This window comes from Hyposmocoma kahamanoa, unplaced genomic scaffold, assembly GCF_003589595.1.
Source record: "Hyposmocoma kahamanoa isolate Upper Pololo Valley unplaced genomic scaffold, ASM358959v1 95, whole genome shotgun sequence".
NCBI classification, from domain to species: domain Eukaryota; kingdom Metazoa; phylum Arthropoda; class Insecta; order Lepidoptera; family Cosmopterigidae; genus Hyposmocoma; species Hyposmocoma kahamanoa.
This window is the reverse complement of record NW_020654972.1, coordinates 4,177,452-4,249,540: the sequence shown is the minus strand read 5'-3', so window position 1 is coordinate 4,249,540 and position 72,089 is coordinate 4,177,452. Positions and strand designations below refer to the sequence as shown.

Sequence of the window (72,089 nt, the reverse complement as noted above, 5' to 3'; positions counted from 1 at the left end):
GTATTACGTATTGTAATTGATTTGATTGAGTTGTATAATAGTAGTTGTTGCACGTGTTTTCGTAACAATTTCGAAAAGTAGACTAAAGGCTGTTAACAATTGGGTAACCCGAATAGCCTTACTGATGTTTGTAATACGCTACTATTCATGAGGTCTGCCTGTGCAAGTGCACTTTAGAGGTCGACCAGATTAACTTGTCTGAGACAGCGTATGATATTACTTGCAAGCTTAAACAAATATTTTCCGATTTTTTTCGACACGAACACAGAGGTCTAACCGTGTAACTTAATCTCAATACAACATTGACAGTGAAATATCATGTAATATACATTGCCGATATCCATTCGTTGATTTTCAAATATTCAGGAAGAATTTCACGTTTCACTAGAAAAACACCGCAAGGCCACAAGGGTCATTAAGGATTTTAGTCGTCTCGTTTTTCAAATTCTCGTAATTTTTCCACTTAGCATAGGTTACGGGGAAAACGGGGTTGAATTTGAATGCCAGCACGACCAGCTTTGTGCTCTGGCAATAGGTGCACGCCTTTGCACTGGACCGTCTGAAACCGGAAATGGAAATGCCCTTGATCAAATACGTAGATTACGTCGCTAGCGAGTTTAGATAATAAATATAACAAACACTACAAATTGCATATATTATAGTACCGGCACGCTATGATGGCCGTTTCGACGTTTGTTCGCTCATCAAGTTTCGTATTAATTCATAACTACGTTGAAGGAGCTAATTAATGTACGTTGTTGTCAATAGTGACGTGCAGTAAAATATAAGGAATGTATAATTTTACGACACAACTCGGCATTTGATTTTCGAAATTTGGAATTTTCGTCGACGTCGATTTGAGTCCGGCCGGATTGAAGGATTTGTTCTGAGTGTTCGATCTTTGTATTAATATATTTATTTTATTTATATAATATTTTTATTTTCCTTTTCTTGAAACTTTTTAATCAGCTAACTCTTGCAATACTAGATAAAAATCTATAAACGTATAGTCACATGAGTCGCATTTGATTATATTTTCTTCGAGAATTAATTGAGATTTCTCCTTACTATTATTGTAATCTGTCAAAACGGCCATCCTCCTATGATGGCGTGCAGCGACTATTTACAAGTATAATATCATTGGGTACTATGGGTACTATACATTGACGGTACGTCAATGGTACTATAGCTCAATAATTCTGTATGTGTAAAATATACCTATTAAGTTTTTTGTTGTTTGTGTGTTTGTAGCGACTTGGATTTTTATCTGTTATGTTACAAATGCTTTAAAAAATATAAATAATTAAACTTTGTTTAAAAACTGAAGATACAAACTTTATTTTGTAATTTACTTATTTGTACGCATGCATTTTATTGAGCATTTCTTGTACCTGTTTTAATTAATTTATTTTTAAAAAACAACAAGAGATGAATTAAATATTTTATAGTAAAAAAAAGTTAAATATCTTCTTATCGCATCGAATGAAAAATTGGAAAATCGTTTGGTAGTTGCATGAAAGTAGAATTAATGCAGTGGAGATGAGGTCTTTGAGGAAAATTTGTGGAATTAAGTTGAGTGATAGAGTGAAGAATATAATAGTACGTGATAGATGTGGCTTGAAAGAGGATGTAGTGACTAGAATAGAGAAAGAAATGTTGAGGTGGTTTGGGCATGTAGAGCGGATGGATATAAGAAAAATTACCAAACAGATTTATGATGCGAATGTGGATGGAAGGTTTTTAAGAGAACGTCTTGGAAGGATTTATATTGACCGAATCAGTGGTGTCCCCAAAAAGGCTGTGATCCGAAGTGACAAGAATAAATAAAGTTGTATGAAAAGGGTAGTTGCTGTATGTGAGGCTGTGGGCCTATGGCGTGAGCTTATGTATGTACGTATCGTATCGATGGCATATACCACGTATACACTATACAGCTTGCCATCGTGGTGAAAGGATGTAAAAGAAATGTGTAACCCATCATCGCCATTATCGTAATCAGCTTTTTGTGTAATGTGATACGACCAGTCCATTTTTTAATTATATATATGTAATAAATACGATCATGGGGCAGGTCAACTCGTATACAAGTTCTAAGGGCCTAAAATGAACTCACGAAATGTTTGAGTATCTCGAAAGTGATGCTTCACACGATAATAATATGGAACCAAATCCAAAGAAGACAACTGCGAGATCGTAGTGATCTGTTTGAAATGGATGCACAACAATTTATTAAAACATACCGGCTTAGCAAAGATATGGTCCACAATCTTTACGATGAACTTATACCGCACATATCGAGGTCTACAAAATCCACCGATTTATTGGTTCAGACTAAGGTTATTTTTCACTAAAGCCAAGTATAATTTCTTACACTTTAATTTATAGTCAAATATTCTTAAAATATTATTGACATGTTTTCAACAAACTACAAAGTAAAAATTTACCCACAGAAATTCCGTCGACGTTTGACGTTGTTCGGAAACTTAATTAGCGCTTTTCTCTTATTTACAAAAATTAAAATATAGTATATTGATTTTATTCTATACTGTCTTTATCATTATTATTATTATATCGTGTCTTTATTTATTTTCGTACATGAATAATACGTATCTATTATTTTTCTCTTAAACTAAGTGACAAATTTCACCGTAACTTACCGGTAAATTCTCATCTATGTTTTTGAACGTTACACTAAAAAGCACGAGCTAGTGAAGTCCCAGTCATAGACAAAACAACCAGGGAGAAGTCGGCGAAAAATATGTATGTCGTAATACGAATTTTATCCAGTCAGCTTTTGGGCGAAAAATGAATTGCCTGGAACTTGCATGGTTTTTTAAAAGTTCAAAATACGCACCCTAGTCGACAAAACTCGATGCACATGTAGAAGCAGACCTTGATAGTAGCGGCATATGTGCCTTGAGCAACACCCTCGAAAAATAACCGTCCTGTTTTGTATTACAGCCATTGCAGCTGTCCGTTTTTTATGAAAGTCTTTGCACGGATAGCCAAGCCTTCCTGCTACAGCAACTGTTACCGACCACGACAGTACTTCATGACTTTGTGAACGTCAGGTTTATACCTTTTGGGAAGTCGAAAGTGAGTGATCAGCCAGTAGAATAACATAACAATATCTTTGACTGGAGTTTGTATTATAATCAGACATTTTTTTAAATAGTTTGCATTATAATTAGATTGCCTCCGTGGCCGAACCGGTTCCGGGTTCAATTTCCGAGCCAGAAGAAATGTATACATGGCCTATATTTATTTCTTTCGTGAGTTTGGATGTAATTTGTGGTGTTCTATGTGTGCGTCAACCGCAACCGCAGGGTTTCCCTAGTGCAGTGCTATGAGTGTCTGCGTTATTTATTTATATTTATTTACCAAAGCAACTAAATTAACCCAGAACACCATGACCACAAATAATTTTAAAAGTTCGTTTCCAATTGGTCCTTTCAGGAATCGAACCCGACACCACGACATCTAGTGCCCAGTGTTCTAGGCCACCGAAATTGTCAAGGATTTCAGTTGTCTTGTTTTACAAATTCTCATATTATTTCCACAGAGCATAGATTACGGAGAAAACGGATTTGAATGCCAGCACGGCCCAGCTGAGTGCCTTGGCAATATGGTGCACGATTGTGTACTGGACCGTCTGAGGCCGGAATTAGAAATGCCCGTGCTAAAACGCGTCGAGTATGTCGCTTGTGAGTTGGATAATATTGCCGGAGCCACCGGAAACATGATGGTAAACTTTTTTATTGAAATAGGTGCACGTTTCTCCACAACCTCACCTGCTTTTTTTTACGATACGAAGTGATGGGACGAACAAGTAGTGCGCATGGTGTTAAGCGACACGCCAGTCCATAGCAGTTGCAGTGTCACTCGGGGCTTTAAAACGCAAAGATCTGAGGTAGGTACTGCCACTGCGCCCGTCGCCCTGAGATACAAGTCGACAAGTCTCATGTATCTATAATTTCACCAGCACCCTTAAATTTCAAAACCGGAACGCGGTAATGCTGACAGTACCGCTTGAAGTCAGAAATATGTAAGGTTGCAGTACTTCCCTGGACGAACTTTTTCACAAGGAACCCTACTTCTACCAAAGGCAACTACAAATAGTAGACATGTTTGGGTAATTTTCTCATTCGGTAATTTTGGTACCAAATTTTATCTTGAAACATTAAGAGGGAGCATGCCAAAAAAGTTTTGACGTTGGCTCCGCCTAAATTTGTGAAACAAATATATGCATGAAGTTCGTGTGACATGCGACAGGAGATGTTGAATTTTGCGCATTAAAAGTACCAAATTCGTTTTAGCGGAATAATTGTAAAACTAAAGGGATTAAAAAAAATCCGTAGTGACAGTTCTCATGCATAAATATAATTAATTATCTAATTTTTGTCCTAATAACCTGTAGCATTTCAAGGATAAATCGAAAAAAATGTGAAAATTAGAGGTCATTTCGTGATTTTTATCTATCGATGAAACTTTATTGTTTTATGTTTCTAATTAATGTCTATGCTTGAATATATCGTGTAGTTACTCATACAATATTTTATTTTTAACTTAAAAGTGGATATACCCCTCTAAAATCAAATCGAAGATTAGGAATTTTTCCTCTGCTCCCTCTTAAATAATGTTTCAAATCATTAGGCTTGAATATTAAACAATACTTAATGATAATATTTTACAATATTTATATAATAAAAATTGCCACCGAAATTAAATAGAGGACACTGACCTGAAAATTACCCGTTGGTCCTTATGTTTATGGTTGTTTATTTTGAACTAGTCGTGTGCGTGATGGTAAGTACTCCCCTGTCCATAACAATTGTAGTGCCACTGAGAGCTTTGAATCGCAAAGTTCTGAGGGGCACTGCCACTCCGCCCGTTACCCTTTACTTTGTTACCCGAGACATTAGTTGACAAGTCCCATGTGCCTGTAATTTCACAGCACCCTTACCTTTCAAAACCGGAACACAGTAATGCTGACATTACTGCTTGACGGCAGAAATAGGTAAGCTGGCAGTTCTTCCCTGGACGAACACTTCCACAAGGAGCTCTAGTGCTACTTAAAATAATGCTATAAATAAACACAGAATTGCCTTTCTTCTCGGTATGTACAGAATATGAAAATCTATTTTATAAATAATAAAGCCATTAAAAAATTCGTAATCGACGAAATATTTTTCTGTGTCAAATTTATATTCTTGTTATTTGTATACACAAATTAGCATTTCAATTCTATTTCATAATCATCCGTGATTCCGGTATAAAACTAAACTCCACAAGTTTTGTTATGATCATGAATACATGAAGATCAAACACACAGAAAAATTTTCTTCGAGTTATTATGTTATTATGTATTGCATTCGGTAAGGGTTATTTCAACATGGCATGAGAATAGATATAACTAAAATTATAATATGACAACCTTACTTATTATACTACGCTCCTAGTAACTAGTACACCATTTTCAAAGGCTATTAACATTTGGAAGATCTTACCACCCGTCAACACTTCTCGAGTCGACTAAACATTTGTAACCAATCAACAGTCCATCTATACATATATTTATCATATTATGTTCCAGTGTGTGCAGAAAGCAGGACTGGATGAAGATAAAGTGAACAAGTGTCTAACATCAGAAAAAGGACTGATTTTGCAATTAGATTCTGAATATCAAACTGAAAAACTCGATCCTGAAATGATACCAACAGTGGTACTTGGTGATGCAAGTGTTTTCTTTTATTTCTTCGTTTTATTTGCCAATGTCATCGAGTACATAACCAGAAATAAAGGCGAAATAAGGGCCATTCATCGCTGGCAACTCATCAGGCAAATGGGCCCTATGTCACTTATAAATATCAACTCTCGTTTGCACTGAAATCACAAGTTAGAAAGCTGAAATAGTACATCGCCAACAACTGACCTGTGTGTACGTCTCCGTATATTCCAAGAATGTTCTGTATTTATTGTAATAAAGATCTCTAACAATGGGGGGTATTCCATTCGGTGGTGTGGGAAAAACAGCAAAACATCTAGTTACAAAACAAACGGAATCACATTTCATCGGTAATTAAATATTAAATATGTAATTTTGCAATTTACGTCCAATATAGCAAAGCTCAAGTTAAACTGGTCGATTTGAAGTAAAACAATTGAGGACACCCGTCAATTGTTTCGAATTCGGGCTGGCCAATCGAAGCGCAGTTGTCACCGTAATGATTTGGCAGAATAGTTTTCAAACAAATTAAATGACATTTTGGTTATATACTCGATGGGCAATATTTTATTATATAGACTTCCATATTAATGTTATGAATTTTTAAGCGCATGATTTTAGTAATATTCCAAGTCTGGTATTCTAAAGGTAAAGTAATGAATAGGATCATTCGCTTGTAATGTGACAACTCGAATTTGATTGATGTGTACGTCTAGGATAATTACAGCGCTCACTTGTAATCTCTATCTATAATCTATGTTTCGAAGATTGCAGTAGGGAGTACGTTGAATCGGGCGTTGCAGTGCAAACCATCTTTTTCGAAATTTTTGGATAAATGAGAATTCGTACGTATTATAAAGCCACATGGGATCATACATCAAAAGTACCTTTATCACATGAAGGTTATAAAATAATACGAACTACTTAAAATAAATTATGTGTAATGTGAAATTTTATAACTCTCCTATTTATGCAAAAACATTTAACGACTAATTTCGTTCGTAGAATGTTTATACTTTAAACCGAAAAATTGTCATCTTGCAGATGTGGCCTTGTTACTCCAAGGGTGCTAATTCTCACTAATGTTCCAAATCTGTCTCGTATTCGTACAAACCGGGAGCATTAGCTTGTAAATGCAAGAAGCCTCAAATGTTACATCGAAGAGTACATCCATTCGAACATTTGAACAAACTTCTGTTTCACATTCCAACATTGGAGTAGTGAATACATATATTTAGAGCGTTGCTGAATTACTTGTATTTTTTGTTCAAATACGAAATTATCGCTTCCTCCAAAACTACATAAATGTTCGCCAAGTTGCAACAAACTCTGGTAACCTGCACATATTACAAAAAAAAATGTTCCTTCAGTGAATATCGCATCATTGTAACATAATGCACAAATTATGACTCGGAATTAGTAGAGGTGAAGCAGCAGAAACTTCAACACCGCCGTAAAGTTGCCTGCTTATCGATGTTCTACTGATATCATGGAGAGTGCGGGAGGGAATTGCATGATTTTATTCCGTCTTCTCCTTTCCATCATCGGGAATTTAGACGTAGGCTGGGATTCCTCCCCTATGTTGTGGATATTCCAATGATTCTCACGAAAAATTTCGCTTAAACATTTATATGGCGAACAGCTATAAAATTGAATTCCCTGCCTACAGACTTGTTCCCTGAACGGTATAACTTATCAACGTAAGCGCGAATAGGCATTTTTTAGATGTGCATACTCCATCGTCACTTTCCATCAGGTGAGATAAGGTCAAACGCGAACTTATTCTTATTAAGAGAAAAAATAATCCAATGCCAAAAGCCCGTACAAAGATCTATAACAAAAACACAGGAGAATTTCGACAACTTTTTTATTTATCTATAGCTAAGTTAGTATACCTACATTGGCGCCACGGTACATCAGCGTGATCATAAGTTCAAATGCCGTTGGGTAGAACAATTTTTCCTGTGTTTGATCTTTGTATTAATAATAATAACAACAAAATGAATGGAGTTATTTCACACGAAAAAATGTAAATAATAAAAAAGAGAAGTTTATAAATCCTACTGTACAAAATTATTGAAGTAACGACAGTAAATGTGTAGAAATACCATACGAGTGCTCAGAAATACTACCGACTTCGTTTTTGCCCAAGGGCATGCACCCTATGATTGATACTAATTTGAGATGATATTTTTCCTAACAGTCTTGTTTGTTTCAGACTTTCAACCAAACCTTTCAAGACAATGCTTTAAAGAACTTAATGGGAACTCTTTGCGAAATATTGAAATACCAGACTCCATGTGAAGCCTACTTCAATAGAGTAGCTCTTAGTACCATTCTTACTACGTATGCAATCAATACTGTTACGGGGAACGAAACCACCAGCGAAACAAATTATTACACAATAAACAATACAATACCCAATACAATTTAATCAAATTGTCTCGTAGAAATTCTGCATGTTAATATGTGACTATTACAGAATTTAAAACAGTTGATTAAATATTTTTCACTTCTCATGCTCTTAAAATTCGTATTTATGCTGGGTGTAGGCTGCATAAAGTAGGATTTTATGGTCTAGTGCATAAAATAAAATCGTCGTTTAAGACCGAGGCAATGACGCCTGCGCCAACAGCCACGCACACTAGAAATTTATAAAATAAAGTTTTACTTTTGTTTTTTAAATCCGTGTTATATTACAAAATTAAAAAAGTAGGCAATAGTAATTCTAATAAGTTATAAGAAATAGAAATGCATAAAACTTTAAGAAAAGCGGCGGAAAGTTCTTACTTTTTCTGGGCAATAATTGTATTATCCATTATTTGTAATATTGCTGTTTAATTTCCTCGCAATCTAAGTGAAAGGCAGAGTGTATAACTCGTTCATAAGACTCATTTTACCCTCGACTTAAGTATCCAGGACATACTCGTCTCGGGTACAATGACGCGTTTTATGCACTTGTTGTACAATCTACTATTGTCTTATTAATAAATTATTTATTTATATACATATTTTGTATCTTACTTTACGTTATAATTATTAATACAAAGAATGAACACAACTTGTTGCCCTTTTTTATGATACCAAGTGAAGGGACGAATAAGTCGTGCGGTGGCAAACGACACCAGGCGGTGGTACGCGACACGCCAGTTCATAACAGTTGTACTGCCGCTCAAAACTTTAAATCGCAAAGAAGGGGCACTGCCAATGCGCCCGACACCCTGAAACATAAGTTGTAAAGTCCTATGTGCCTGTAATTTCACCAGCACCCTTACCCTAGAAAACCGAAACGTAGTAATGGCCACATTACTGCTTGGCGGCAGAAGAAATAGGTAAGGTGGCAGTTCTTCCCTGGACAAACTCTTTCACAAGGGGCTTTACTACTACTGGCCTAAACTAAAAGCACCTAATTGACCTAGATTATCATACAGACGCAGGCTCGAGTCCTGTCATATCGAAGGATTTTTTCTTTGTGTTCAATCTTTGTTTTAATAATTATAACAAGCTAGTGAAGTAATTTCACAAAAATAAATGAATGTCATAATAAAATCATAAGTAATAGTCATTATATAATTGAACAATGTAGTTTAATATCGTTCTTTCTGAATATTTTTAAAATTATTTCAACTGAATTCCGTTTTTATCATTGATGTAAGTGGTTTAAATTGATATCCATAAAATTTGTGATTTTGAAGTGAAGCAACGTGTATAATGTGTGAAAGTGTTAAATTTTTGGTATAGTGTCTACAATCCACTTGTAATAGTGTGCGATTTTCGTGTAGACGCTGGGAATGCCCTCCTGGCCGCAGTCTTCGGAGCCAAAAGACACAATGCCAATCTAGAAATAATAAAATGATATTAGGTACGTAAATTACAATTAAATATGAGATTACTCTTAATAAACAGTATTATATTTTAACAGATGTACAATTTATACAATTAAAAGCAGCAAAGAGTTCAAATTGCATTTACCGGTCGAATAAAAAATACCACAATGAGATTGTCATATTTGTTTGATCTGTGGCCATTATAAATTTGAATTTTTTATTTCACCTTTAGATAAATAAGTGTCTCTTGTCTTGTAAACAAAAACAATTTAAAAATCAACTGTCATACTTAGTAGTATATGCTTCTAATCTTAAAAATTTCAACCAAAGCAGCTTTTAAAATAAAAATTTACAAATAGTAGTTTATGTGACTGTTACATAATGAAAGGCATTAAAATACGAGTGTGGGTTTATGAAACGAGCCGACAGGCGAGTTTTGATGCCTAATTATGTACAGTTACATTATAAGCTTTCTGATGGGTTCAGAAACCGTATGTTATGACTGGCGAAATGGCGGCAAATAAAAACTTTTCTGACGCATGTTACACAACCGTAGTTTTTTTGTTATTCACAGACAAACTAGAGTCGGTCCCAACTATCATATCGTTCGATATCAAGTAACGTATGAAATTTGTCAATATTGTTTGCTATTGACGTTTCATTTCGAATAAAACTTCATCTCTACTGATATTAGAATTTAGGTCGAATCAAATTGTTTTGTTTTTCAGAGATGTTCGAAATTTGATTGTAATAATAAAACCGTTTTTGATGTTAATAGGAGGCATTGACATCGAGTATAATAATATACTATATACTATAGAGCAATAATAACATTTTCACAGATAAGAAATTTGTTCTAACAAAACAGTTTATCTTTATGCTAGTCGTAATTTAAAAGGTAAAGTTAAGTAAGAAGGCAAAGTTGACTGCAGCCAGAACCCCTGACAAGCAAAGGAGACTAGAAGTTAAGGACACCTCTAAGTTTAGGGCGGCATTGGAACAAAATTATTCACGATGGACAGATGGAAACCACGATAAGGAGACGTCGGTTCCACTATGGAATCGAGCCAAACACCTCATCCAAACTGCGATATCAGCAATAAATGTACCAGCTGAAACAAGGAAACGGCAATACTGGATGACCGATAGCACTCTTGCAGTAGTCGACGAGAGGCGGACCATGAAAGCGAAAGTTGCAGATGTTAGAGACCTAAACAAAATATTTGCTAAGATTCAAACCAAGTGCCGACGAGATCAAGCACATGCAAGGAAATAGAGGTACACTCGGATAGGTGCGAATCCCGCGAACTCTACCATAAGATTCGTTTCATAGCAAGGTCACTGACCTCGAAAACCTGGGTCATTAAAGACGACAAAGGTGAAATAGTAACAGGGCTGAACCAAATCTCTGAGACCTGGAAGAGTTACTGTCAATCCCTGTTCCATGACCCTCAGGTGCAAAATTTTCCCACTACAAAGCCTGAAAAAGACAAACTGGAACCAGACTTACTAAAATCTGAAGTCAAAGCCGCCATCAAACACCTAAAGAATGGTAAGGCAGCGATACAATCCCTATAGAGACTTTAAAAGCTTCAGGAGAACACGTCACCAATGTCTTTCATACCATCTGCAACAAGGTATGGTTCCACAAAAAAGGTTCCACAAAGGAATGTAGCAACTATCGCCTTATTGCACTCATCTCACACGCCAGCAAAATTTTACTGCATATTCTTAACGAACGACTGAAGGCCTATTTGTCCAGGGAGATCGCACCACAGCAGGCGGGATTTGTGAAAGGGAAGGGCACCCGAGAACAAATTTTGATTGTTCGCCAGGTTATTGAAAAGGCCAGAGAATTCAACAAACCTACTTACATCTCCTTCGTTGACTTCTCTAAAGCGTTTGACTCAGTAAAATGGCCAATAGCATGGAAAACATTGCTGGAAATGGGCACGCCGGAACATTTTGTATACCTTCTGAGACCTTCCGATTGTATGAAGAAGGCATAGCTTCAGTACGGACAGACGACATCCTGTCAGGAAATTTCCATCCCAGTGCAGGCGTATGCCAAGAATGCATAATATCACCAGTCTTGTTCAACGCATATACTGAGTTTATTATGTGAATCCCTTTGGAGGACTAGACGGACGGTGTCGCTGTTGGTGGTTACAAAATTACAAATCTTCGCTACGCCGATGACACCACATTATGTGCTATTAGTGCTGGCCATATGGAAGAGCTAAGCTACTTCTCAAAATGGAGCGTGTGAGCCTTTAATTTGGATTAAAGATAAATCGCAGTAAAACTTAGATAAGGATTGTGAATCGCATTAATCACATTTTGCTGGAAGTTACAAGTTAGAAGTTGCAATTGCAAACTGTGGTCCAGTCCTACGTATATCTTGGAGCTTTAATTTCGAACACTGGTGGATACGTAGATGAAATGACAAGACGTATGGCAGTATCTAGAACAGCAATAGATAAATTGAGGAAAATATGGAGAAATAGAAACATTACCAAGACCACTAAAATCCGGTTGGTCCAAACCCTATTTTTCCCCACATTTCTGTACGCTGCAGAGACATGCACACTCCGTGAAATCGAGAAGAAGATGGACGCTTTGGAAATGTGATGCTGGAGAAGAATGCTTGGGGGTATCGTGGACAGACGTTCGTTCAAACGCCTCCATACTCTGTCTGTCTGTCTACTGCGGTACAACATCGCATCCTGAAATTCTTCGGTCACGTCTCAAGACGGAATTTTGACTCCATAGAGCGTCTTATTATGCAAGGCAGAGTAGAAGGCACTAGAATGCGCGGAAGGTCACCCATTCGATGGACCGATCAAATAAAATCTGCAGTGGGTGGTCCTTTACATGAGAGCACGAGGGAGTTCACTAACAGAGAGAGATGGCAAGATGTCGTGAGGCAAGCCACATCGGCCGTTAACAAACGTACTCCGTGATGACCACGACCACTCTGTCAAGAGTAATACGAAAGAAAAGAAGAGTCGTAATTTACGGTTTTTGAACACATCATAGAGGTTTTATGTTATGTGTGTAGATAAACTCTTTGTCGCTATTTTTTCAAACGGAAATAAAATATAACATTATAACATTTCAGTGGTGTCTTTTATATCTCTGCACAAATTAACATATTACATAGCATTTAATAACTTTAATTACTTTGCTTTACCACTAGATGACGTCATTAGTACATTAAAACGCGCTATCGGTTTGTTGGTCTCTCGAGTACGTAAGTCGGCATTTCTCTTCCATTAAACATTTTTGACTTTATCATAAATCATTATTTTGAAAATTTTTTTAAGTCACATTTTGTGTAGTGACTTAATATAATACAGGCTAATAATGTGAATTAGAAAATCAACTAAATAATGAAAAGTTACAAAGCACAATGTATTTTCAGGCATACTTTAATAAATTATAATAAACAGTCGATTGAAATTGTGCTAAAGTATTATATTACATATTTGCCCAAAACTTGAAATTTCAAGACAAAGTGTCAATATGTCGATATTTAAAGATTTCCGAGGAAAAAGCATTATCGCTCAGCTCAAAGCTCAATTTGAAAACTTTTTTTATAATTTTCTTTTTTTTAAATTTTTTAATAATTCATTTACTTACGCACATCAACGGCGTCTAAGGATCAAGAACCTTTTTGCCAATTACTGGAAATCCGGTTTTTTAACCAATTTTTTTTTTAATGAAAAAAAAAAAATTTTCTAACACCAATGGATTTTTGTCCATTTTATAATTTAAATTTGGAAAATGAAATTGACCAAAAATAATCCATTGGTAATTAGCAAAAACTTGCTTGATACCTAGATACTTTTGACGTGTGTACTTGTGAAAACACGGATTGTATAGAAATTGAAAAGTAACAAAATAAGTATAGTTTCATTGTATCAAGCAAAACATTAGACAATACAAACATAACGAAGGTATATTGTACACTTACAGGTACTTCAACAGACTAACTGTAAGATTTTTTTTTATTATATCACGTGGACGTGCACATATGCATCTAATACGCCAGTCAGTAATTTAATCTTGATTATAGTTATTTGAGTCAATTTTAAATTATTGGGTATTAATATTAATGCATACAGTTTCCTTGAGTTGCTAACACGCATCAGGGCTACATATAGCACTAAGTTTGTCTTCGTGAAATTCCCTATATAACAAAAAGATCTTTTTAATGACTGTACGTCCTATATTGTACCTTTAGAAGCATTAGTGAAGAGTATGTGCCTAACCGACGAATAGTGCTTCCTTTTTATACAGGGTTATAAAAAATACATAAATCAGAAGGATATGTGGTGTGCGGCTGTGTGACAGAGTGAGGAATGCTGTGATCCATGAAAAATGTGATTTGAATGAGGATGTAGTGACAAAAATAGAACAAGGTATGCTGAGGTGGTTTAGGCACATGGAGCGGATGAATGAAAGTAGATTAAGGAAAGAAATATGTAGAGCTAACTTAGAAGGAATCATTGGAAGAGAACTGCCACAAAGAACATTCTCTGATCATTTTTAGAGTGTTCTTAAAAAGACTGGAGTGCGTAGTGAGAAAAATAAGAGGGCATGTGTGAAAAGATTGATGAATGTAAGTGAAGCAAGAGAGGTTTATTCCAATGAGAATCTAGGGGCGTCAGTACACAAATAAAAAATTAATATAAATTATAAAAAATACCAGTACTGTAAAAATAAAATGACGTACTGTCGTACAGATAATACGTCTCGAACGTTCGTAACGGACGACGTGGGAGTCGTCGCAGAATACGATTGCACGTTTGAACTTTCCTTACTACCAAATATCGATAAAGAAAAGATAAAGATCTAAAAAGTGTTAGCAGTACAACAAAACTTGAAAGTTTATTTTTGGTAAATTTATTATGTTTTGTGAATAGATGAAAATTAACCCTGTATATTAATAGGATATATAAGTTATACAATCCCAAGCATAAATAGTCTAGTTTATAAGGAGGTTAAAGAAAATTCCAACACTAAAAGCATTAGATTAGACGGTAAAAAATTTAAACCTTTTCAATTTATTTTCGTTACTTTATAAACCTTACCTGTACGTACTGAGCATCTCTCATGACCAGTAACGGTGCTCCCCCAAATCCTGAACACGCATCCCTACCTGCTTCGCCGCCAGCGCAGATTTGAGCTTCATTTATGGGAACCGTTTTACCGAAAACGTTCTCGCATAGCTCTAAAGGAACGAGTGGCACGTGCAATAATTGCTGGCGGGTCACCTGGAACATAATCATATAGATAATGAACTATACTAGCCGTGGTAGCGTAATGGTATCAAACAGAGGGTCGTGGGTTCGAATCCGGGCTCGCACCTCTGATTTTCTCGGAATTTATGTGGGAAATTTAATTTGAAATATATCATGAACTTTTCAGTGAAGGAAGACATGGTGATGAAATCTGCACGTCGAAGAAGGTTCACAACCCTAGGAAAACGTGTGAATTCCCCAACCCGCATTGGGCCAGCGTGGCGGACTATGGCCTAAATCCTCGTCTGAAAGGAGACTAGTGCCCAGCAGTGGGACGTTTAAAAGGATTGATGATGATGATGAACTATACGATGAAACAATGTAAAGTAGGAGGCAAATGAGGAGACGAGCCACTTGATGGAAGGCAGTCATCTACATCTGCAACATCAGATGAGCCGCGTATGCACTCCCAGCTGTTCACCTTCAAAAATTCATTTGACTGTCTAGCCGTGTGAGAACTGACATTATCGTGGTTCAAGATGAAACGGCGTTTACGGTTATTTTTACGGAGTTTGTCAATAAATTCCGGCAAACAAACGGCCAGGTGTCTAATTTTATTTAAAAAAGAAGCAATCATTCGCTAACAGGCACTTTGCATGCGCGCCACTTTGGTTGGTTTCGGCTCATCTCGAAAAACCGATACGCTCGATTGCTGCTATGTTTTGCGATCGTAACTATAAATCCATGATTCGTCACTTGTTACTATGTCCTACACCAAATTTGATGCCCCTTCGTTGAATCTGATAAGCATGGCATTGCACCAAGTGACGCGATCCGTTCTTTGAGCATCAGTCAATGTTTGTGTAGTATTGATTGTATTTGACTCATGCCTATGCCTAAAGATGTCCGAATCTCATGGTATGTCACATGCCTGCCTGTTTTGATCATACGGCACACAGCATCGATGTTTTTGTTGTTCACAGCAGTGGACGGGCGACCATCACGAAATTCATCACTGAGATTCACACGACCGCGTTTGAATTCTGCAAACCAGCTATAAATAGTCGTCTTGCATGGTGCTTTATCGCCAAAAGCAGTTTGAAGCCGAGGGAAGCTCCGCTGAGCTGTTAAATTACACTTAAAATCGCAAAAAATCATACTACGAAAATTTTCACGAGTTAAGTCAATGACGCCACAATGTAAAAACAAGTGACAGTCTGATGAAACTGTATAATACAGCGAAAGAGTTCCATTTTTAAATGTTGTAATTACTTTTTAAGTATTGTTTATGTAAGTGACCAGTTCCGGAAACTTATAGTGCGTCCTATGTAATCTAGATAGATAGATATGCCACTTTATTGCTAACACACAAGAACAAAAACAGTGCATAAAACGATATGTGGGCAAATGCGGCCTTACCGCCAAGAGCGATCTCTTTCAGACAACTATATAAAAATTAATTATATAAACAAATATTTACTTTATATTTTATTAAATACTTATAATTATAACGACATATACTTATAAATAACGACACAGTACACTTACGTATTTGTATATACAAATATACCTAAATACACTTATTAATATACACGTTGCAGACTAGGACCATAGGACCGTGTCAATAGATATTTACGCAATCCAATTTTGAAAATAGGAAGCGACATAGAATGTCGGATTTCAGACGGGAGTTCCTTCCACAATAAAATAGTGCAGCCTTAATTGTAAAGGAGTCTTTGAAACAATCGGAGCGGGTGAACGGAGGTTTCAGTAGGTTAACCATTTTAGATCTTAGTTCACGGTTGTGGAGAATCGGGGAGGACCATGAGAAAGCGAAAACGCTCCATAAGGAATGGCGGAGTAAGATGGTCATGTAGAACGTTATAGAGAAAGCTGATAGCATGCGCCTTACGGCGCAACTGGATGGCCATGGCAAACTAATTACGTATTTGTGAAATTAACTAAAAGTTGTCATTTTACAATTGCGACCTTACCTAGGGTACGACTTATGTCCTTCTGGATGGTATCATATATTGATATGTGTATATAAAATCCATTACAGTGAACATTTTCGCTACTCACGTATTAAAACCAAAACCAAGTTATCGCTACTAAAATCTAACTACACTCAAGGCTAACAATACCTATGACATTCAAATGCATACGGCAATATGTTTCCATCAAATACTTCTATAATCAGTCTATACGATTCATACCAGGTTTTTTTGTCCGGATAATTGGCCCCAGCCGACAAGTGAAGCACGTTCATTTAATATAACTTCCGGATTATCGTTTAGGCAAATCGGAGCTGCTGTCACTGTAATAAAAGAGATCATAATTGACAAGATCATACCAGGAAGTCGTCAGTCAATCTGATGGGGATCTGACATTCAAGGGCAAATGGTGTTGTGACGTTAATTATAGTCTGTTTTTTGAATTTTAGTTATCAGATTGTTTTTATTATTTCAACCCAATATCCAATTCAAGCCCATTCTATTTTACCTATTTGCTAATCCTACCTGTTTCTACAATCCAATAGTCACAATGACTTTTTTATTTTGATTTTTAGCCCCCATAACTGCAACAGTCACTATATTTTTTGCATTTTGTGGTCTTTTTTATCAGTTTAGGTTTAGACTACTACTAAATTTAAATATATTCGTTTTTGACGCCTTTTCCTTGATTTGCCGTTGTTCTGTCTATTTTTGATGCTCGAGCACATCTTAGACTGGTTACACACGGAGACTTTTAAACACGCGTTCGTGAAAGACGCGGTTGCGTCGTTACACTTGCGATTTATAGGCGATTGCATCGATGCAAACGCGCGACTGCATCGACAAAACGTGCGATTGCATCGATGCAATTGGCTATAAATCAAAAGTGTAGCGGTGCAATAGCGCTTTTCTATCGATGCAGTCGCGAGCTTGCATCGCTGCTTAAAATCGCGCGCGTGTGTACAGGTAGACGATAAGCTCCGCAACGCGTTTGCATCGCTGCTAAAAGTGTCCGTGTATAATCGCTCTTATAATTTAGTTCTGTTTTTAACCGACTTCAACAAAAGGAGGAGATTCGACTGTATTTTTTTGTTTTTGTTACGCGATTATATATATAATTTGTAAACCAATTTTAATGATAATTGAAACAAGGTACCTCTGTATTGGTACCTTTTAAATTTGACGAGAATATTTCACCTCTAAGGGTGGCAAACTACGGGATGAATCCGGTATCGCGCATTCTCTGGTAACCCATTATTAACTTTTTAGTTTCAGTTTGTATGTACATATAAGCGAAATTTGAAGTCGGTTCCATTTTTTTTAATAAAAATTACTTTTTATTAAATAAACTAATAGAACGTTTTCTCTTCCTTCCCCGTTAACTTCCGAACCCCATTTTTACGGTCCGTTACACCAGCTACTTATAGATTTATTAATAAAGGAACTTCATACTACCTAGTGTGCAATTTTAAACGCTGTATTTAAAGATATACTTTTATGGTATCAAGTGACAGGACGAACAAGTCGTGCGTCTGAAACACCAGGCTAGGGACATTCAGACTGCCCATAGCAGTTGTAAAGTGCCACTCAGAGCTTTAGATCGCAAATTGGGGTGCTCGAAAGGACCCTCGTCGCATGACATCACATTCCTTTCCTGAAAGTCTGGCGAGCCCTGGGCAACAATCGGCAAGTACCTTACGTCTCGACTGGCAAATCCTTTCGCCATGATAACAATCAATATATCTAGGTACGTCATCGATACTATAAGAAGAAAATCGCAAGTCTTTTGTGCGTTTGTGAGTTGAGTCTTATATGCTTATAATTTCATCAACACCTTTGCCCTACATTATCGCTCGGCAGCAGAAGGCGGCGGCAAAAGATCCCTCGACGAACTCTTTCACAAGGAGCTCTGATACTACTAAATAGATACAAATAACTTTTTATGAAATAGGTTTACACTTACCCGAGAATTTTATATCCTCCTTCAACACAATAAGTGCAATGTCATGGCGGAATATTTTCTGTTCATACCCGGGATGAACTATCACACTGTCTACTTTGATGGCCTGAGTCGGTGGAGCACAAAACATATCGTTGCAGTCAGGACTGCGGCCAATGTCCCATTCTCCAACTACTACTGTTGACCTGGAAGAAACAATCACAGGTATAGGAAAATTGAAATTTCAAGATCTTTTTTTAAAAAAGACCTCCATAGTTCGTGGAATTACATCTATATATAAATCGGTTAAGTAAAGTAAAGCAAAGTGCGCGAAACCGGATTCCAGTGCATTCAATGTGCCACGCTTAGAGGTGGAAAGTTTTCTTCAAATTTAAATGGGACCAATACTGGTGAAGACGACAGTCTAGGACAATTATTTTTTTTATATTCCGCAACTATGGTGCAAAATTACAAGTTTCCAGGAGTGAGTTTTAGGCATTCTATGAACGAAATTGGTCGATAACTTTTTATGCTTTTAAATAAGAGAGATAAAATTTCGCATAATATATGTAATTTGTTTCATATAGTTCGTGTTATTTTTATTTAGTTAGTAAATAGTTTCATGCTTTACAAGTGCTTTTGACGTATGATCACATGTGGCATTATTACACCAAGGGCACATTATGGTATAATCATACTTTCTGTTTTCGCAAACATTTACATGACGATAAATCATTTATATGTAAGCGACTTCTCGTAAAAAGCAACATCATTAGAAGAACTTACAAAGGCAGCAGCAGGCAGCACACAATCGCAGTATTCAGCTATCAACAATCAATATTATACAGATTTTAAGGCAAATTTATCATTTAATACTTACAATTTATATCCATCGTTCTTAGCTAAAGCACAATGAGCTGCGGTCAAAACAACGTGGTTAGCAATGATGGAGCCGGTGCAAGCAAATTTTACCGTTCCTTTTTCTTTATCTGAAAACAAAATATAAAATTTCTGTTGCAAAATCAGGGTTTGAAGTGATAATTAATCTAGTGATAATTTATGAGGATAATTATCGAGTTCTTAGGTTTTCGCAACACAAACAAAAGTTGTGGGTCTTTTTCAGGTTGGTTAGAGCTGACTGATCTGTAAAGGGCCCGAAATGTTGGTTTGTTTGAAAAAACAAATTTACGCGATCTAGGCCCGAAAAAATAGTTTTATTTCCTATGACGATACCTATCTTCCTAAATGTACCTTGATAATTATCTTGGTACCATAAAACTAATTGTAACAACAAAATGCTACCGCTAGCAATATGGTACCATATGTTTATATCGTCTTAGGACGTATCCAAACCGGACAAATATCAATCTCAAAATGTCACAAACCAAATCGTTTTCCGTGTTTGTTTGTCATTTTTAATCAAAAATAAATGAGTAAGAACTATGAATAATCGTCGATAACTATCAAACATATGTCGGATGATTATCAGATAATTATCATGATAATTATTAAACAATACAAATAATTTGATAATTTCGAAGCCTGAGCGAAATCGAAAAGATCAACCACTACAAATACAACAGGCGTTTTACAAAGCGCACAACTGGGCTTGATTTTAGACATCTGATTACTATGCACATCAATTATACTTTTAAAAAGTAGAAAAAACTTACGGGTAAATCCAATCCTAGCAACCCAAGGGTGAGTCCCAATGCCTTTATAGTCGACACCCTTCACCATGCTCTGTCCACATTGCTCCGTGCCGGCCAGGTATACCTTGCCGCAATCGCATGACGGGCAGCAAACATAGTCCTCATTGTTGGCGTTGCCGCAGGTCAGCTCGTTTAGACGGTGGAAGTACCTGAGTAAGGTATTTCTATATCAGGAAAGTGATTAGTCAGAAAGGTTTGGGGTAATGCCGTCAATATTAATAAAATCTTCTTTTTTTTTATAATCTGAGCCCCAGAGTATCTTTAAGTCATGAAATAAACATTCTTGCACTAGCATCACAGTAAGTACATTTATCTTTCTGTTTTATATAAACAAATTATGTCAGATATATTTGACGAAATGCAGGGTGGCATCGTACGCAGACGATTTTTGATGATTTAACATTTTATTTGCGGTCATGAGAAGAACTTTTTAAATTGGCACAAACGGGATTCAAGACTGTTTGTCATTGACTAGCAGCTAATTCTTTGACACACGACGCTGACAAAACTAAGTACATCATTTATTCAATGCAATCATAATCACAAGAAACACGTGCACACAGCTACATACGACTGTTTTAAATATATGTTTCCCTAAGTTATTTTTATTTATAGTATAGTTTTAAATTGTTACATTACATCTCTATTAAAATTAGTATAAATTTAAATGGCATTAAGTTTGAAGTGGGGAGCCTGGAAGCCTAAGACACGGAAATCTGATCTAGTTTAGACTCCATTTTCCTACAAATTTTGTCGCTTTAGAAAATAATATATGTTTGTAACCAAAGTGCCAGTGGTTGTAACCAAAATTTGTGGAGAGATATAAATTTATTATTATTATTATTTATGAAAATGTAATTTATATTAAGAAGAATAGTCATTTCTAATTTTTAAGTTTATTGAATGTCTGATGTTTGACCATTGTGATATTCAATTATTTTTGTGAAGTTACTCCACTAGTTTGTAATAATCATCGATACTAAGATCGAACACTAAGAAAAAATTTCTTCGATTTTTGAAAGTAATGTGTTAATTTAACTAAGTTGTTAATTTTGATAGTTCGTTCCGTTCCTTAGTTGGCATGGCGTCTGGCACGGTGTGCTGGAAGACGTTGGTTCGAATCCAGCCGGGTTGAAGTAATTTTTTCTCAGTGTTAGATCTTTGTATTAATAATTATTACAGAATAGTATTTTTTTATGAAAAAAAAAAAAATAGTGACAGACTAAGAGGAATACAAATAAACCGGCTGTTCTTCACAGACGTCTTCACAAAGTAACAAATTTATTTAAGGGACAATGTATACGCTTTTATAAAAAGATTACGATAGATATTCAAAATGTGTCGTTAACGAGGTTTCAAGCTTTAGTGAAACAAAACCTTTATAACAAAGGTTATTCATACAGCTTCTGCGTACTTGGATAAGAAAGATCCGAGGTAATGACCCGTTTAACCCTTGCAAATTTTTTAGGTGTATGACATTTGAAATTAATATTGTAAATGATAAATGTGTTTATTTACAAAGAGCAACTCCTTGGGTTTCCTGCAAAATTTTTTTAGGGGATACTGCCTTACGAATGAGCAATAGAGTTTATTCAATATGACGATTTCGAGTGTAATTTGCTATGAAATATACACTGGACTAGGTAAGCCTCTTACATAAGTCTAAATACGTCTGGTATTTATTTTTATATTTCTAAAGAAGACCCTATTTCGGTCTAAATTTTATTGTACTGGTAAGAAATACGGAACTAGGTTCAACCTTATTCATCGACAAATTCAGTAGCATAGATTCGTACTAAAGTAATATATTACATAGTATTTGAAAAGTCCTTCAAAGCCTTACACACAATGTGATTTGGCCTACATTTCTAACACATTTATTTCAATTCACGATGACTAATCAACTTTTCGGCATAGAATGTGTATCCTTGGACAAAAATGCTCTATAAATAATACAATTGTACGTAGAAGGTGATTTCTTGTACACGTATACGAAACAAAAGAAAAAAATATTTTTAATAAAAATGGAAGTAAATTAATTTGCTATTCGGCGATCCCGTTTATCCTATGCTTCCTGCGCTTTAAAAGTCTAAACTTATTGTGTTATTTGTGGGTGAACAAAAACATAACGCACAAATCACACATTTAGGACTTTTTCATTACTTTTCTCATAACCAGCACAAAAAATACTACAGGTAAAATTGACAACAATTATTTCATCGCAAAGCAGTGTAATTTTTAAGAAAAAATTACCAGATATTAAAAGTGACAACCCTGACTAAATTTCATGATAATTTTAGAGTATGTAGAAGACAGTTAAAGCGGCGGATTATTGAAGTAAAAAAATTAAAACGGAAAAAATCAAATAACTTCGTAACCAATGAACCTTTGTCGTTACCGATCACTTGTGCTTCATTACTGGTACTTGACGACTAAGTCGGTTGGCCAGTAATTTTCGAATATTCCTGTCACGTACCGCACATTGCAAATGATTTTTTATTTTTATCCGAATGATTTTTTTTTTCTTAAACCATAGATATTTGTCACACCGCTGTTCTACTTTCGCATTTGTATTATTAGTTCAAACTATAGGAATCTGGAAGAAAAGGGCATCACAAAATTGGGGTGTAAAAACACTCGGTTGTTAATTGTTCGACCCTCGGCCGAAGAATTCTTGGCTCTGGTCAAAAGGGGTACAAGTCGAAAAAGCCAACGTTACAAGCAAACACGAAACAGACTACTGTTGTATTATTCTTTATCTGTTCTTCGCGTCTTCTTGTTAAGGTGGGTTTTTGACTTCTACAATGTACACCTTATCACTTGAGCCACAGATATTATGAATTATATTTTATGAATTTTATGCGGAGGTTGGTTAGGTTAGAAGAGAGACAAAAGTATTCAATACAAGCGCAGCTATTTTGCACGATTTAACCTTCACTGGGTTCGCGGAGTAGCAAATTAATTTACTTCCATTTTTATTAACATGGATTTCCGCAAAGTAATGCCTGAACCTATTAATTATATTTTACTTGTCTGAAGAAAAGCACGAGAAGTCCAATAGATCTTGTAACACCGGGCAGGCGCTGATGGGTACACAGGTTGTGTTTTGTGGACATGAACCCTGTAACAATAGGAAAATAATCACATATACAAAAATTTTACTTAGAGTCGATAGGTACTACCTCGGCTCGAATTCAATTTTTTCCCATGCTAATACGGTTCAATTTGCTTGGGTCGAGCGGCAGGCGCACTGGCTTTATTTCAGAATTTATTTTTTAGCAAACGAAATTAAAGCAATTTGAAAAATGTATATTATATAATATACGAATTCTATTTAGTTTAGTTGATATAAAAAAATCATTGGTATATGTAAAATACCTATTGAGTACAACGGTTTTCTTGTAAAATTTCGCGGTAAGTTCGTGTTCTTTTTCTACCGTGAACATTTTTAGGAATCGTGTTTTCACACCATGTACTAATCAATGTATATCCTCAATTTTAATATATATTTTTCCCAAAGTGATTGATTCAATACTTTCACTGTTATGTGGAATCAACCAAAGCCATTTGAAGTTATATCGAGTCGTCAAACGTGGAAGATTGTGATGTTTGCTGTTAGAGTGTAAATGAGTGTAAGGAAGTGTTTATCTCACCTTCGTATTATAATATTCATCATTATTATCACGATCTAAGCCCACACTTATCGTTACACCTGCAAATAAAATTAATATAATCATTGACTATTTAAATTCATAGATGGCTCTTAACAAGTGTATTAGACTCAGTTGGGTTGTTCGGCTGCTTTACCAAATTACGAGGTATACCAATCACAATAACACGTTAAACTTTTGAAAAATATCAAATAACAGTACCATAATACAGCCACTTAAGAAAGTCCATATAATCAAACATGTTTGTAGATACAGATTACACATAAAAAATACTAAACACGCCGCGTTCAGTCAGAGCCGCCAAGTACAACCTTCCAATGACACATTTTATTACTGGAATACTAGTTTATATCATAAATATCGGAATACACGACAGATAGACAAGTATAAAATGAATCTTGATTTTGTACGTTTTATATAGAATGTGAGAGATGTTTTTATACTTGTCAGGTACCGCACATCAATATTGCATGTGTGAAATTACCGGTGAGATAACCTTGAAATTATATAACGTTTACATGGATCCAGATGACTGTAAATAGTAGAGTAATTGCAGGATAATAATGTGATTTTTTCATTGACATAGTTTCATCGACAGATTGTTATCCAGAATTACATCATCGCTAATTTCATTTTATTTTTAATTTTCAGTATTTTTTTTTAAATTCCAATTATTCATAGTTACATGTATTTATTTATATTTTTTGCAATAATTACATATTATGCTAATTTGAATAATAAATGAAAAAATTGTGCCAGTTTCAGAACTCTACCTCACAAATAATTGTTTCTTCCAAAAGGCGAGTATGACAAATACAGTTATTTCTTAATTTAGAACATTATATTATTTTCAGATTTTTTTACTAACTTCTTAGAAGTTTGTAAATTTAAATATAAATATACATTACACATATATAATAGGGCAATAACCTGCAGCCACAAAGGGTAATTGTGCTGGTAAATGTACCATTACAAATAAAACCATTTACAATTTTTTTGCAGCGAAAATAGGTACGCATTTAACCTCCATCTCTTAAAATAATATGTTTAAAATTAAACTTCAAACTTACTACCAAACTGTGCACAAACAGTCCAACAGAACCCACAGACACAAAACAACACAACTCGAATGTCTAAAAACATATTATTTCCTTTGTTCTAAACCAACAACAAATCACATTACAAAACGAATTCCACCACCTATTCTAAATCTAAACTTTCGTCTCACTTTAGATGTATGTATGGAAAATATCAAATAGCAATATTGCATTGCATTGTATGAATTGTAAGTTTTATTAGTTGGAATTGGCGGCAGTGGTGCCGGAATCATAACAAATGATACGGTACAAAGCCTTCTGGCCGCTCGACACGCTACAGAGATAAACGACATTTGGCATACTTTTTTTTATTATTTAGATAATGCAGTTGATGTAATAAATTATATCAACAAGAATGGCTTGTGAAGATGAATAGTTTTCACTCTTAAGAACTCAACTGAAGAATTTTTTATAATGAATTATTTATAATAAGGACGGCAGAATAGGACTGCTAACAGATTGACTGCATGTTTGCAATTAATACGCGAAGTCGTTATCAACTTCATGCAGTCGAGATGTCGGATAACGACTTCACGCACTTCACGCATTGACTGCATGAAGCCGAGATGGACTGCATTTTACTGCTGCGATTAACTGCACACATACAGTCAACTGTTAGCAGTGTGTGCCAATCAATTATAAATAGGTTTGTAATATCTTTACCGTTATCAACCTTAAAGATAATATATTTAATTCATACAGTGGCATTGAAATGGTTGCAAAGACTTTAAGTTGCTTTTTATTTGTTCACACTGCCCGTACTGTAAGACCTTCCATAAAATACTTCACGCCAAGTGAAATTCTATATAGTCCACTAATCGATATCGTTGATATAATAATGATAATAAAATTATTATATGATTATACGACTAATAATAATTATTATATGATATGTGATGATTATTTTAAAAAAATACAATAATAAATATAAACATACGTCAAAAACGCAATACATACAGTACTTGTCATTGAGTGTCTATAGTCTTAGGCGGTTACCAGCAGTTCCCAACCTAACAATATTACGTTCACATTCTTAACTTAATGATTTTGGGTCAATATCGGTTCTATGTCATATCAATTTCTAAGTTATTTGATATTTCTAAATAATGATTAAACACTCGTCAGTTGCTAGCTACTCTGTACAATTAATGTAACAATGAGATATTTCCTTGTAATTTGAAGTTTTGTATATAGTACTTCTGTAATTTGTAAAAGAAAAGGAAAATATTATTATATTAAAAGTTATTATATTTTAAATTTTTATTGAATTGATATTCAATTATTTTTGTGAAATTACTCCTATAACAAACTAGTTATTATATTGTTAGGTTAGAAATTCTAGGTGTTGTGTAAATTATATCCAGTGAGACTCCTAACTAACTTTAGAGGTTCAATAATACGATCCAGATAGTTGTCGACCTCTGTACTAGTGTGAATCACCGCTAGTAGCGCTTGCACAGTTGATGCCACAGCGCATTTTTATTTATTTACATTTTTATTTACATATTGTTTTTTATTTCTTACTAAAATAGAGACAATGTAAACGTTTTCGCCTTTTTTTATGGTTTTAAAATTAGAAATACTATATGGCTGTTGTTTCATTGCAGTTGTAATATAGAATAATATTTTTATTTCATACACTCACACAGTTTTAAATTAATAAAAATAGATTTCGAGGTCGCAGCAACAAGATTCTTTCGTTTTAATCAGTGAAACAGTATCTAATAAATAGTAATAGTAATAAAATAACGACCTCGGCGGCCGGACGATTTTGCACTGTAGGCGCTGAATGAAGAGGCTCCGAGTTCGATTTCCGGTAAGACCAATTTGGGAAATGAACTTTGCTAACCTAACTTGGGTGTTCAGAATAGCGCGCCGGAGTAAATTCCATTGCTTGGGTATAATAGAACAAGGAACTTCAAATCAGCTTGGCTTTTTTACGGGACGAGCAAGTCATGCGCCTGATGGTAAGCGGTCGCTCGGTGCAACTCGGAGCTTTTAATCGCAAAGATCTTAGACATAAGTTGACAAGTCCCATGTGCCTGTAATTTCACCAACACCCTTACCCTTCGACACTGGAACGCAGTAATGTTCATATTACTGCTTTGCGGCTGAAATAGGTAACTGTACCTGTACTTTAGCATTTCGTCTTGCGTATGCATGTCATGCGTGCCTTCTTCATCGGCGTGCCTTCTTCTAATAAATATCACTATCACACTACTTTATGCGTTTAAAGTTTTACAAATGGTTTAGTTCAAATTAACAAACGAGCAAAAAAAAAAGATGGCGGCAAAAAACAAGTAGACCGTAGCGGAAGAATTAATCTTTGCAAAAATCGCCCGATTCCTTTATGCGTTTTTTTGAGCCCGAGTGTCATTCACTTCGTTCGTCATAGTGGGCCTATATACCTATTTCATCACACTTGGTAATTGAATTTTAACCCGTTAGGCAATTTAATGGTAAGTAAGTACTTATATGAGGCCGTTGCTTTTCATCGGTAGTAGGTACCTTGATCTTTTTTTTTTATAATATCAAGTGACTAGACGGACAAGTCGTACGCCTTATGGTAAGCCACACGCCTGTCCATAACAGTGGCATTGCCACTCAGAACTTTAAATCGCGAGAGGGGCACTACCACTGCGCCCGTCACTCTGAGACACAAGTTAACAAGTCTCATGTGCCTGTAATATTACCAGCACTCCTACCCTTCAAAACCGGAACACAGTATTCTGATATTCCTGCTTGGCTGCAGAAATAAGTCAGGTGGCAGTACTTTCCCGTAGTGCTAGCACTACGCTTAATGGCACGTTCATTTAAGCGATTTGTCATACATTACTTATTTAAGTAACATAAATCCGTTGGTGTATTGTATTCTTATTATTGTTGACATTAAATTGACAATGATAACTAATTGTGTGTAGTATACCTGTGTATTGTGTATGCATATTATATAGAATGGGTTAAGTCATGTATTCACATCCATATAATCGATCTGTTATTAAATAAAGAGTTAGTCTTTGTACGGCACTCATTTGTTTCACGTGGCACGACCTTACATGTCGACCCTGTCTCGCCGAACTACAGGCGTCATGTATCACGCGTCGCGACAATAGGGTTCAATTAAAAGTTTAAAAACAAAAAAACAATCGACAAATTCAAAGTTCAAATATTTCAAATTAATTGCAAGTTTAAAACAAGTTTCAAAGTTAACATGTGTAAATCAAATCCACCACTCACGCCACCGCCTAGTAACAGCGAGGAAGCCAAAGTATACACTGGCCAAATTGGATACAACAATAATCTGGAGCAGCATAACACTCTGATCGTCACACATTTGGGGCAGATGAACCTGTATTTAGGCTTTTTTGTGGTCATAGTTGGTCTCATCATAATTTTTGCTTTGTTAAGATACATCAACTTGTGTCTCAGTAAACGCCTTGATCGCGAAGCTGAAGCGATGATAATGAGGATGAGAACCTCAGGAGACGGAGGAGATAATTAAAAAAAAAGTGAAGTGTAAAAAGTACTTTAGGTTTATAAGAAAGTGCGAAGTATATAATTAAAAATCAACCGCGTGAACTTTGGACTCGATGAGCGCGTGATCAGTGCATCCCCTAATATGGACATCGCCGGCATTCCTGAAGCCGGCTAGGCAACGAATCTAAAAATAGCACAGTGATAGTGAAAATTTATGATAAAAATTGCGTGTTTGCAAAAAAAGTATATAATCGAAATACGTATTAGTGCGTAAGTATTCACTATAGATGTAGATGGTAAGCAAATTAGTACAGGTAACTTTTTGTTTTTTTTTATTATTTAAAATATGTACTTATATTAATAGCAGAAGATTTATTTACACTGTATGATGAGTTACTTGCAATACGAAAATATTTAATTAAAGAAGGAAAACGTAGATATAAAGGAGTTACATGTGATGAAAAATTGAAAAAAGCAAAAAGAAAAGAAAAGAGAAAGAAAGGGAAAGAAAAAGAAAGAGAAGAAAAAGAAAAAAGAAAAAAGATCGTAGAAAAACTCGGTGAAGCAGTAAATAGTTTTGTGACGTTAATTAAGAAATGAAAATTAAGTAAGGAAATAATAGATGTAGGACAAGGAGAAATAGATAATATAAATTTAGTTTTTAATGAAATAAAACAGTTGTGAAAAATACCGGAAAACAAAAAGGACGATAAAATGAGTTCTTTTGAGTTAAAAACAGCAGTTAGTTTACTACCAATAACGACTGACGATGAATTCAGGGTTGTACAACTGATCGACGCTATTGAATTGTATGAGACTATGTTAAAAGATGATGGTGCGAAGCACCTCATAAATTTTGTTCTCAAAACGATATTATCAGCAGCAGCTAAACTGCGAATGAGTTCTTCTAATAGTAGCGTACAGCTTATGGTAAACGAAATGCGCAAACATCTTTTAACAAAGAAATCAGACCCTGCCTTACAAACGAAATTACTACGTGTACGTCAAAATGACCGTTCAATAGTGGACTACGGATCAGAGGTTGAGTGTCTTTTTACAGACTTAACTATTTTGCCAGCTAATGACAATTCTGATAATTTGAAAGTACTAAAACCAATCAATGAACGTAATGCGATTAGAAGATTTACTGGTGGACTGTATGCTCGAAGACTAAGCACCATTATGGCAGCTAGAAGTTACACATCTTTAAAGGACGCCATTCGTGGATCAGAAGATGAAGGGGTTTCGACACTTCATCTCATGAATTACCATCGAAGTAAGTTTCAAGAACATGAATGAAGAAGTAAAGCTGCGTACGGACAAGGACAACGAGGACGATACGCACCACGTGGGAGAGAACGTGGTACTCCGATTGCAGGTAACAATTCCTACAGGTAAGGTAGATATTTTTATCGTGGAAATAGTCGAGGAAATTTTAGAAATGTCAGTCGTGGTAATTACCAGCAGGTTTATAGGAATAGAAGCCAGAGTCGAACAAGAAACAGACGATCAATACACTTCACAGAAGTGAAAAATCGTGACCGTTAAGGAGAGCAAGCTGAAAGCAATGAATTTCACTCATCATTTGTTTCGCTTGCCACGTGTTTATTAAATAATTTTTATTTGTCGAAGAACTAAAATAATTTCAACAATCACTTAATCACACAAAATAAAAGTACAAGCAAGAATAAAAGTTGATGAGGTGTAAATTCAGAACGCATCCGAAGAGAAACTTTTTCTTTTCATTAGAAAAGGTTTGATAGTTCAACTGTTTTTCTTTCTTCTACCATTTCCCTCGCTATAGTGAGGTGAAAAGTTGTATGTTACGCTCGGCAGCAAAGTTGTTTTGCGTCTCGTGCCTTGAAACCTTCGCTACGCTCAGGAATATATAATTTTAGCTTCCTTCGCTTGCTCAGGGGGCCTACCACAACCTCTTAAAACAATATTACTTTAACCTTATATTGACTTTGCGTACCATAACGCGCTTAAAGTAAGCTTATTGTAATGTTAAAACTGACGTTTATTGGCAGCTTTGTGACTACTCATTCACTCAGTTCGTATCATGACGCGACTTTAACATTAAAGTAATATTGCTCTTATGTCAAATTTAGCAATCTTAAAATAGTCACACGGATCACGGATGCAATGGAAACAATATTATTTTCAGTTTTATTGTCTTAATATTGATTTGTAATCATTATTTGTAATTATTTATTTACATATATCTCTTCAACATTTTGTTTATTTTTTATTTATTAGCACATAGTAAATAATTTTTCGTTAAATAAAAATACGCAATGTTTATTTCGTAAAATTATAACAGCGCCATCTATATGCTCTTTAGCGAAACTAACATTCGACACTAGACTATAGTTCCGAATTCACAACATGACTACCAAAACTTTCATGAAAATGCGGTATAATTATTGAAAACAATGTAATTTTAATAGATTTTATTATTACATACTTTTCTTTTTTTAACAGTCATAATTCTCTGAATGTAAATAACATTAAGTACTTAAACATTATAATACGATAAGACGATTCGGAACATCAAAAAAAAGAGATGGCATTATATAGTAACATTTAATTATTTTTTAACTTTATTTTTGTAGTCACTGCAAATTATGTATTTTAGTTCGTCATTATAATTTTTATTTTCCGCTTTCTATACTACATTGTAATGCTGTGCATAACTGTAAGAGGAGTGTAAATTTATTGCCTATTTGTTTACAAGTATGTTTAATTTAAATATTGATTTGTACTCTGTAGTTGTGCCAATAAATAAATAAATAAATAAATAAATAGCGTTATCTCTTTCCTATTTTTAGTAAGGAATCATTGACTTACAAATAAAAAGTCAATGGTTCTTTCAATCACTTTTGCAATAATACATTACTTGGTTGTCAGGTTCGTCATGGTATGAATATGAGTAATATTATAACAAGCTTACTTTAAGCTTACATTGAAATAAGATTGGTTTTGGAAAGGTTATGGTAGGCCCCTAGGTTTCAAGCACTCGCGGCAAACAACAACTTTCCAGGCTTGCATAACAAATAACTATTATATTAATGTGTAAGCCGTGATTACTTAGTGGTTGAACTACCGAATCTGAAGTAGCGGCCGTGGATCAAATCCAGGTTCACACCGCCGAGTTTTTTGGAATTTATGTGCGAAATCTAGTTTGAAATTAACCATGAGCTTTTCAGTGAAGGAAAACTTCGTTGAATGTGCACATCGAAGAAGGTTCACAACCGTCGGAAAGCGTATGAAGCAGAAGAAGGCCCGAAGAGTATCTTTGAGAGATAGGTTTAAGGAAATTAATATTCTTACACTAGCGTCACAGTACATCTATGCAAATGTAATTTATGTTAAGTGACAGACATAACATTAATACGATGAATAAAAATAAACTAGCTGTTCTTGATAGTCGTCTTCACAAAGTGACAAATTCATTTAAGGGGCAATGTATACGCTTCTACAACAAGATTCCGGTTGATATACAAAATATGCCATTCACGAGGTTTAAAACTATAGTGAAACAAACACTATACTAAAAGTTGTTTATTATCCAACTTCTGCGTACTTGAATGACAAACATCCGTGGTAGTAACCCGTTTAGCTCACGGAGATAGTCTCGATCTCTGATGTTTGAAAGTAAAAAAAATATATATTGTAAATGTTGAATGCATACAAATGTTATTTACAAAGAGCAACCACTAGAGTTTCTTGCTCATTCTTCTCGGGGACTCTCCCTTACTAGCGGTAGTTTAACCAATGTAACGATTTCAAGTGTAATAATGCTTACCTATGAAATAAAGATTTTTTTGATTTTATTTTTTCAACCCGCATTGGGCCAACGTGACTGGCTATGGCCTAAAATGGGTTGAATTATATTAATGTGTAAAATAATATACCACCTAATCGACATACCAACATTCAAAACATAAAAGTAACGATCACACGCAGGTCACAGGCCGTGCGCCCGCGCACAATGTCTGCCCGCTTTGTTTCCATGTGAAATATTACTTCCTAATCAGATAATGAAATAATCATATACAATTAGTCGTTGGAATTTCGAACACAAACACCATTGTCGCTTGTAAAATGTAACATAAATATATTTGGCACTTAGTTAACTGGTTCATATTTGGTCCGGGACCTCGGGTATCATAGCTCACATTTTTCTATGAAATGACATACCAAAAAAATATGGAAGGACTGAGAGACTGTTTAATAGCAGTATAGCTATATATCCTTGTGAAAGAGTTCGTCGAGAGAAGTACTACCACCTTGCTTCTTGCGTTCCGGTTTTGAAGGATAGGGATGCTGGTGAAATTATAGGCACATGACACTTGTCAACATATATCCCAAGGTGACGGGCGCAGTGGTAGTGCCCCTCCGGTCTTTGCGGTTTAAAGCTCTGAGTGGCACTGCAAGTGTTATGAACAGGCGTGTCTCTTACCACCAGGCCCACGACTTGCTCGTTCCGTCACTTGGTATTGTAAAAAAAGAGACACTCAACGTATTAGCCACTCGCTGCCAAACGCCATGCCAACGAACCAGCGGACGAATTTTTGTATATGCTTCTTGCATATCTTTGTTTTTGGTTTTATGGTTTTTAACGACTTTTTTGCTTGCTTGATTCGTTCCATGGCTTAGCTGGCATAATGTCTGGCATAGTTTTCTGGAAAGTGCAAGTTCGAATGCAGCCGGATCGAAGGAATTTTGTCTTAGAGATCGATCTTTGTATTAATAATTATTGACATAGTTTTTTAGCAAAATGGCGTTTTTTTTATTTGAACGTTACTTGTGTTATATATATTTATATCTTATTTTATGTACAACTACATATAGGGTTCTTTGTAAAATACTAACAACCTCGCAAGAGCGGTCATCATAAACCTTTACTTTTGTAAAATAATATTTTTAACCGACTTCAAAAAAAGGAGGGGTTCTCAATTCAATTGTATGTCTTTTTGTATGTATATTAAGATTTCGATGATTCATTTTTCTTGGAAAGTAGGTACTTACCTCATGGTACGAAGGTACCACCTGGTCCCATTTAAATTTGAAGAAAATATTCCACCTCTAATGGTGGCTAAACCAAGGGATAAATGACTTTAGAAGTTGGTTTTTTAGTACTGTGTACTGAGATTATAAATAGATCGATTTTTATAGTTTAACAAATAGGTCTTAACGATAGTAACTCTGTGCGGTAACAAAAGAAACCAGTAGGATAAATACCACTTCAATGCAAAACGTAAGGGGGGGGGGGGGGGCGTTTACATTTATAAAAAACCATGGAACAAAGGTTCTCATTTATGATGTTAGTAATAATAGTTCTCACGACAGCCGCACTGAAGTGCGACCAAATTTTCCCATGCCTGTTTTTATCCAGTCGATTGAAATAACTGGCGGAACTGCTATCCCATATTGCAGGGTGTTGTTTTACATTCTACATAATTCTTCAATTCAATTTTCACCCATAGTGGTTAATTTGAAAAATTAACATGTACACCTCACGAATCGTGACTGTAACCGAGCGTGAATGTCGCGCGAAAGTTGCGCGGTTGCAGCGCTTCTAGAAATTGTATGAAAAGTATTTTCGCGCGCAATGACTGCCCAGTTACCACGCTTTCAGTTACATTACTAGCGAATCTGTATTCTATTTACTAGATAACAACATTTAAATTCCTCTGAACAATACAACCGCGCGAGACGCTCAATTAAGATAAAACGTGAATGCTACACAAATATAGCGTATTTTGCCAGGGCAGCGCGGCGGCCGCACGGCCTGAGCGCGATGATATTCGTGTCGAATAAAGGCGCACTTACGCGGTTAAAAATCACGGTTAAAACCAATCAAAGCTTCTTTATTACAGTAACGTCAAGGTAACTTTCTCAGAAAATCACGAAAATCTTTTCTTTATAATCTTTTTAAGTAAATCTACTGGCTGAATTAACAGAAGACTAAATCAACTGTCACATTTAAATGCAGTTTGTCATTTTTATCTTTAACTTTTCTAAATGCATACTGTAAAATAGTTATGGAATTTTAAATTACTTTACACCATTATACACACGCATCTACCTACATCATGAACCATTAAGGGTATGGATCAGAAATAAGGTAGGTACGTATCGTATTCGCTTCTCTATTGTCGTTATGGACTGTTATGGTTCCATTTTATATGGTTCCAAAACCGATTATCAAACAAAACGAGAAAGTATTTTTGGACATAACAAGGATATGTCACTCCTCTCTGTTTTGCTCAACAAAGACTAAAGAATTTCATTTCAATATGCTCTTCTTTTATTAATCATAAACCCTCTCAGCAGTTAAATTCATTCATAGAAATTTTAAACCTCTAGTATAAAATACTAAGAGTGTGATATATATTTCCTTGACTTTCCTTATAAGTAGACAAGGCTCAAAACCTGTTTTTTTACATTTGAGATCTACGAGTATTTATATATGAGTTTTCAGCCAATATGCAATATATCAAAACCGATAACCAACCATGTGAGGTCACAATGAAGCTGAGGAACAGCACATCGGATCAAAACGTTGTCATCACATACGTTTGTCTTATAAATGACGTGAAACCAACTGGATCGAGACATTATGTTAATAAATCTCACAGAATACAATATGGAGTAGATGAGGTTAGAACTTACATACTACATAAGCATGACGAACTGGAAGCCAAAGTATCGATGTTATAATTTTGAAAGTGGTGTGCTCAAATGCCCGCGGTATGCGAGTGTTTTCATACACAAGATTGGCTACATGCGAACACACACGTGTATATACCACTTACATACTAAATAGTCTACCATTAGGTTAGCCAGAACAGCAGGGCTAAAAAGGCCGCATTGGCAGAATCATAATATGATCAATCGACAATTCATATTCAAATAGATGATGCGTTTTATGAATTGTTAATTAATCATATTATTCTACTAATACGGCTTTTTTAGTCCTCTGCTTCGTTCTTTACATATCTATTCTCTTCTTTAACATCAATCTATTTGTACGAGCTCGTGCATTATGTGTACTTTTGACCTTTAATTTGTTCATGGCTTAGTCTCTCTTTCGGCGGTTTAGAACCACAATGAGAAACGACAACATCTTCAAATAACCACTTCTACAAGTGGTCACTTCTTGAAATTACCATTTCTTAAAATGCTGCTTCTACAAAAAACACCCCTTGAAATGGTCACTTCTTGAAATCGCTACTTCTTGCATTGACCACTTTTATAATTCAATATGTTTCGGCTTCTGATTAAGATGATTACCACAATTTTGACGATGGATATTTAAGTTGGTATATAAATTAGATGTTCATTAGATAATATTGCTTATTATCGCCCTGAAGGGTAACGTCCCTCCGTCCATCGCAAATGGATTTCGCAACCATTTGACAAAAACAGGCAAATAAAACATTGCATATAAGTTTTTATTTAATACAACTATGTGTACATGGAGGAAGAAAAATAGCATGTCTCGGCATGGTCCTAAATTGGCGAAAGGGTATAAAAATAGTAAAAAAAAAAATACAGTTAAAAAATAAAATTGTCACTTCAAGAAGAGGTCATTGCAAGAAGTGGTCAATTCAAGAAGTGGTCAATTCAAGAAATAGTCAATTCAAGAAATAGTCAATTTGAGAAGTGGTCCTTTTTAATTGTGGTCATTTCTCATTGTGGTCCTAAACCGCCGAACTCTATAAATTGTACCGTTAATATAAAACTGGATTCACATCCAGTATATTCACCATATTCACATATGTATTGTACGTTTTGCTGTTCTATCCTAATTCTGAAAAATCTGTTTGCATTATGTTATGAGATTTGATACGAAATTTGATGTATTGTAGAAATCCAATAACATTTCAATAATATGGTAACCTTGTTTTGATGCTGTAACCAGGAGAGTCTGCTTGCAGGCTACCTAACTCCTCAACTATTCATTGCCAATTGTGTTTGGGCTCATTGTTACGCTGTTTTGTATCCAGGGTTGTTTTACATTTGGTACAACTAAAGAAGTTGAGTTTAGTTGAATAAGTTACGTTAATAGAAAGTGGCAATGACGTTGTTACGTACGTACGTACGTTACTCATAAAATGGTATATTCCACAAATCCCCACTAAGGAATCCCCACTAGTGGGGATATTAACACTTTGTTAAAATTTATTCCACAAATTCCCACCAACGTAGTACTTGCTACGCACTGCAGATTAGTGGAATATAAATCCCCACTAAGATGTTATTTTATATAATTTAATATTTTTTTAGGTGACAGATTTGTGGTTGGCAAAAAAGTCTTTATTGATTTTCAGCACTAATGTCGCGTCAATATCACGACACATAGAGTTCAAGTCAATATAGAGTTTTCCTTAAATTTAAAATGGAGTGCACACACAATTCCGTAAATATATGTTGAATTAGTGGATTAAAGAAGTTTTTAAGTGCAATATCTGTTTTTAACGAACGTTATCGTACTTACAAACTTTTTAGAAGTATAGCATAATAAACTTAATATAATAAAGCTATTTAAAAAAAGGGGCCAAGCCTGTTGAAGCTTTTGTACATTCTGAAAGAATTTGACTTATTGTTCTTGAGAAACATACAGTGCTATTCAGTGCATCGATAACGGTTACAACGAAGCAAGGAAAGAGATGAATTCATTTTTCAGGGTTAGATGGAATTCACTGTAGGCGAAATATCGATTGTACATTTTTTAGAAAAAATACGCTAAAGTTTCATGTTACATATACTATATACATATATATATGTAAATTATTAATATGAACAAACTTTCATTGATTTGTTGTTTTGTTGATTTTGCTAATTATTTACATTATTCAATGTTGTATTTAGTTTTATAACTAGTCTAGTCGATTATTGTAAATATGTTGTTTTTTAAGAAGCAATCTAGCTCTAATTACAGTTTAAAATGTGCTTCTATAAATCTTACATTAAAATTATTAATATAAACAGAGTTTTGTTGATTTGTTGGTTCTGCTTATTATTTTGCAATATTATCTTTTAATTTTATAAGTATTCTAGTCTATTATTGTATAGTGATTTTTTCAGAAACAGTCCAGGCACCAATAAAAGTTTAAATTAGTTATTGATTGCATCACTTTCCACAATTGTGAACTGTGCTTCTACTTACATTTAAATAATTAATATGAATAAATTTTTGTTGCATTGTTGATTTACTTATTATTTATATTTTTCAATGTTCTGTTTTAGTTCTATAAGTATTCTAGTCGATTATTATGGATACGTAATTTTTTAAGAAAGCCTAATAAAGTTTTTTAAGTCAATAGCCATTTATTATGTACTTCCTAAAATTGCGAACAGTGCCTATACTAAATGATTATTGGCTATTTCATGTTCCCGTATGCAAGCAAATAAAAATCACTTGCAATTTAAAAAGAACTTTGTTTTTATTATATTATGAAAAAAAGACTACAAATATAGGTACACTTGTAGTAGAACCAACTAGTATTTGAAATATGTTTGTGGAAGAACCTAGTTAACTTCTTTACGCGTTCAAGGACAAAAAAGGAAAGTGTTTTGACTCCATTTCCAATTTAAGCATTTTATTTAAACAGCCGGTAAGAAATAATCTCTAAATGGGGATTTTTATTTCGCAAATCCCCACCGCGTAGCAAGTACTACGTTACTGGGGATTTGTGGAATTTAATAAAATGTTAGATCTCCACTATTGGGGATTTCTTAGTGGGGATTTGTGGAATATACCCATAAAATTAATCTGTTAAAGGTTGATATCGATGCTGAACCCATTCAGGTCGAAAGATCGAAAGCTCTCCATGAGCTCGTTGAGTCACGAAAGCACGAAGAGGTGTTGAGCAAAAATAATGAAGATCAGCCTGGACAATTGAATTCATCGACGCCAGCGTATGTAAGTGCACAATAGTTGTAAACATGATCGCGTAAATCAAATCGTATCTTTGGTATAATAAAGCCACATGTGATAGTACGTCAAATGTGTTTTTTACGAATCACTTGAAAGAAATCTAATACGTCACAGTTCTAAATAGTGAATGTTTAAGTAAAAAAACAATGAATTTTTACTATTTTTACATACTATTTGGATGCTATTTAGAATTATTACTATTTATATGTTATACTTTGACGGGCTTTATCGACAAACTTGTCTCTTAAACAGGATGGTTATTTTTGCAGCCTACCATCACCTTCAGCGAAGACAGTGAACTATCCGACATGGATGATGGTTTCAGTGATCCAAAAATTCTGAAACTTACCAAAATGAAATGGCTCTCCGAAAGTCAAGGTGGCACTCCCGATTCAAGGTAAATATCTATTTCAAGTAACTTTATAGATATACTTTTGATTCTATATAGAGATAGAGACAAAGAGATGGATATATTATGTCGTTCCAGAAAAATTAACGCACTAACAGGTGCAAAACTAAAACGTAACTGGAAAAACTCTTGAACGGACTGGAATTAACCCGGAGGCAATTTTGTTGTTGGTAACATCAATCTCAAAAGTTTATAAGGCCATTAATTAAAATACCAAAAAATTCAAGAAATTAATGCAAATTATATTGTTGTCCACACCACGAGTGTTGTTTAGTATTTGACCACTGCAAAAGCAAAAGGTGAACAGTTTTACCCATATGTAGTAAAATTGAGCACGTGTTCGCAAAATCGATGCTATAAACATGAACATTAAGTATGACCTAGATTTTGGCAGCATGACGTATCATTCGGAGGCATTGACTAAGCTCTCCTATTCCAGCATTTCACTATCGCCAGCACCTTCAACCACCAGTTCTAACTTCAGTAGAGAAACAGAATACGATGATAATGAAAGTGACCCAAATCTTGGAGACAAGTATTTATCAACCATCCTCCGTATAGATAAAGAGCACAACCTATTTTTCGGCTTGTCGAACATAGCGATTGTGGGCTCCCGACAATTTAAGAAGATGCGTAAGGACGAGGATAATAAACCATTGTTTCCACAAACAACTATAGTGCAAGTAGTTTATACAGGATGCGTATGTCAGGGTTGCTGCAGACATAAGGTTGGTACAATTAGAAAGTTTATATACGCCGTTTTTTTTTAATTCATTTAATGTTTTGTTTAATATAGTTCGGAGATATGTCATAATCACTTTACTGGAAACGTCTTGTTTGTTGTAAATAACTAGAAAAAATTTTAAAGGTGAAGCTATCTCATAATTGCATTGTTCAAATAATAGTAATAATAATAATAACGCAACACACTCATAGCCCCGCACTAGGAAAAATCCTGTGTCGCGTGTGCCATGGACATACACATAGACAATCACAAATTACACCCAAAGTAACGAGAGAAATAAATGTAGGCCATACACATATTCTCCCAGCCTGGAAATCGAACCCAGGACCTCTGCGTGGCAGTCCAGCATGGTAACCGTTCGGCCACAGAGGCAGTTAAATATAATTATTGATCTAAACTGTTTCAATTCTTTTTTTCAGTCCAAAAGTGATTTCCCAAGGTCGTTGAAGGTAAAATACATTTTTATTACTAAATTTAAAGTGATGCTAAGTACATCAAATCAACTGCTATTTAAGGCCTTGTCTCAGGTCATACAACTTAAAATGATGACGAAGATGAAATATGATAGAAATTACAGGTGTCTACAGACCGAACTGACCCGGGCGGGATGGTGTCAGTGGTCTTGTTTCTAGAATCATATCATAGGATTAGATTAGAAATAAGGCCGCCGCCGATACCAAGCCGCGGTTATGTCGCTGGGTTGGCGGATTCTTGTCGAATCTGCTACGTGAAAAGTAATGGCCTAATCCGTACAAATCCCAGACAGACCGATTGACACAAGAAAATAGTAGATTGTACAACAAATGCATAAAACGCGTCTCTTTACCCGAGACGAGTATATCCTTACTTGTGTATGGGTGAATATTTAAGTCGAGGGTAAAATGGGTTTTATGAACGAGTTATACACTCTGCTTTTCACTTCGATTGTGAGGAAATTAAATAGCAATATCACAAATAAATGATTATTTAATTAAAATTCAATGTAAAATTATAACAATTAGACATATTTAATGTGAAGGTTAATATTTTATTTATGCAACCTACACCCAGCATAAATACGAACTTTAAGAGCATGAGAAGCTAAAACTATATTTATATGATTTACTTTTAATGAAACACACACTAGATACGTTGCCTTTCCGGTGACGACGCTAATATCTTTTCGGTGACATTAATATCCTTTCTGATCAGTAGTTTTTACATCATCGACGTATTTACATCAAAACATAATCCTGGGTCGAAATATATGTATAAATAACTTTTCCCTCAACAATCACAAGTTACGTTCGTTCGTGGAAAAGACAACAGAAGCCCAAAATTACAAATATTTCAGGGTAATTGTGTTGATTTTATTCATGCCATATGACAAACCTTTTGCTACAACACTATAAAATTTTGTATTTAGCACAAATTGCAAACTTCAGGAGTAGTATAGAAGAAAACATGCGTTGCGGATTTTTTGGACCTTAAATTATCAAAATTATTGCAAGCCAAATCTAGTAGTGAAAAAGTTTTAATCTGCCCTTCAATTGAGTATACGATATTATATAAACAACGTTGTTTCTACTAGATTTCTCTCTGGCTTTACCGTTATTTAGAATAGAATAGACATTTATTGCAACGCCACAACACATAGATACAATAAAAAATTGATAACACAGACAAACAAAACAAAATAAAAAGAATTAATAAACAAAATAAAGAATACAATAAAAAAAACAACATAAAATAAGACAAATCAGGCAAAAAGCAAAAAAAAAACAAAATATAACGACTACAAATTTTGCACTGTCGTATATGTGGTTGTGGCCTACGCAATTCAGTATAAGCCACAGCCATGATTGACCGTGGCGCTTGTTTTCAATAAGCCCTGAGCCGAGATGAGTGACAGACGTGTGTGTAGCGAAATAAAAGAACTTAAAATAAACTACTTGAATATTTGTGTATGTGTTATTTGTACATTGTGTTACTGCTGTGTGTTATATTATAGATCGTAAAAGTACATAAATATAGCAAAAAAAATATAAATATACCTACTATGTGCGTTCATAGTGTGGTGGCGTAATTAGGTAACAAGTAAAATTACACAATATACAACTCAATTGCTCCCAGCCAAGTCGCGACGAAAGATGCGCGGACTGGTGCACGGGAGGGGAGAGGACGCTATTCGATAGCCAGCACAACACCTTTCGCTTGATTTGAATAATGTACTTTTTCAGTGTGGAACAGGATGCACGTTTTGTTGTTTAACACCGAGTCGTGCTAGTTGCCTACCGCAAAGAACACTGTTCGATGTGAGTAAGTATTAACGTTATCTTTTGAAACATATTTCAATTCTCACACATCCAAAAAAATACATATTTATTATACGTTTTTTCATATGTCATTCTTAGAGAAGATATACTAGAAAGTAAGCATGCCCGAGGACTTAATATTCAGGTAGAAATAAACTAACATCAGTACAGAGTACTGTAAAAACCGACCTCAAAGTCATTCATGCCCTGGTTTACCACCCTTAGAGGTGGAATTTATTTCTTCAAATTTAATAGGACTACATCTGAGGTATCTTCTTTGCAACAAAAAAAGAATCATCAAAATCGGTTCGCAAATCGGAGTTATTGTGTAACATACATACAAAAGAAAAAATATACAATCGAATTGAGAACCTCCTCCTTTTTTGAAGTCGGTTAAAAATATATTTAATGTGAAATTTACCATGAGCTTTTCAGTGAGCTAACATCGTGATGACGCCTGCACTTCGAAGAAGGTTCGTAACCCTCGGTTTATGAAGTCAGCAATGCGCATTGGGCCAGCGTGGTGGACTATGACCTAAACCCTCGTCTGAGAGGAGAATTTAAATGAGTCGATGATGATGATGACAATGATGAATAGTTTTTTCTTAGTCAAAAAGGAGATCAAAAATCAGTTCGAACAATGACGAATTTTTTCACATGTTTTGTATTTATTAAACGTTCTACTTAATGAACTCGGAAGAATTCAAAATACTACTAAATTACCTTTTTCAGGATTCCCCGAGGAGCTGCCCAGCTCCGCCGTGCCCAGATTTATTAAAGGATAAACCAGTAAGTATAAATTAAATGAACAGATTCTATTACTGCAAAATCTGCACGTTAGCTCTAAATGAACAGGAGATATTTGTCTGACAACTAGCTTTATTTACCGAATTTCGGAAATAAGAACTGTATTTCATCAACCAACAGCTTTCGTATATTGACTCCACGACAGCTCTTGAGCAAAATAATGATATACCCTTGGTTGCTAAAAGCATCATCCCATCTCTGCTACGCTCTAACACTTTGTACGGGATTGTTAACTTCGCTTTGATTGAGCTATAGTGTTTAGTCCACTGCTTGTTCCCTTACTTGCTTACTATATTTTTTGCTGTGTCACTATCTTCTTCGCCCTTGTCAATACCAGGCATATCTAATCACCACGCGCCGACTAGTTTTTTTATTTTTATAATACAAAATGTTTAAAATTTCAGAGAAAGCAATGTTCTCTCCTTCCTAAACTAATGGAAACATAATTCGGTACCAAAATTTAAAATAAAGCAATGTTCTCTCGTTCCTAACCTAATTGAAGCATAATTTGGTACCAAAATTTCAACGAAAGCAATGTTCTCTCCTTCCTAACCATTAGGTTATAGCTTTCCGTGTATTTATATTGCTAAAAAGAAATTTTAGTACCGAATTATGTTTGAATTATGAAACATAATTCGGTACCAAAATTTCAGAGAAAGCTATGTTCTCTCCTTCCTAACCTAATTGAAGCATAATTTGGTACCCTTTGGTGGCATAAAAAGCCACATGTAATCAGACATTAAAAATTGCTTTTACCACATAAAAGTCACAATCGCAAAAATACAAAAGTAACGACATCTATGTACTAGCGTACTAGATGCGACGTTCCCATACACACGATGTGTTTTACTGATGTACGGTGAAGACGCTGCATGTCATTCAGTTGGTTGTTAAACATTTAAGATGGCCGATGCAAATGCGGTCGTCTTTGAAAATTTATTTACATCGCTGTGTTGTTCACATTTCGCTATTTGACTAATTGTGTGAATATAAATTTAAAGTTTGAAATTTTCACATTGATTCGGTAAGTAATGTTGTGCTTTTTGAGTATATTTTTTACTAAACGTTAGCAATAACTAACAAAATATTGTTGTTCTCGTTTTACGGCTTGGGATTACCTATCAGAAGTCAGAAATACTTTTACCCGAAATAACGTTAGCTCGAATTTTCATAATGTCATATTTTTTAGGAAGATTACAAAGCAAAAGCTAATTTTGTATTTGTGAAAAGCAACAAAATTACTCGAAAGCACAACGGTTTTATTATAAACCGGTTTTCGGAATTACGAACATTTGAGTTTACGCTTAGTTGGAATATCGGTACATTTCTATAGTACACGCTTATTTTCACATTTGTAATAATATTTGTATGTATGTATCTGCCCAACTCTTTATTATTTCTTTAAGTAGATTTGTACAAAATTCGACATAATAATATACATAAAAATTAATTAATATTTACGATAAAGGCTACTCCATTACTTTTGTGTTCAAGTGATTTTCAGTCGAAGCTAAATATGGTATACAGTTAAAATTAAATGTTTTAGTTTTTTGTATTTCGTTACATTTCACTACGTTTGTATAGGTTAACTTCGGACATTTTTTTCGTGGTTTTAGTGTTAGACCCGACGTCCATTTGTTGGTACGTCAATGGTTATATCATTGAGTTTATATTTTTTTAAATTTGTAAGTGACCATATAGATTTAAAAAATATAAACAACGATATCTATGTAGGTAGGTTACCTGACTGCATGGTCTAAAGATCTTTGCCTTTCGGCAAGCAAAAGTACATAACATGACATCAATCACTTCAACATCTCTACTGTATTTTTTTCCTTAACTTAATTAGTTTTTTTTAGTAGTATAATAATTATAAATAATAAGCGGAAGGCCCCTGGGTCAAAGCAAAATGAAATGTATTGTTCAAGTAATAGCGACTTTGCCAGGGGCTTTACGTTAATTCCCCAACTATGGATAAATATCTTTGGTAAACACTCAATATTATCTGACTGCCTAGCTCATTCCGAATAGGTTTATACGGTCATATCTGCCCACGGTACTACGGTTACTCTTTGACAAAATTCAACACTAAAACAAAACACTGTCACTGTTGATAGTGTTTTGTTTGGGACCATTTGGAACATATACACCCGTATTTATGAACAAAGATAAGTCCGACTTAAGCATAAATAAAGTCTCAAGTGTGTCTTAAGTCAATAATTGGTATTTATGAACGATCTTTATGTCTCAGCTCAATCTTAACTCGGTCTCAAGATCGAGTTATGTTGCACTTGTATCAAACCAGTCTTTAGCTGTCTAAGTCTGACTAGAAAATATTTTAACATTTTTATCACTGGTTATTTGCTTTTTCTCTTGAGTTGCTCTGACATATTTTTTTACGTATTTACCTACCGTTTTATTTTGGTTTATAAATTTGTATTAAAACCTTCATGGCTAATTATCTGGAGAACGAAGATGATTACCGTGGTGTAAAAGCACCTCACCTAAAATATATCTGAGGGATCCTGGCAATATCTTGGAAATACTGGATGACGAACAGTTTTTCAGCCGATACATGAATGAAAATTTGATGTGTACCTATTCTTCTCATTAAGTAGGAAAGTAATTTATAGTATGACTAATTTGATATTTATGAATATTATAAAAGATTCAATTACCACTGTGGGGTAAACTGCACCACGAGGCCAATCCTCTTGATACTGTCTCTAAACAGTTCACAATGTCAAAATACTTCTATAAATCCTTGTATCAATAACGAAAAAATAAATATCAAAGTTATACGTTTATAAGAACCCAATTATGTACCTAGCTTTGTAGCTGAACACCGTTTTGTACAGGAACATCAGTTTTGTTTACTGCTATCGACTTGTTTTGGTTTTTCATTTCACATAGGTTCAGAAAAGTGCAATGGAACCTATCTATTCTGTTCCTGAATTCACTAGGTGTGAACCCAAGAACTTTGATACTTCAGTTATTTCAACAAACAGTTCAACCCATTGTATTAAATAGATTAATTCGAATCCCTACAGCAAGTGATACAATAAAACAGAGAGAGATAACTCTAATCTTCATTGGTTTTCATCTTCATGTTCCAGATTTTCCAAAGAAATAGTTGTAAACACCATTTTCCCGCTAGTGCAAGTTCAGCCATCAATATAGTAATCAATATATTTTAAAATCGAATATAAAAAATCAATATTAATTTTTGAAACTTAAATGCTTCTAACAAATAAGATCAAAACAGTTTGATCTTATTCTTTCCGCTGAAGAAAAGGCAAAGGTAATTGTTTGTTAACTGCCACAAACAAAAGTCCATAGACTACAAAACAATTGTCAAAAATTCCCGCTTTTAATTTTTGAAAAAAACAAAACAAGTGGTGTCATTGGCTAATGGCTTCAAAGTAAAACTTGAGACTAACCTTGAATAAGAGCGAAAAAATGTTCATAAATGTCAAACAACACCAAGTCGCACTTAAGCAAAAATTTCACTCAAATCGATCTTAGTAAAGAATTTTCTTACGGCGACTTTTGTTTTGTTCATAAATACAGGTGATAGTTTCTGTGAATGTTCCTGAAAAATTACCATTTGATCTTATTACAACCGAGCGCGAAAATTTGTGTTTTATTTTTCAGAGTAATGACGTGTGCCCAACATCACCATGCTCTAGTCCGCCGGTAAAATTTTTGTTTTATATAACTTTTTTTATACCAATTGATTAATCAATTGCGCACACACTTATTTCTACGCCCATCGAATAAACGTGAATTATCTAAACACCAACTTTGCTGGAAAAATAAAAAGAGTAAAACTTTCATAACTATACATCTGATGGATTTCTTTGGATGGAAATAAATTTACCTGTGTTTTACCGTCCAAAATGAAATTTTAAATTGAACTTTACTATTTTTATTCCAGCATAATTTATAAATATATTTTCCCTAGAAAAACATTTGAGTTACCTTACAATAGATTATTTATTTGTTTTTTTTTGCGTGAAAAAGAGGCTGATAAAAAATTGTGTAAAAAGCTTTGCACGTTTATTCGGGGAGGACGTCGATCTATAAGAATACATAAAATGCATAGTATTTTACTTTTTTGACCTAAATAATAGTTACTTCGAAGTTATAAAGGGTTTTTCAACAAGAACTTTGTTTTGTAAATCAAAATAAAACAACAAATTTAGATGACTATGATTAAAATTTTTATTGTATTAAAAAAATTAAGGTTTGGCAATTACGAATGTAAATGATATATGATAATTATCCACCACGACCATAGTTACAGATGTCGATTCGTTCATCAAAGTTTTCAAAATCACATTTTGACAAAATGGTGGTCTATTTCATAAAAAACTTCACGAATTTTGAGTTTTAAGGCTGCAATCGATTCGACTAGCTCCATATAGACTGTGTCTTTAACATAACCCCATAAAAATAATCCAGCGAGGTTAAATCACATGATCGAGCTAGCCACTTAAAACGGCTGAATTTCGTGAAATTATGCGATCGGGAAGTTTGGTTTGCAATAAATTCATTGTTTCGGTGGCTGTGTGACTTGTGGCGTTGGCATTGGGCCGTTTTAAATCATTGTCATCTAAATTTATTGTTTTATTTTGATTTACAAAACAAAGTTCTTGTTGCAAACCCTGTATCTTTTTCATCCAATGTTTTCACCTGTAGATTTTTCAATTACATCTTGTATTGTTACTAGTGTCCAGAGATCATCATTCCCCCGGAACCCAAGACCTCCTGTGCAACTAATTGCGTTGGCGTGAAGGTAAAGAATATATAATGTAGACGATTTTCGCGTTCTGTTATAACTGATATTGTATATATATATATATATAAATATATTATTGCATTTACTGCCATTCTATCTATGCTCTAGCCGAATTCGATGTAAAATTTTTAATAATAAAAATGTTGCCAGCCAGCCAACAATGGCAGGTGTAAAGAACATTTTTTTGTCAGTGCTTATTTAGGCTAGCTCTACCCACGTCGTATTCAGATGGAATAGAAGTAAAAATAGATAGTAGGTAGTCTATAAATCAATTGTTTTATATTAATTTACTACAATATTGTCTCATCCAGTATCAATTTCCGATTCTGAACTTGAATCACTACTTGAACTCGAATGTTTGCAATCTCTCCCTTCAAATTAAAAATCATTAGGGATGACACAGTTTTAAAAATAATTAATTACTGGTAATCTTTAAGTTGGCTTCAAATCACTTTCACTACCTAATTCTCTGAACAAAAGTATCACAGACTAATCGATTTTCGGGGAAAATTATTGGAATTATGACAAATTGTAAAAAAGTCTGAGGTGAAAGCCCCAAAAATCATCTTCCTATTTGTTGACAAATGGCATTCCAAATTCCGAGAACAAATTTAATATTCTTGTTTCTTTCTGTTTGTAATTATTACTGATATAAAGATAGTATTAACACATAGTAAAAATACCATCGAACCGACAGGGCTCGAAACAGCGTCTTTTGCCTCAACGTGGCTGCTAGTATTAATCATCGTAATTTTTTGGTCATAAATGGTTATAGTGAGAAGTTTGATGGAAATTTAGATATAGTATGATTTACACTACCTAATTCTCTTTTCAATTCTGCAAGTTTGTTAATACGACCCACTTAATTATTTTCAGATAAAATTAAACAGAAAACCTGTACCAGTGGTGCAACCTGTAAGTTGGTATTCGAAAAATAATTGCTAACGTCAAATACATGGGTAAATTACCTGGGTCGACAGTGGCCAGCTTTAAGATTTGCCATCAATTTCCTTGAATTTTTTAAAGTTTGCGGCTACTGACCAGTTTCCTACAGGCTATTTATAATTATGTTATATTTTATTATGGGATATGTTACCTTATTTCCAAAAGTATATATTTTCTAGTTGGTTTAGGTGCCTATATTCCCGACAGAATGTATTATTAGTTGTATATATTTTTATGATATTATTAAATACTTACAATTAATAAACAAAATTGTTCATTACAGATAGAAATTACACCGCGTTCTAGATGTATTCTCACTAAGGTAAAAACCCCTTAATTAGTTATTGCTAGAAATTAATCAAAGGTAAAAAATTTTATTTCCATTATAGAAACTTTGATTCTTAACACTCATCAATTCTTCAAGCTTGACTGTTTGAACCGTTGTTATTCCAAGCGCCAAAGAGTAGTTTATAGGGAGTACAATAAATTAAACAAATTCGATTTTTTTTGTTGCAGTAGAAACTATTTTTCAAAGCCATTAATAATAGTCATAATAATCGTAATTTTTTATTTGAACAGAAAAGTTACATTTCATTGAAAGGCCCTGGCTTCCGAGCTCGGTTCAGTGACCTGTTTTACGGAAATCAGTGTCTTCTCTCATAATGATTTACACTTACCCATTTATTTCTGGCAGTTTATGTATCTGTGAATAATGTAATATCGACTAAAATATATATGTGTATGCGAGGATGTGTGCGTGTGCGAGTGCGTGTGCGTGTGTGTGTGCGTGTGCGTGTGCGTGTGCGTGTGCGTATGTGTGTGTGTGCGCTATTTTTAAGAGGGCCTATATTATTACGTATTCTTACCTATAAGTACTTATTTTTACCGAAGAAGTAATTCAGTTTGATAATAATCAAGAGCCAGAAGGAAATGTCTTGCTTTATATATCGATACCTTCCTCGTAAGTTGTTGTAAGACAAAATACCATTTTTTCCTTAACTTAAATATATATCCTTTTTATGTCTATTTTATGTATCTCTTTTAAGTAAACATAACACTAAGTGTATTGAACTAAACAAAAATATTCACATAGAAAAAAAATTTTTTTTCAGAAATTAACATATTTTCTGAATATTTTTTCAAATTTTTCTATTTTTTTCTGACAAATATTTAGAAAAAAATAATTTGAAATCCACTCGACGCAAATACATATTTGGAGCGGTAACTTTTTTCCTGATATCAGAGAAGTCACTTTAGAGCCACTATTAACAACGCAATTAATTAACATCGCATATGAACGTTTGTGAACAAGGTGTTAGAACAATATTATAATTCTTATGCATAATTATGTGTAACTACATTACAGTAAATATACAAAATATTTTTGTGTATTTTTGTATATAAAAATCGTTCTTTCATTTGTTTTCTTTATGTAGTTAGTGACTCAGAGGAAACTGGTACGTGCCTATCTTAGATTACCGTCTCCACAGCCATTAGCAACAAGAACCTGCTACCACATACCGCCATGCGTGCCACCGGGACCGGGTTTCCCGCTCCTGTTACCGTGCTTCTGGCCAGTCCGGCCAAATGCCCCTTGCAGTGACCCAAAACAATGTTTACACAATCCCACTTGTCCGAATTCACTTCGTCCATCATATCTGCCAGAAATTACAAAAGTTGAACCTGTACGGGTACGTATTTCTTTTTTTCTTCAGTTTACTATATAAAATGTGATATTAAGGTACCTGCAGGTAACAAGAGCCGCCGTCTATCAAGGGCCACAATTACAAAAACACCCTTTCAATGTTCTTATTAGATTCCACTTACGCATGACATATAAAGGATCAATAGGAAACCTACTATGCGCGGTCATGTCGTGTATCTAAAATGTTTGATTATAATTGTTAATTAAAAGTCTATTAAGCCACCTAGGTTTGATAAGGGCACATAGAGGGTTTTAAAAAAGACTCAATATTGAAGACAATTGCAGGAGAAACGTAATAAAAAATACTTTTCGGGATTAGAATAAAGTAAATATTCATATAATGTCGTACATTTAATTAGTATTTTATAATTATTCAAAATAATCAGTTATGAATTAAGGTGGCCCTTGTTTGCCGCAAGGACCTTACATCAAAGTATAATAATGGTCTTTGCGGTTGCCGGTAAAAAGGATCCCGAAAATAATTAAAGAGAGCATCACATTTTAAATATATAACGCACTATGTATATAGGAAAAACTAGTGAACTGATCGGGAAAGTAGACAAATAGTGAAAGTAGACCGATTGTACCGAAGGGATAATAAAGCCTTCAGGACGCTGCTGGGGCTGCCACGGTTCTGCAGTGCGACTATCATGTTTGCTGAAACTCGCATTGGAATAGATGATATGGAACACAATACGTGGCGGCAGCAGCGGCCTCCTGAAAACTATCGAGACTAGGAGTTAGTGCCCCATAAAGCGGCATTTAATAACCAGCACAAAATCTTAAGCAGAATTTAAGTACTAACGTAATTATAAGGGGTCGGTATCATAATGACTTTCTTCAAAATGACCTGATCAGTATAAGGATTAGATCGCAAAACGATCACCTCTACAGAAAGACTAATTTACTATGACTTGGTAGCAAAACGACTAGATACGAAATGACCATATCGTTAAGTGGACAACACGGTAAACGACTAGGTAGCAAAATAACTAGATTTTGTTATTGTTTTTTCAAAGTACAGTTTAGTTAAACATTTAGTGTCATCATAAAAAAATGTAACAAAATTTATATAATTTGTATTTTTGTTTGTTTATGCTACCACGGCCAACCTTGCGAAATAAAAATTATTGTAAAATAAAATTATGATCCTCTTAGGAAATGAAAATATTTTTTTATATGGAAACAAATATACGCTATTTGAATGATACGGTACGATATGATACGGGAAAAATAGTTTCATTTGTTATGTGCAACAATCGCGAAAACCTAAAAACTCGATATACTCCTCTTATTCATAACATCTACAGTGTGTTTTTTAACTACCGCCAAGCAATGATGTCAGCATTACTGTGTTCCGGTTTTGAAGGGTAGTAAGGGTGCTGATGAATTACAGGCACGTGGGTCTTGTGAACTTGTCTCAGGGTGACGGGTGCAGTGGCAGTGCCCCTCAGATCTTTGCGATTTAAAGCTCTGAGTGGCACTGCAACTGTTATGGACAGGCGTGTAGCTTACCATCAGGCGCACGACTTGTTCGTCGCGTCACTTGATATTATAAAAAAAACTGAAATCGCATGTGGACTCGCATATTTCCACTATTAACCCACATGTTCCTGAACAACTTTTCGTGTCCGATCTTTATGAATTTGACATATGTTGGTAATATTGAGATATTATAAGTATACATGTAAAAAATATTTTTTTTTAAATCATAGTTATTTGTGCAACTCGGGAAAGGGCATCCTTTATAAAGGACGATAGCTTTATGTACTACTGTGAGTAGAGGAGAGGAGAGGAAAGAGAGTAGAGGAGAGAAATACGCCGCTGCAGTTTGCAAGTTCAGCCATGGATCAAAAGTTGGATGAATGTCTCGTGCAGTCCATTTGTATGATTTGTTTCTAGAAATCGTTACACCACTCCTAGTTTCATTCGATTTCGAAGTTGACTGAGATATTTTCAAATGATTCAGCAGTCACACGCCTACGTTTTGATAACTGTATGAGCGGGACATCATCATCTTCATCGCTACCTTCTGCAGATCGGTAACAAAACTCTGCCGGTGCCCTCAACTGAGATCCTGGTAAATTGTGTAACATTACACAGTTTTCATCTCCAGAATCTTCATCAGTCACATCTGCATTGCAGTTTTCAGGAGGTCAAAAAACTGATGGAAACAGGTGTTGATTCTTCTTCACCCTCCTCTAACGCCTCGATGATTTCATTTAACGTTAAAGAACATAACACACGTCGTAGTAGTATATATTGCTATTGGCCATTTAAAAGAACGGCAATTAAACTTGATGAAATATCTCGTTTTCGATGAACACTAAAAAAGATTTTGATCATATGCGTCAAAAGACGTCCTTAAGTATTAAATTTCGTGCACATTGGAAAAAAACAATTAACTATTTAAATAATATTAATATAATTAATAAAATAGTATAAAACTATTTTTATATGCATACCTGGAATATTCCATGATCAAAACAGTATTTTCAAATAATTATTATAAATACAACACAATTTTAATCACACACAATGAATGCTGTGTTTTCTCCACACAGGTGTTACGTGTCGAATGAACATAAATATTTTATTTCCAAGTATCTTCATTGTTTACGATATTTTTTTTAAGTGGTGTCCGTTCAAAAGGACGATAGCAATAAGTGGGAATACAATTTGTAGTATAAAATGGAACCAAATTGATAACTTTATTTTCATTGGTATTGTTTAACAATAAATTTGTAACTAAATTGTACATAGTTGTTTCCCCATGTCGTCTATTTAACGATATGGTCATTTCAATTTCTAGTCTTTTGCTACCAAGTCATTGTAAGTTATAGTCTTTCTACAGAGGTGGTCGTTTTGCGATCTAGTCCTTTTGCTGGTCATTTTGAAAATATAATCATTATGATACCGACCCAATTATAAGTTTATTGTTACTAACACTAATAGTAATAAGGATTTATTATTATTATGTACTTATACATATACTACACGTGTTCCTTTCAATTTCATTCAAACACATGATATGATATAAACTATTTTGTCGTAAAAATTGCACAGTAGGCGTACTCAATAACAAAACTGGTACTCGATTTTATATTACGACTAAAGTCGCTTAAAAGTTGGCAAAAAGTTACATACTTTGTATTCACAGGTTAATGAGAATTTCGAAGACCGTTCATAGAACGGATTTTATTAAAAAAAACACTTGTTAGAAACTTTTGTTGTTTTTTCTCGTCGGCCACTGACCGGACAACTGTAATCGGAAAGAAGTCTTCATAGAGAAAGAATGAGATTTCCATGTTATGTAAGACTTGTGATGTCGACGACTAAACATCGTGTTGACTTGCTAAAAAAAAGATTGCAACCACAACTATTATTTCAACAATAAACATAACAAAACGAAAACTGTAGTCCCAAAACGAGTCTAAAAGAAAAACAATTGGCAACTGTATTATAGTTTCTGATGCTTGGACCCAAGCAAGAGCTTTAAATCGCAAAGATCTCAGGGCTACTGCCAGAGGCATAAAGTTGACAAATACCCATTGTGCCTATAGTTTCACCAGCACCCTTATCGTTCAACACAGAACGCAGTAATGCTCACATTACTGCTTGGCGGCAAAAAAACTATAATTTATTTATGTTATAAATTTTCACTATGGACGTAAACAAAAAAGTCAAAGTACTTCCTATAAGAATGGAAAGTAAATTTATTTGATAATGACCACTTGTATGACCAAACTTTCGGAGCCCGCAAATTTTCGGAGCCCGCTCCGAAAGTTTGGTCATATTTATAACCCACGATTCGATTCGTTCTAATTTAACGATGGTAATAGTGGGTGTTAAATTACTTCCATTTTTATTAACATGGGTTTCCACAAAGTAATAAGCATTACTTTGTGGAAATCCATCAAGCGAATGGATTAAGCTTCAATTTTAAATATTTTGGAATTTAGAGTTTTCTTTGTTTGATAACTTATTTTTAGGTAAAATTTTTAGGAGAGAGTAGAAAATCCTCAACAGGCTCAACCACAGGCTCAGCCACAGGCTCAACCACAGGCTCAACCACAGCCTCAAAATTAATTCGCAACACCGATGAAGCGTCGAAGCAAAGGCTCTATAGCTCAAAACATATGTCATCCTAAGTGCGTCCCCGGCAAAGTAAGTACTTTACTTATTTTTTGTATTTCTTAATTTAAACCATTATTTTAATTTTGTTAGAAAAATCTAAAAAAGAAAAGGTTCCGTAATCAAACTAGGAATCCTCGATTTCAACATTTATGTCTGTTTGTACAGGTACTACTAATCACAATGGAAATATTTTGACAAAATTCGGGCCCATCATTTTTTCCCTCATTTTAGTTCGTAAATTAGCCTACCATATTTGTAAAGAATGTTCGTAATGTATCGTTAAGACGGACAGTAAATAAACTATAATGTAGATAGATAGCTCGTTTATTTCCTGAATCACAGTACATTACAAGCTTAAGACGTAGGTACAATGGTAATCATAAAGAAAAAGGCTAGTCTAGGTGTGCGGGTATGGTCTGGAGTATTATGTTGTCTATCGTCGCCTTTCTTCCTCAACCTCACTTCACTCACTTTTTATTTATATGGCTCCATCATTATGAGAAATGATGGAGCCATCATCATCGTGACATTGGCAAAATCATTTGCCAATGTCACGGTCGAAAGAAAAAAAAAAAGAAAAAATACGCTGAGCTCTATTATGACATTAACCGGTGTTGGTGAGTTGGTCCACGGGGATACTCAGTTGAGAATCTAAAACAAAAGACAACACAAATATCTAACATATATTTATAAATATATGTATATTATTTAAGTGGATAAATTTACAAAGAGTAATAATATGGGGGGAGAACACTAAAGTTAAGAGGTTGGTTATGTTAATGGGGCGGGGTAATTTGGAGGAAGTAAGTTATAAAGTGGAACAGCAATATTAGGGCAATTGAAAAAATGTGTTCCAAGGTACTGTAAGGGTAGTAGCCGTGGGTGAGCGTAGCGAGAGGCACATTTCAATGATAAACGAGGATTATATTAATGAATAATGATTTACTGCTTGTTTTCAGTTCGAAGTTTTTTCTAGAACTACCATTTTGTCCTTTTGACAACAACCTTCTATTATTTATTTAATTCTAAATATAAACTGAACCAGCCAGCTACATCCCTCCTTCTCATAACTGAAGGGGGGTCCTCACTGTAAGATAGTGCCCTACCTATGATAGGCAAACTTACGCAAGTGATCAGCCTCTACTATGCTAGCCACACACTGCTCAGAAGCTGTACAATACCAAAGATTACCAGTGTTGCCAGGTCAAATCTGAAAAAATCTGAAGATATTGCACCGAAAAAATAGTAGATTGAGGAAAAAAACAGTATATGCTGAACTTACGTTCTTTGAAACACTTTTAATTGATTTTCTTCAAACATTGTCACGTAATGTTTTGAAATAAAAAATGTGAAAAATTGTGAAATAAAAATTGTATTTTTACCGACTTCAAACAAAGGAGGAGGTTCTCAATTCGTCTGTATGTTTTTTGTATGTGTTTTACATTTGTAAACCGATTTGGATGATTGTTTTTTGTTGGATAGAGGGTACCTCAGTAATGATCAACAGCCTATCGTAGTCTACAGCTGGACACAGGGCGTCCTACAATACGTTTTCCTTAGCCGTGGTCTTCACTCAAGAGCCCACTTCACCCCCCAACGGTTATCGGGAAATATTGCCAGCCCACTGCCTCTTCAGCTTGCTTCTTCTACCAGCTACGTCGAAGACTTTAGTACTTTGTCGGATAACCTCGTTCCGTACCTTGTTCTTCAAAGAAACTCCGAACATAGCTCGTTCCATAGCTCGCTGAGCGAATTTCAACTGGTGAACTAACCGTATCGTAAGTGTCCACGTTTCGGCTCCGTATATCATAACAGGTAGAACGCACTGATTAAAAACTATTGCTTTCAAACTTTGCCGTATGGGTAACGAGAAGACTCGACGTAGTTTACCAGACGCTCTCCGTAGTTTACCAGACGCTCTCCAGCCAAGCTGAATCCTCCTCTTGGCTTCCCTTGCGAAGTTGTTTCTACTCAATCGCAAAATCTGCCCAAGGTAAATATATTCGGAAACAACTTCAAGAAGGTGGCCATTTACTACGATTGGCCTCGGGACAATAACGATCATTGATCACGAGTTTCGTTTCATCCAAGTTCATGCCGAGACCAATCCATTGTAAGGCGGATGCTACGCTGTCCAGCATTTGTTGTAGCTCCTCCAGCCACTTCGCCATTAGGACTATGTCGCAAATCGCAAGTGTGAGATGTATTCGCCGTTTATGTTTATGCCCATCCTTTTCCAGTCCAGCGTCTTAAACATGTCTTCCAATGAGGCTGTAAACAGTTTTTGGGATGTGACATCCCCATGTCTACAACGTCTGTGTAATTGGATGGGCTTAGACTGCTGGCCCTGTACTTGGACACTCATGGTAACAGCGTCATACAGGTATCTCATCACTTGGATATAGCGAAAGTCTACTTGGCATCGCTGTAAGGATTCCAAGGCAGCCCAGGGTCTCGACGGAATCGCAGGCCTTCTCATAGTCCGCAAAGGCTAGACATAGGGGCTAATTGTACTCTTCTGTCTTCTGTATAATCAGCCTCATTGTGTGTATGTGGTCTGTGGTACCATATCCCCGTCTAAACACACCGCCTGCTCCGGTGGCTCTAGCTCGTCGATTCTTCTGGCGATACGATTCGTAATGACTCTAGAAAACAGTTTGTAGACGTGGCTCAGGAGAAAGATGTAAGATCCTAGGATCCACCTGCGACAATAGCTTGACATTTCAATGGATTGACAGATATCCCAAAATTAGTTGACCATATACTAACGCATCGTACATCGCTGTTAATCTGAGAAATCGCTGAATTGACGTCCTCAGCAGAAGCCTGTGCGTAAATCTGCAATTCTGGGAGAACGAAAGTGGTGACAAAATTCCACCCTGCGGAATACCAGCCGTTAAATCATGCCAGTCGGAAACTTTCGGTCCCACGCGAACTGCTACTTATCTACTGTATCGAAACTAATATCTTTCAATGTTACAATATATATACGAACAAACCTTACCTTAGTCAGAAATTGTCACCTGGAGCATCGTTTAAAAATTTCAATATGTTCTCTGCAGTAAATATTTTTGATATTTTAGTTTTGTAACCAGCAGATTGGCGCTTCAGTGGGGACTTCAAGTTACTGTATTCCAATGATGACGCTGTGTTTAAGTTGGACTGTACATTTCACTATGGAATACGTGGCCCATAACGTTAATGGCTTTTGAGTTTCAGCAAGTTCGCTGAAATAAGCTACAAACCTTAGAATAATAACGCATAGAAAACTAGTCCGCACCCGCTAAGTGAGGCAAATTGAAGCGCTCCCAAAGAGCCTACACGAGCGGGCGGGCCGTCAGTGCTCAAGGTCAACTTGCACCGCGAACAGCTCAAGAATTTTAACTAAAAATGACGTGCGGTAAATCAGTGTAAAAATACGTCAGACAAACATAAAATAGATACTAACATCTCATTCCACAAGGAAGTAACGCGTTTCAACTTGTATTTTTATATAAATATTCACTAAAACCGAAAATTAATTTGTTGCAACAAGACACGAAAATGCCTACATGAATTTGATTTATGCCTCACTTGTGACAGTTCGTTTGATATGAAACTATCATTCTATGCGTTATTATTCTAAGCTACAAACAGTATCTGAAAACGAACTAACATTTTTTTGGCTTCTCCATTGTATGAAATTTTCATAAGTTTTCATGCATATTACTTTGCTCACAGCCGGCAACAAGTTTTCCATCGTTAATATAGCATTGTTTTAAACTAGGAGTATAATCCATTACTGTATCTTCGTTAACGCCCGTCTCTCTCATTTGTACGAGGAACGTACAAAAAAGACGAAAAAACAGTAAAGAATACCAAAGCACTTTAATTTATTTTACCGCCTTTTTCTTTTTTTTTAAGTACGCGGTGTACGTAGGTATTTTTAATTCTGGCAACAGTTGGCTGTATGACTTTTTCCTTTGCCTGTTTACATAGTTAATCTAGATTTAAAAGTTTAGAAAAGTGGACAGTAATGGATTTTCATACTTACTTTGCAGGTCTTGGCCGGAAAGAAGTCTCACGGTCCTTAAATGACTAAATTCTCATGTTCGTTTTTTGAAAAGCCGTTACTGTCCACTTCTCTAAACCTTTAAATCTACCTACTATTAATGAACTATGTAAACCATATATACTAAATCTATGATGTAAACAGACAAAAGAAAAACTCATACAGCCAACTGCCCAGTGTTCATAGTTGCGAGAACTAAAAATACCTACCTGTACCGCTTGCTTAAAAAAATAGAAAATGGCGGTAACCTTAGAATAATAACGCATAGAAACCTAGCCCGCACACGCTAAGTGAGGCAAGTTAGAGGGTTCCAAACGCGTCCCAGGAGCGCGCGGGCTGTTAGTGCTCAAGGTCATATTGCACCGCGAACAGCTCCAAAATTTTTTGCTAAAAATGACGAAATGTGCGGTAAATGGGTGTAAAAATACAACAGACAAACAAAATAGACACTAACATTGCATTCCACAAGTAAGTAATGCGTTTCAACTCATATTTTTATGTAAATATTCACTAAAACAGAAAAATAATTTCGCGGCAACAAGATACGAAAGTGTTGCAAAGTAACGAATTTTTTTTCTCCCCATTTTGCTATTCTGTATCAAAATAATTATATTACGTAAATTTTAGTGGTGCCTGTAATTTAGATTTATTTGCGCATCTTGAACTAATATTTACTTTAATAAACATTAAATGTTTTCGTTAACTCCTGTAAGTGATTGGGACACTTAATTATTTTATAATACTTTTAACGGCTCTGCGTTCATGCTTTATTGAATAATTATTTATATTAATTTTATTTGAATTGGAGCACATATTGCAACAAATTTACAGTATATATTTGTTTCTACTATAGTGTTGGCACCACCAGTACAACTTTGATAGCTTAATATATGTCTTTCTTTTCGTAACTCAAGCGAAATATTTTATATTAAAATATTTTATTTTCTTAAAAGGGGAGCATTCTTAAGCGATTTTTTAATCTATTTTAACAGTTATTTTCTTTAATGTTTGCTTATGGCATTTTCGGTTTTAGGTTTCGAATATGGCACTTATTTCTAAATCCAAGATGGCGGGCGCGATTTTTCGAATAATGGCAAGTTGGGTATCGTTTTCGAGATGTTTGGGAATGTTCAATACAAATATGGGACTCATTTCTAAATCCAAGATGGCAAACACGACAGTTCAAATAAAAGCAATATTCGTAATGAGCACCCCTAAATACCTCGAAAACGATACCCAACTTGCCATTATTTGAAAAATCGTGCCCGCCATCTTGGATTTACAAATAGTGCCATATTCGCATTGTGCATCCCCAAATACCTCGAAAATGATACCCACATAGCATTTTTTTGAAAAAATCGTGCCCGCCATCTTGGATTTACAAATGAGTGCCATATTCGTAATGAGCACCCCCAAGTACCTCGAAAATGATACCCATATTGCATTTATTTGAAAACTCGTGTCCGCCATCTTGGATTTAGAAATGAGTGCCATATTCGTAATGAGCATCCCCAAATACCTCGAAAATGATACCCATATTGCATTTTTTTGAAAAAATCGTGCCCGCCATCTTGGATTTAGAAATGAGTGCCATATTCGTAATGAGCACCCCCAAGTACCTCGAAAATGATACCCATATTGCATTTTTTTGAAAAATCGTGCCCGCCATCTTGGATGTAGAAATGAGTGCCATATTCGTAATGAGCACCCCCAAGTACCTCGAAAATGATACCCATATTGCATTTATTTCAAAACTCGTGTCCGCCATCTTGGATTTAGAAATGAGTGCCATATTCGTAATGAGCATCCCCAAATACCTCGAAAAGGATACCCATATAGCATATTTTGAAAAATCGTGTCCGCCATCTTGGATTTACAAATAAGTGCTATATTCGTTTTTCATCGACAAAACCGAGCATATCTGTAGGCACCTGATCGACAATGTCGGGCAAATCTGTAGGCACCTTTAACTTAATGATGAGTTAAGCAAGATACAATTTCCCCACTTTTGAGGGAAATGTTATTCCATGGCATCATTATTTGTATATTTGTGTGCGTGCCGACGAGCGTAGTTACAAGTTGCTTACGCCTACATGAATTTGGTTTTGTGCCTCACTTGTGACAGTTCGTTTGATATGAAACTATCATTCTATGCGTTATTATTCTAAGGCGGTAACATTTATATTAAAGTCTTTTGGTATTCTTTTATTTTTTTCGTCTTTTTTGTATTTTGGTCGCGAAAATAAGAGCTAGTGAAAAGAGCAATAACGAAAATACAGTAATAGATAGACATTCAAACACATCATCGGAAGTTCAGCAGACTACTAATAATGTGCCTGGAAAAACAACAACACTTTCTTTTAGCAATTGTCCTAACACGTCAACTATTACTTTTAATATTAATTAATATTTTTATACTTTTTCTATTAGACATTTTCCTCTCTTTAGTCTTTTATTATTTCCTCACATTGTTGCAGCTTGACCTGGCATGACTGATCGCAACACAATTTCTTACCTTTGAGCAGAGACAAAAAAGTAACCGTTGTTGAGGTGTCGCACTGACGAATTGAACGCGTGCCGTGTTGTCACTTGCGGTTCGATGCGAATTCCACGAAGTGATCGGTGGATATAAGAAAATTGCACGAAAATAGTAGTATGTGATAAATTTGAAGACACATTTTTTTAAAGGGGCCTGATGAATCCCCAGCTACACGAGGAGAAAATTTTTGCGCGGCGCGACACGCGGTGCGATCGTGCTCACCCCGCGCGATGAAATTCGTGTCGAATAAATGGGCCCTAACAAATTACATCGACAAAAGTCCTGGGTGTAAAATAAGCGATACGCTGAATGTATTTTCTTGTACCCAAAGGCTCATTTCTTTACTTTAAAATAGTAAGACAACTTCTAATTGATGCCTGGTAATTCAGCTTTTAAACAAGGTTTTCTATACCATTTGAGAGTTGCGACACGTCAGGGTGGGGTGAGGGTTTGAGGCCTCAGAACGGTGTTCAAAATCTCTAATCAGTATCAATCATATCAATACTTCCCGTAAACGCCGTAAAGCCACGGAACCAACTGGCGAACCTTACGCATTTTTCTATGTGCTTTTATATTTGGTCTTTAACGACAAAATAAGTAAATTAAAGACAACAAATCTCATTATTATTGAATTAGAATATGACAAAATTACATTACATATAAAATTTATACCTAGACACTTTGTATTGTACTCAGGCACCGCGAAAGGACTGCGAGTGTTACTTGCCGAAATGCGAGAGCTGCTTTGTACAAATGCCTAAGGTAAAAGTTCAAGGTTTCTTAAATGAAAACATAATAATTAAGTACCCTACAATATTAGATTTAATAATTTACATCACTAAAACATGAAATTCTGATACAGAACTGTGTAAATAACCTAATTCCGTGAAAATTATTAGCTACGTCCACAGACATATATCTAGATTGACGCCGCAAGTACAGCAATTTGTATGAAAACCAAGCGTGCCACATTTTTTGTACCCACTATAACGTCTCAAGAGCTATTTAATGATGGAAACCTCCTTCCATTCCATTCCATTCAATTAATCGATTCTAAATAGAATAATTTTTGTTCAAGTATTTGTTGATTGCAAGTAGTCGTAATAATAATATAGTAGAAAAATACTAGAAAAGATAGTTAAGTCCTTTATTTTACTTGTTTTTAGAAAATGTTGATTACTTAAAGAAATTAAGACTTAATTTTTTAATTGACTTCAAATATTGAAATTAATAAGTCCTTCCAATAAAATGAGCTAATTATATAACATCTTTTTGTAATAGACGATCTTATCGATTAACTTAAATAATGATTACACACGTCAATATATGAACTTTCGACTGCTTTAATTAATTTTACTAGATGGTTTTCTGTTGGTAATTGATCAAATTGACGAATGCCAAGACAAATTATTAAACATTTTTTATAAAATTTGTTTGAAATTGAATAAATTAAAAAAAATGAAAATGTTACTGCTGACAAAATATGGTAAAATCTTATTAATCAGAATGACAGCCTCGTGTGAAATTTTTGTGATTTGCTTATTATTTCTCGGATTTCTAACTCTGCTACTCTGCATATTTGGATAGCATCTTAGGTAGAAGAAACTACACCACCTTCATCCTCGAAAGCAACGAACTCATACATATGACCAACTCCAGGTTTTTGAAAAGACAGTGTTAATTCTTTGCATTGTTATATTTTTTTTGTATTACTCATACTACATATCCGGCGATGTATGTAATTATTTGCTCACTATATTCGGACATTCGAGGCAACGTGTCTGTAATTTCGCTGGAACAATTATCGAAATTACAGACACTACAAAACTGAAAAAAAAAAAAAACGAAACGTTACTAAACGTTATAACAAAAGAGTTATAGAATATTTTTATAATATTGCTAAGATCATAATAATTTCCGTCCCTTTGTTTTCAAAATCGATCAGAATCGAGAACAGTGTTGCCTAACGTATACATCACTAAATGTTAAATTTGACCAAAGAAATGTACAAGCGACCGTACCACGAAACTGAATGCACTATGCAAAAGTGCGTTCATTCGATATTCATGGCGTATTAACAAAGGATCACAAATATATCGCACCAATAAAAGTCGTAATGTATTACAAAACATACACTCTGTTGCATATTTGTTTTCTCGAAATTCGTACAAAGCCTACAATAAATTTTTTTTAATGAATTATGCATCTCCTGATTACAAAATCACTTGTCCGTGGAAGGAAACGTCCCTGTTTACTCGTTTACCCACAGTTATGGTATTTTTGCAGTTTGTAATGGCACAATTATGCATTTTTCGCGTTTTCGCGTAACAGCGGCAAGTAAGTGAATTTCACTTACTTTGGGCATGCAAAGTACGTACATTTGCGGCGTCTATCTAGGAATATGTCTGTGGCTACATCTATTGGCGAAAGAAGGAGCGGCACTCCCGACAACTAAGCTACCATCAAGCCTACCTAATCTATTTTTAAATTCTATTTTTTATAATATCAAGTGACAGGACGAACAAGTAGTGTGCCTGGTGTTAAATAACACGCCTGTCCATAACAGTTGCAGTGCCACTCAAAGCTTTATATCGCAAAGATCTCAGCGTTTTGAAGGGGCACTGCCACTGCGCCCTTCGCCCTGAGACATAAGGGCTGAAACTGCGTTACGCGGGCCCCCGTGCGTGCAGTGCGTTACGGGCCACGCGTCTGGTGCCCGCCCGGGTGCACGTCGCGTGCTTCGGCGCGGGCATCCGCGGAACGCAGTTTCGATAGTACAATTTTGACGTTGGAGGTGTACAAAATGTAAGTTGATAAGTTCAAAACCGAAATGTAGTAAGGCTCACATTTTTGGCGAGAAATGGGTAAGCCCCACCTTACCCATTTCGGTAATGTGCGGTTCGTAAGATATAACAATAAATGACATATTTTTGGTCAATATAACGCTCAACGGATATAATGGTGTACAGACATTTGACACATTCTTGCATGATATAAACCTCATTGGGTATAATAGACGATTGATGTAACAAATTTCAATCTAATATACCGATGGCATAATGTACATTTTATATAAACATTTCAGATAGGTATAACATTCACTGAGTATAATGTATTATAGATGATCAAACGAACTTGTTGAAATGAAGTTCGATCACTATTATGTGAGTCGCTTCATTCGAAGATATAATATTTAACCAGGTAGTTTCTAGGCAAGACCGCAAGGTTTTTAGGGAGAAAAATAATGTTTTGACGTTGACACTCCCTACCAGGCATCAACCGCCATTTTCTATCCTCATTCCTTTTAGAGTGGGAAGCAAAACTTGTTTGGAACTTTCAAAATCTTTACTTCTGATATGACGATGTCAAAGGATGTTGATTATATCTTCGAATGAAGCGACTCACATAATAGTGATCGAACATCACTTCAAGAAGTTCGTTTGATCATCTGTTATATTTCGTCGCTTCATTCTCGATATAATATTTAACCAGGTAGAGTTTTAGAATATTCAGTTTTGCTTCTAGTTGATTTTATGTAAATTAAAAACCAGAGCCTTAATCTAATCTAAATCTAAAATAACAATATTATATTTTCATTAAAAATATATATAGATATGAACATATAATGGTTCTTCTCCTGAGATCACAATCATAACAATTTTTAAATCGTACAATCATATAATAATTTTATAAATAAAGATTATTATTATTATTAATTTAGAATAGTAAAATTAGCCGTTTGATTATGTTGTAAGCAAATCGTTCTTGCGAACGTACGTTCCAACTCGAAGCCTTGCGTATGAGCTCTATTGGCACCTCAGCCGCGCCCGCGGCCGGCGTGGAGGCGTACCGCGTGCTATACGCGCCGAAAACTGCTGTGTCCACATTCGACGCGCCGCATCCAACACCTGCCGTACACGGCTCACGGTCTGGCTCGTGGCTACTCTGTAGGGAGCTCTGTGTGTCATCAAGAGCGTTCCCTGACGTCCAGTTGTCTTATTTTGTGTTATCAAAATATAATGTTTGAAAACTGCGATAAGGCTGGGATCCTCTGTGAAATATGGAAAATTTAATGTGCGCTGTACGAGACCACGCGCAGACGTTGATTAAATCAGGTATTGCAATTTGAATCGGAATATCTGATATTTGTATGTTTTTCATTTTAATCAATGCCATTTTGCACGCGATGTGCAGTACAAAGTGCAAGTAAAATAACATGTTTTTTCATAAGTTTTTGAAGAGGAAGTTCTGTGTTGGGAAACCGCGTTGAAACTAATGCTATAACGACTTGGGCATTCCAAGTATTGTTATACTTTGCTGCACTAGGTTTCAATCTAAATGCGCCCTTAAGTAATCCTTTTTATGCGGGCGTCTGAGCCTGTTTCAGACTATAAAATAGATAAAGCAGACTGTTATTATTGCAAAATTCCCACCAGAGCTTTAGGAATACATTATATTATCTAATTATATTTTAATTCAAAAAAGTCATCGCCTCTTGTGAGACTCCGCGGGAGGCGAAGGGATGCAAAAAGATCAATTTCGGGTTGTCCGAAACGTCTGACAATATTCTGGAAGGCGCGAGAGGACAACTCCCACTCGGTGTCGGGATTAGTCGTCCTGGTTTCTATATCGGCGCGATTATCTTTTGTATTTAGATAATATGCACATATGCATACAAAATTATGTTGCGATTTTCGCACCACTGCCAAATTGGTTTACTTAAATCGTTAAGGTGGGGGTATTGGATCCCACCCTTGCGATTTATGTAACTGATCGCCGTAGTATTGCGTACTCGCAACAATATAACACAATCAGATTATACTAATATAATATTACTGCAATTCTTAGTAATTGATATGGTGCTTCTTTTCAACAGCCTTCCGTTGGCCTCCTGTGCTACTCGCGCCACATACCGGAATCCCAACCGGTGCGCGGCGCATCGGTATAAACTCAAATTTAAAATTTGAGGTTCTCATATACGATGAAGTCGAGTAAATATTATCTGTCCACCAAATCACTTAGAATTATATCTGGAAAATAAATGTTGATGTTGTTTCATAGTTACCGTCATGTTATTGAAGACTTAGAAATTTCTGAAATTCCAGTAATTTTGTATATAACCAACCGTATTTAGTGGCTGGGTAAGCTGAGATGAGAACACCAATCAATTGAGCGTACTCCCGTATGGTACATTGGGGTAACCTCATTATTTTTTAAAGTAGGTAAGTGGTAAATTTTTTGACGTTTTTCTAAAGGTAAATTTATACTTAAATTTCATGAATCAAAATTGAATCTTAGAAATTTACAAACTTGACATGGTTGTAACACAGACTTGCCGTAATTAACGATGAATCCTAACATTGCAATAAGTTAATGGTTGCATTAACATTATTGATGCATCGTCATAATCAACTGCTATACAACAAATATTGTCTAAATATACCACGTACTTAAATCCTTGTTGTCTCAAATGTGTTACAACTTCTTTCATGATTTTGGTAAACACTTTCGATGCTGTGGACAAGTCGTATGTCAGAGCAGTAAATTCATAGATTTCAATTTCATTTGAACCACAAGGTAAATACTGAAATCTGTGGTACTTTCGGTCTGCTTCGCAGATAGATGTCAGTAAATACACCTCTTTCAATGCGAGGTATCAATTTTGAGGGAATTCGATAGTCCTCCATTTTAAATATATAGTCCTCCGTTTGTGTTACAAATTTGTTAAAGAACGTTATGTTCAATATGAAACGACTACTACCGTTGCGTTTTGGGGCTAAAAAAGTACTAGAAATGTATTAATGTTTTCTAGGACAACACTTTGTGATTGCTCCCAAGTCAGTTAAGTTTTTAATTGTGATATGCAATTTTTTCTATTATCGTCTGGCGATAAACTAATGCCGGGTATTACAGACTGGTGTTGGTACCTGTTTACATAATGGTATTGCTGGCGAAGCTGCATTTTGGTTTTGCAGGTGGCTGTAGCCTAAAACCATTAACGATCTTCTTTAGAATTGTATTAGATAGGTAATTGAGTTTTAACCACGGCGTGTTTCGTTAACACATATTAATTGCACGTGTGTGGTATTATTTTATTTTATATTATATTTCAATTGAAATAACTGAAATAACTCGCTTTAACCCCAACTTAATTTTATTTTAAATATAATAAATAGAATAATATAATTACTAAAATCGGCTCGTAGTCAATTTCATTATCGCGGTTAACTCACTGTTAACCCTGACATAATTTTATTTACATAAAATCGACTCGCAGTCGCTTTCGTTATCGTGGTTAACCCCGACGTAAATTTATTTAAAAATTTTTTTTTCTTTTTAATATAAAACTTATTAGTACGTAGGTATTAATATTGTTCAAATTAAAATCGACTCGCAGTCGATTTCGTTATCGTGGTTAACTCGCAGTTAACTCCGACGTAGTTTAATTTAAAAAATATACGTTACTTATTGGCACGTAGGTACTAATACTGAATTAAATTCAACCCGCATTCGATTTTATTATCGTGTTTAACTCGTGGTTAACTACGAGACAGTTTTATTATAAATCATGTAAAATACATATTAGTATATCTGTTCGTATTTTCATCCACCCATGTTCGATTTGGTTATCGGGGATAACTCGCAGTTAACCCGATGTTTTATTAAATGTAGGTTAGATTCATATTTGCGATGTATGAAAGCGAACATTTATTATAATTGCGGAAGTAGCAAGTAGTGCTATATGTTAAAAATGAATATTTTTATTTTATATTTTCATTATTTATGAGCGTAAGAAAAAATCTTACCTTGATCAATGTCCGACTCGTCCGATGATATTATGATCATATAACGCCGACGACGTTTGGCATCTGTATTTTCCAAGTATTTCAGTTTACTTTTATAATGTTCTATTATTTCTAAGTTGGTTCGCTTAGACATTTTAACGGAGCTGTGGAGGTGTGTATGTTGCCACACACGAAAAAGCAATGAGGATAGAAATGGCTGTTGATGCCTGGTAGGGAGTGTAAATGTCAAAACTTTTTTTTTTCTCATAAACCGTGTGGTGTTGTCTAGCAAGTTAAGGAAACTACCTGGTTAAATATTATATCGAGGATGAAGCGACGAAATATAATAAATATAATCCTAGTGTTATTTAGGTACAATGACGAGCGCAGCGAGGGGTATCAGGCTCGAAAACACGTATAAAAATAATCTTATACAACTGGTACTTCGCCTCGGTTAGGTTAGGTTATAATTGCGACCATAACCAAATTTCGATGCGAAATACGTCGTAGGTAGGAAAGAAACGTCATGTTTCTCTTACAGGTATATTTGCTAATTTATTCACTTAGGCACTTCAACTATTTGTAAAACGATTCCCAATTCGACTGCATTTTTTTTTTGTTATGTTACGCGAGTTCTCCGGCAATTGTGAACCGATTTTTACGATTCTTTTTTGTTGGGAAAGAGGGTACTTCAGTGTTGGTCCCATTTAAATTTGAAGAAAATGTTCCACCTCTAAAGGTGGAAAACTAGGGGATGAATCCGGTTTCGCTTACTTTCCGTTAACCGATTTCAGTATAACTTGGCGTTAAGGCGATAAGCAATTTTTAGGTCGGCTTTTTTTTAATAAAAAAGTTCTATGAAAGTACTACTGACGTATGATCACATGTAGCTATACTACACCGAGGGTACGAAATATTTGGATACGTATGGATCGCGCATCGAGCCTTCATTTCGTAGCTTGGTGTTTGTAGAAATAACGCAGTATGTGTGTAGAATAGGATAGATCTTTTTTATATAAGGGTTTTCTTTAGTTAATAAACTATATTATAACTCACTTATTTAAGTTGAATTTTTGCTCGACGTGCTTCGAACCAGTCCAGTTTTTTTTATATGATGCCAAGCGACGGACTAAGAAGTCGTGCGTCTGGTCCTGGTCCTTAATCATGAGCGTCTACTAAACCCTGAGAGCCCGGTCACTCAGAATGGGAGCGAGAACAAGTGGCGGCGGCGAGCAATAGCTCTCGTCCACTGCAATTTTGTTAAACTCATTGCCAACTTCATATTTAAAAAATAAGGTATTAGTTATTTTCATATTTTTTGTTTCCTCCAATATTGTCCAGATAACAAGGGAAAACGTGACGTCTTCAACGCAAGTTGATGAAAGAATAATAACTAAAATAGAGAATACAGACAAAACAAAAACTGTAGCGAAACAAAACTCTCGAAGAATCCTTGATGAAAATGGCGAATGGTGTAAATGTGACGACTTTGATGAGTGTGAAAACATTATGAATTCGTGACTTTATCTTGCTGAGCTTATTACAACGAGTTACATAAAAAAGGAAGTAAGTAAATAAAGAAAAGTATACTTCATTTAAGCCGTAGAAGTAGTTAATACAGCGTGAAACACACCGAGAGCGTGTACGGGTCGGGTCGGGGCCGCAGCGGATCTAATTCTGTGTTTGTATATGGACGACAAAGCAAAAAAAGCGCGGGCGCGTCCGCCCATCTCGCGCCCGCGCTCGATGTGTTGTCGTCCATGTCGACCCGACTCGCGCTCAACCCGCACTCGCACTCTGTGTGTTTCACGATTAGGAGTCTATACTACCTGAAATGGCTTTGGTTGATCCCGCATATCAGTGAAAGTGTAGAATCAATCACTTTGAAAAAAAATATATAAAAAAATTGAGGATGTACACTGACGGTGTGAAAACATAATTCCTAAACATTTTCACTATAGAAAAGGAACACAAACGCAAGTCGAAAAATTTTACAAGAAAACCGCTGCATTTAATAGGTACTATACATATACCAATGATTTTTTAACATCAACTGAACTAAATAGAACACCATATACATTATCATCATCATAATCATCCACAGCTCGACTTCACCCACTGCTGGGTACAGGCCTCCCGTAGCCTGTGCCGTCCACCACGATCATGTGCTAATCTCACCCATCTATTACCCGCAACGTTGACAATGTCGTCCACCCATATCGCTACAAGTCGTCTCACGATTCTGTCTATTTCTTGGCCACCATTCGATTATCGCCTTACTCACCTGTGTTCACCACGTCTCGCAACATGTCCCGCCCAGCTCCATTGTAAACTCATTATCCGATCTCCTAAAGCCTGGACCTTAGTTCGTCTACGGATTTCGGAACTCGATCTATACTTTGATGCCGAGCGAGCATGAATCGCTCCATGCTCTATGTGCAAACAACAAAAACATTTCATTTTAACGACACGTTCAAAGATCATCTCAAATCTTTGTTATTAAACTTAAATTGTTTCACATAATGTTGATTTTCGCTAATTGTATAAGGGTTGTGAGAACTAGGTAAATGTAAAAGTATCTAAACATTGTTAAAATTTTTTTTAGATTACACAGAAACATCGGTAAATTAGTTGTGTAGCGTGGGGGGTGCAGAGGAGGCCATGGCTCCGGGCGTCACAGCAATGGAGGCGGCAGCGAGTGCGGCCTAGCCCTGACTAGTCAACATTATTTTTTTACTTAAAATTAGAAAATAAATTCCGCCATTTGAGAAAACGATATCCTGAACAACACAGAGATGGCGACGGCGAGCCTGCCCGAACTAACTACTCTTGTAATCGTGAAAGTAGAGGGGGAAGCAAAGTTAAGGTTGGCCCCGAGCAGTAGGAATTGACGCTACGCCCCTGCAGTAAATTGATGAAGACGATGAGAAAGTAGAAAATAAATAAAAACGAGAGAAAAACAAATAAAGAAATTGATGAAGATGATGTTTGAGGAAGTAGAAAATGAACAAAAAAAAAAAAGAAAAACGAGAAAAAACAAATTAGAAAATTGATGAAGATAATGAATGCTGCCCCAATCCATGTAAATGTGAGGATGATGCTGATAATTTCATATAATGAGCATCGATATCACACAACTAAGTGACGCTGATGACCAGAACTAAATGAAGAAGAACAAGAGGATAATAAATTAGAAATGCAGATGGTAATGAGACACACATGGTTCGAAAGATTTACTTCCACTGACGATATCAAATCAGGCCATATATCTCCAAAACTAAAATTATCAAGTTTACTCTCAAATGTACCGTAGTCTTGCTCAGTATCTACAAAATTATAAGGGTATTACACACCTGCAACTTATGCAAGTTGATGTGTTTTTTCATCATGCAAATACAGCTTAAAACATTAAAGTATAGTACCTTTGTATAGCTTATTCAAAAAAACACGAAATGAATTATGTGTGATAGTTAAATTCCATTATATCCTTTTTTTACTTTCAGTTAGGCAACATTTATTTACTCTCTGACAAAGACTTCTAAAAGATCTTTACCAAACAATTGACCAAAAAATGGAACTAAGTGAATATTTTATATTAACATTTATTAATAAAAACATAAACAGTATATTAAATCGTTACGTTGTTTTATTTATATATAGTTCATTTCAATTCATTTTACAAGGTAAACAAATATAATTGACATTTTAAACCCGTCGCCCACAGGTGGAACAGCTTGGCAGAAGATTTTCGAAAGGTAATATACCTTAAAATTGTGGCATTATATTTGAAATTCAATTATAATGGCCTTAGTTCTAAAAACAACTGCAGCATACTTAGGGATACCGAGTCTGCGGCCTCCGGAATGTCTCGGTGGTAATAAGGATACTTCGGCAGTCTTGGGGTGCTTTGGCAACCTTGGGAATGCTTCAGCAGCTTTTGGGCGGTGCTTCGGCAGGCTTCGGAATGCCGAATACAACTATATGGGTATGCAGGAGAAACACAGATCTGAAGAGTCTACACGCGAGCACGATGGCGCGACCAAATGCTGCGGCATGCCTAAGGATGCTTTGATATGCTTAAAAATGTTGCGTTTTACGTGGGGATACCGCGACACACTTAAGGACACTGCGGCATAATTGCCGTCAGTGTGCGCTTGCATGTAGGGATGCCGAAGGATGCCGTGCCGTCCCGTCAGTGGGCGCCGGGCCTTGGTGATAGCTATTATACGTG

At 35.3% G+C, this 72,089-nt stretch overlaps 3 protein-coding genes across 6 annotated transcripts in view; 2 read left to right on the top strand and 1 right to left on the bottom strand.

Moving 5' to 3' along the window:
• The window catches only part of LOC113238242 (GILT-like protein 1), an 11,386-nt gene extending 3,052 nt beyond the window's left edge, over positions 1–8,334 (top strand). Inside the window, exons 2-5 of one of the 2 annotated variants that reach the window (XM_026475047.1) lie at positions 2,962–3,096; positions 3,563–3,745; positions 5,594–5,734; positions 7,944–8,334. In XM_026475047.1, the coding sequence (XP_026330832.1) occupies positions 2,962–3,096; positions 3,563–3,745; positions 5,594–5,734; positions 7,944–8,159 (675 nt within the window). In that variant the 3' untranslated portion in view covers positions 8,160–8,334. The remainder of the gene's footprint in view (positions 1–2,961; positions 3,097–3,562; positions 3,746–5,593; positions 5,735–7,943) is intronic. The other variant, XM_026475048.1, reaches the window with a different exon arrangement.
• A 1,095-nt stretch (positions 8,335–9,429) lies between these two features.
• Positions 9,430–25,430, bottom strand: LOC113238168 (phenoloxidase-activating factor 3-like). The gene is made up of 9 exons (XM_026474927.1): positions 25,185–25,430; positions 24,097–24,155; positions 23,473–23,564; positions 20,405–20,592; positions 19,612–19,720; positions 18,756–18,937; positions 17,015–17,115; positions 14,649–14,831; positions 9,430–9,563 (listed from the first exon to the last, which is right to left on the bottom strand). The coding sequence occupies exons 1-9, from the start codon at positions 25,255–25,257 to the stop codon at positions 9,450–9,452; spliced, it is 1,101 nt and encodes a 366-aa protein (XP_026330712.1). The 5' UTR covers positions 25,258–25,430; the 3' UTR covers positions 9,430–9,449.
• Positions 25,431–30,048: 4,618 nt separating this feature from the next.
• LOC113238167 lies at positions 30,049–70,895 on the top strand. 3 transcript variants are annotated; one of them, XM_026474925.1, is made up of 17 exons: positions 30,049–30,066; positions 35,179–35,357; positions 38,485–38,625; positions 38,910–39,037; positions 39,489–39,777; positions 40,214–40,243; positions 42,014–42,088; positions 42,821–42,877; positions 46,550–46,591; positions 47,628–47,693; positions 48,573–48,611; positions 48,925–48,963; positions 50,132–50,332; positions 54,339–54,513; positions 61,770–61,835; positions 69,200–69,424; positions 70,464–70,895. In XM_026474925.1, exons 2-14 carry the CDS (start codon positions 35,184–35,186, stop codon positions 54,495–54,497), a joined length of 1,440 nt encoding a protein of 479 aa, XP_026330710.1. In that variant the 5' UTR covers positions 30,049–30,066; positions 35,179–35,183; the 3' UTR covers positions 54,498–54,513; positions 61,770–61,835; positions 69,200–69,424; positions 70,464–70,895. The 3 variants fall into 3 exon arrangements, with proteins under 3 accessions (XP_026330710.1, XP_026330709.1, XP_026330711.1); XM_026474924.1 differs by lacking the exon at positions 30,049–30,066 and adding an exon at positions 34,731–34,821; XM_026474926.1 differs by lacking the exon at positions 30,049–30,066 and adding an exon at positions 34,739–34,821 and having other exon boundaries at positions 54,352–54,513.
• The last annotated feature ends 1,194 nt before the right edge of the window (positions 70,896–72,089 follow it).

Excerpts from the sequence above, each read along its gene's own strand:
- LOC113238168 (XM_026474927.1), bottom strand. The coding sequence starts at position 25,257 with ATGTTTTTAGACATTCGAGTTGTGTTGTTTTGTGTCTGTGGGTTCTGT. Across the intron at positions 20,593-23,472 it reads TCGTGCTTTTCTTCAGACAA|GTACTTCCACCGTCTAAACG; the intron begins GTAAAATATAAT and ends TACCTTACTCAG. Across the intron at positions 14,832-17,014 it reads TATCCGGACAAAAAAACCTG|GTGACCCGCCAGCAATTATT; the intron begins GTATGAATCGTA and ends ATTATGTTCCAG.
- LOC113238167 (XM_026474925.1), top strand. The coding sequence starts at position 35,184 with ATGCAATATATCAAAACCGATAACCAACCATGTGAGGTCACAATGAAG. Across the intron at positions 35,358-38,484 it reads TACAATATGGAGTAGATGAG|GTTGATATCGATGCTGAACC; the intron begins GTTAGAACTTAC and ends AATCTGTTAAAG. Across the intron at positions 40,244-42,013 it reads ATTTCCCAAGGTCGTTGAAG|TGTGGAACAGGATGCACGTT; the intron begins GTAAAATACATT and ends GTACTTTTTCAG.